This window comes from Phoenix dactylifera, chromosome 9 (assembly GCF_051530095.1).
Source record: "Phoenix dactylifera cultivar Ajwa chromosome 9, Ajwa_hap1_PhDact_Kaust_v1.1, whole genome shotgun sequence".
Taxonomy (NCBI): Eukaryota; Viridiplantae; Streptophyta; class Magnoliopsida; order Arecales; family Arecaceae; genus Phoenix; species Phoenix dactylifera.
Window position 1 is genome coordinate 20,383,272 of NC_143198.1, and position 72,089 is coordinate 20,455,360.

General features: G+C 39.9%; 3 protein-coding genes and 1 long non-coding RNA gene across 4 annotated transcripts; 1 reads left to right on the plus strand and 3 right to left on the minus strand.

The window, feature by feature from the left end:
- Positions 1-16,877: 16,877 nt before the first annotated feature.
- LOC103698712 (disease resistance protein RGA2-like) lies at positions 16,878-21,237 on the minus strand. Its single transcript, XM_089925385.1, has 2 exons — positions 17,366-21,237; positions 16,878-17,225 (listed from the first exon to the last, which is right to left on the minus strand). The coding sequence occupies exon 1, from the start codon at positions 21,099-21,101 to the stop codon at positions 17,379-17,381; it is 3,723 nt and encodes a 1,240-aa protein (XP_089781511.1). The 5' UTR covers positions 21,102-21,237; the 3' UTR covers positions 16,878-17,225; positions 17,366-17,378.
- A 300-nt stretch (positions 21,238-21,537) lies between these two features.
- Positions 21,538-24,017, minus strand: LOC149752860 (uncharacterized). Its single transcript, XR_016396450.1, has 3 exons — positions 23,826-24,017; positions 23,029-23,121; positions 21,538-22,018 (listed from the first exon to the last, which is right to left on the minus strand). It is a non-coding gene; the product is annotated as an uncharacterized LOC149752860 (long non-coding RNA).
- A 12,727-nt stretch (positions 24,018-36,744) lies between these two features.
- LOC103719110 (calcium-dependent protein kinase 2) lies at positions 36,745-45,757 on the minus strand. Its single transcript, XM_008808186.6, has 8 exons — positions 44,555-45,757; positions 38,583-38,726; positions 38,294-38,446; positions 38,061-38,176; positions 37,812-37,979; positions 37,595-37,722; positions 37,352-37,451; positions 36,745-37,276 (listed from the first exon to the last, which is right to left on the minus strand). Exons 1-8 carry the CDS (start codon positions 45,321-45,323, stop codon positions 37,202-37,204), a joined length of 1,653 nt encoding a protein of 550 aa, XP_008806408.4. The 5' UTR covers positions 45,324-45,757; the 3' UTR covers positions 36,745-37,201.
- An 18,074-nt stretch (positions 45,758-63,831) lies between these two features.
- LOC103719109 (uncharacterized) lies at positions 63,832-69,018 on the plus strand. Its single transcript, XM_008808185.5, has 4 exons — positions 63,832-64,103; positions 65,796-67,014; positions 67,251-67,478; positions 68,529-69,018. The coding sequence occupies exons 2-4, from the start codon at positions 65,798-65,800 to the stop codon at positions 68,665-68,667; spliced, it is 1,584 nt and encodes a 527-aa protein (XP_008806407.3). The 5' UTR covers positions 63,832-64,103; positions 65,796-65,797; the 3' UTR covers positions 68,668-69,018.
- Positions 69,019-72,089: the final 3,071 nt, after the last annotated feature.

Below are 72,089 nucleotides of genomic sequence, written 5' to 3' on the forward strand. Positions count from 1 at the left end.
ATCTGGTTAACAATATCATTTTCATCTTTTACAATGTTATGCTCTATACAACATAAGTAGGGCTGGAAATGGGTTGTGCTGGGCTGGGCCACACAACTCGAGCTTGGCCTAAAATTTTTTTGGAGCTTTGGGACGGGCTTAGTCTCAAATGTTTTTGGAAAACCCAGGCCCAAGCTTAGCCTGAGCCCGGGCTCGACCTAAACTCGATTAGGTCAGCTTGAATTTGTAGAGTAGATTATGATCCATAGACTCACAATAGACTTTCCCATTGATACTTCAAAATTCTGATTATTTTAACACATTTGAATTGCATCCAACTTTCATGTCTTTAGAAGATTCAACAGAGGCTTGAAAACACCAATATTCAATAGTTGTTAGCCCAAAGATTTAAGGAAGGATGATGAAAGGTTTAAGACTTGTTCAGGCCTGAATTCGGGCTTTGTTTTGGGCCTTATATAGGCTCTAGCTCGGGCTCAGCCAATGTTATACCTGAGTCCAGCCCGAAAAATAAATGGGCTTTATATTTAAACCCAAATCTGATTTAAAATCTTTCGAGCTTAGTCTATAGCCTGACTCGAAGTTAGCCAGCCTGATGGGCCTTGGGCTATGTTCCAGCCCTAAACATAAGGATTATTTTTGATGGTGTTACAAAAACTTGAGGTGCAACGACGACCCAAAATTGGAGAGAACCCACTCTCCCTCTCTTCTTGGAACAGGGGTGACGACCACTAGGCGGCCCAGCCCGGCAACGGACAACCCTCAGCTGCGATCATCGCTGGCGGCGACAGCCACTCCAACGATGGCCAAAGAAAGAGGAGCTCGGCTCGATGCCGCAGGTCCACAAGGAGGAGATTGCAAGAGGGAGGGAGAGAGAGAGACCCGGGAGGTGGGGTTGCTGGCATAGTGTCCGCAGTTCGTGTGGTGCGACAGCACCCTGTGGTGAGGCGACCAGCAGCGACGAAACCCGGAAGATGAAGTTGAAACAGGGCACCCCTGTTCGGACGGAAATTCGACGATTCGCCGACCTAGAAGGCCATGAACAGTAGAAACAAACTAGGAAAGAAGGAGAGAAAGACGGTCGACCCTTACCTCGGTCCGGCGAGGTGTTCCGACGACATTTTCCGGCGATGAATCGAAGAAGAAATCCGGAAGAAACGCTTGGGGATCGGCGGCGATTCTCGGGTCTTCATCGATGAAACTAGGAGGAGGAATGGGCTTAAATAGGCAAGCTCTCCGAGATCGATTCGAACTCTGTCGCCGGAAATGGAGGAGGAAGAAGACTCCGATCGGGAGTCTTCTCCTTCATCCTTTTCGAGAAACAGGGCTTGCTTCAATTGGGCCTGGCCTCTTCAGGCCGGCCCACTAGCCCAGTTCGTAAACGGCTGGGTTATTATAGTACCAGAAAATAATATTTTAGAGGAAGATAGAAGTGGTACCTATTAGATATTTTAAATAAAATGATATGTTTATTTATTTATTTATTTGTTGCATAGTGGCCCACATATTGGAAGATAAGCGTAGCTATTTGACTTGTTCAAACTAAAGGTTGTGGGATAATTATCAGCATACATATAAGAGTTAGTTTCCTTGATGGGATGAAACTATTTGAAAAACGTGTATACAAGGGGTCCCTGGTCTAGCCATGTTGAAAATATAGTGCCTGCCATTCCCATCGTTAGACACTCAAAGAAAGAAGGCATAGACCAAAAGAACTCCTTGTTCCCTACAATCTCCATTCTCAAAGTTTTCATCTCCCTAAACCTTCAGACAAACGACATCAAATCTGATCACATGGCTGGAGGTAATTCTATTTCCGTTGTGTTTAATTCATTTGTATATCATGAGGTTTTTAGTTTCTTATTGATATAACATATAGTTTTATCACAGTTCCTTGCATTTGTTTGATATATGTAAACTTGGCAGATATGGAAGTGGCAGACAGAGACTTTTGCTAGAGTCTTCATTTTGATATATATATATATATATATATTAGATTAGATTAGCATGGCCTAGCTGTCATGTGAACCATCATTAGCTTCATCGCGCATCTCAGAGGCCTCGAGGGCTTTCTCTTCAGAGGATAAAAAGCTTATATGAAAATCTATAGTTGCTACAGCTTCTGAGCTACTATAATAGTTGTGTTTTACCACATTAGCTTTTTATCTACTACTACGTCAGTCTCTGAGCTACTATATCAGGTCCTAGTCTATCACGTTAGCTTGCTACTTTAACTTTTGATCTAGTATATCAGTTTTTAAATACATTCTTGGTCTAATTTCCAAACTCAAGTTGGCACCTATAGTATCATCTTGAGTTTGAAGAGAGATGCTAGCATAATTTTAGGGACCATGTAACGACCTTTATTAGCCCATAATATTTTTTTTTTTTGTTAGCATGATTCTATATCAGTCTATATTTTTTTTTTGTATAAAGTCTGTACACAAGTATATATAATTCTTTAGATGCACCGAATTTAAAGAAACAGAGAAATATTATTTTATTTTATTTTCTCTTCTTATTCGAATATTTTTAACATTCGAGCTGGCTGCTTCCTGCTCTTACTGCAGTTGCTATGAACTTTCGAACGGTTTGATAACAGCTTTCATCGCAGAATCGAGGGGAAATCTAGTCCGGCTGATTAGATTCAAGACATTCAGAACAAGTTGCTATCTAGTGAAGATCTCATGAAAAAAAAAAAATTTGTAACCCATTCTTACACCCTTTCTTGCTGCGCTGATGAGACTATGGATCATTCGGTTTGCTCGAATGGTGTGGGTGGTGCATATGTCTGTCACTGCAACAAAAATAGTTATCAAACGCTTCCTCAATCCGAGGCCCTACAAGACTCTTTAAGAGTTGTTTAGGCTAAACTACACCAATATTATGCTCATTACCAAGAAATCAAACTGCTCTCTGGTAAAGGATTACAGGCTGATAAGCCTAGAGAACAGCATCATCAATATATCATCTAAGGTCCTTTAATCTCATTTGAAACAAGTTATTAGCTTGCTTGTTGATAATTCAATGTTGGCCTTCATCAAGGACCAGCTAATATATCTGAGAGCTACATTTTGTTAGCCTAGATGCACAAATATAATTGATAAATTAAATATTTCTAATATTCAAAAACAGTAAATAAGAATGATAAACTAGCAAATAATTAACTTGACAATATAATAATAAAATGAAGAAAGAGAGAGAAGATGGCCTGTGGATCAAAGCACGCTGATGCGTTGTCCCAGAAAAGTTTATGCCCCCTACGCACGGGTCTGCTGGCACAGATCTTCTAGAGATACGACGACCCAATACAAAACCACATCTTCTCCATCAGTGCGCCTCCAGAAAAGAAAGAAGAGCACAACAACTCCATTTCTCCACTATCCTAACAAGTGAATGGTCAAACTTTTGAAGCAAAAAGTGCAATTTGTATGATTTAGGAGGAGCTCCCTTAAAAAAGAGAACCGTCCTAGAAATCAGTGCTTAATGTTACATAAAACCCATATGAAGTTTACTGTCAGTTCCATCATCAGGTTTCACTTTGCATGTGAAGTATCTTGTAGACCAATATAATTTTGTATGAGCATTTATTGGAAGTTTCGAAGCTGTTATAAAGACAATTTGCAAGCACCCATTGTCACTCCCCCGCCTGCGCGGGGCACATGAGGCACCCAGTGCCTACGTGGGGGCCACATAAGGAGAGAAGCACGAGGCTCTCCTGCCAGATATTGTCCGGTTCTAGAGCTTCACGCAAGCGTCCTTCACCCCTCCCCAGTTTTGTTTTCCTTCCAAAACGCGTCTGCAGGATTTGGAGACACCCGCCTCATATGCCCAGGCTCTTGAACGAGTCTTTCCGATGTGGGACTATTGGGCCTCACACCCTTCCCACCATCAGACAAGAGCCGTCCTCGGCTTTGATACCAAATATCACGCCCCCGCTTGCGCGGAGCACGTGAGGCACCTAGTGCCCACGTGAGGGCCACATGAGAGGGGAATACGGTGTGAGGCCCAATAGTCCCACATCGGAAAGACTCGTTCTAGAGCCTGGGCATATGAGCGGGTGTCTTCTAATCCTGCAGACGCGTTTTGTGTGGAAAATAAAACCGAGGAGGGGTGAAGGACGCTTGCATAAAGTCCCGGAACCGGACAATATCTGACAGAGGAGCCCCGTATTTCCCTCTCATGTGGCCCCCACGTGGGCACTAGGTGCCTCACGTGCTCTGCGCAGGCGGGGGCGTGACACCCATCAGCTTCCACATGCTAGCCAGATCAACTTTGGCATCAAAGCTTCCAAGACATCCCCAATTCATGATGCTTGACCACCTCATCCATGGCAAATAGATTACCAAAATTATGAAAAACGCATGCGGAAGTCTCAAAGATAATGGACACAAGTTCTGAAAAAAAGCTGAGTATGTTTTAATAATTACATCTGTCCCATATCCACGTCTCATCCAAACATAAGAAGACAGTTGTTGATTGTCACAAGAAATTCATAAATTGGACGAGTTGATAATACCTCTGCCATCTTATATAGATACGTAACTGTGAAAACCCAAAAAAAAAAAAAGGGAAAAGGGTTAACGGGCCGGCCCGAAAATACCGGGCCCGTGTCCCTTTTATGATCGTGCCCTAGGCACGATCGTGGAAGAGGGGTTGCAAGGGGGGGAGGCGGGGGCGTGAGGGGAGGCCGGTCGTCGGGAGAGGCGACCAAGAGCTGGCCGGCCGTGGAGAAAGCCGAAAAAGCCTTCCTCCTTCAAGAAGATCCCCACAAATCGGTGAAGAGATCTTGGACCCGTGCGTGTTTGCTCACGGATTTCCTCCTCCGATTTCTCGCCGGAAAGGTCGTCGGAACACCCATCGGACCGAGGTAAGCATGGCTCCTTCCCTTGCATTTCATTTGCTAGATTTTTGGGTCAAGTTGGTGGGGTTATGGCCGATGAAATCACCGAAGAAGGATTCGAAATAGGGTACCCCTATTTCGGCTCCTCTCCTCCGAAGTTTTGGCCGCCGCCGGCCACCGGGATGGGCCGAGATCCATGGTATTGTGGGTCGGTCGGGACTGTAGGAGATTAGAGAGGGATTTTTAGGGTTTATTGGAGAAGGGAAGTGATGGATCCGAGTTCTTCTTCCTCGTGACTCCATCTTCTTCCTTTCCCCTTTCCCTCACGTCGGCGGCAGCGACGGCAGCAGGCCACCGGCGGCGACGGCGGCGACAGTCGTGGGCCACGGGGGTTGCTGTCGAGTGGGGGCCGAGCCACTATTAGGAGGGCTTCCGGTGGATGTTTGGAGGAGGGGAAGAGTGGTTCTTCCGTGGATGAAAGAGGAAGGGGGAAGGGAGGAGAGAAGTCCTGTCGAGATTGGAGAAGGGGGAGGAAATCATGCATGTTCTTGGGAGGAAGAAGAAGAAGAGATAGAAGAGGAGATCTCTTCTTCTCTCTTCCCCTTGTCCGGCCACCATCGCCGGCGACTGCAACAGTGACGGCTGGTGATGGTTTGGCTAGTGGTGTTGTTGGGCTGGGAAGGAGAGGGCACAACCACCATGGCTATTGCCCTTGAACCAAAGAGATGTGAGAGAGGGAGATGGACTCCCAACCATGAAGAGAGACAGATCTTTCTTTTTTTTGGTCTCTTCACCGGGACCGATCATCGTCGCGGCATGGCTGCGGCCACGGCTGGCGACGATATAGGCTAGTAGTACAAGGGTGGGAGTTGGGCCACCCCGACTGCCCTAGATTTGGAGGGATTGAGATGCTTGGAGATTTGGTGATGGACCCCATAGTAGATGTGAATTATGGTTTAGAATATTTAAATATTGAATAATTTAGTTTGTGAAATATATTTGATGTTGTAGGGGAAGAGTCAGCGGTGCCAGAAGATTTTGATCAGGGGACTCAGCACCCCAGCGAGTAGGTTGTGACTCGAATCCGTGATTGAGTCAGTCTACAATTTCTGTAAGAATCCCTGCATCTGAGCACCTCTATTTATGCATTTGTTGGATTTATCGTTGGATATATTTTTATAATTATGTTGATATTAATTTTATGAGCTTGTATGACACATATGAGATGTGCATTCTGATTGCTATGGAAATATTGAAATAATTAAATTGGAGAGAATTAACATATTTTTGAGAATTTATGAAAATATGTGATGTGATGGAAATGTGATTAAATATATAAAACTAGACATGTAAAATGGGTTGGACTAACCTTGTCATGAGATAGCCTCTACGAGCTTATGCGTAGGATAGCTGCCACGAGCTTATGCGTGGGATAGCCTCTACGAGCTTATGCGTAGGATAGCCTCCACAGGCTTATGTGTGGGATAGCCTCTACGAGCTTATGCGTAGGATAGCCTCCACGGGCTTACGCATGGGATAGCTGCCACGAGCTTATGCGTGGTATTTGTACAGTCTTGGACTGGGTCATGAACTTGGTTAGTCCAACGCCAGAAGTAAAAAGTCTGAAGACTTGGAAATCAGGGTAATACGAGAATGGATCACATAATGTGAAAAAGGATTTATGTATACAAAATGGTTTGTGTATATATTTGTTCTTTGTTGAGCCTTTGAAATGATGAAATGACATATATTTTGATGCATTGATTATTTTATGATTTTTACTATGTGTGGCTGTTGGAATTCTTACTGGGTTGCAAATGCTCATACTACATTTACTTTCTTTTTCAGAGGCACTGGATTTGTAGAGACCATTGGGTGGGACGAGAAATAAAATCAGCATGGAGTCTGATTGCTGGATAGATAGGAGTTAATCTATCTTTTATTTATGGATATTTGAAATTATGTAATAAATCAGTACATTTTAGTTGGATTTGATTGAATTACATTAATCTTTGATTTTGGCATATATGTGAATATTGTACCTTTTAGGCCTTGCATGATCTTTAGGGCACTGCTCTAGGGCTCATGCGGCCGGTCGCGTGCCGGACCCAGGTGATGGGTTCGGGGCGTGACAGAGTGGTATCAGAGCCAGGTTAAGGTATCCTAGGGTTTATGTTCAGGTGAGTATCAGTGGAGAATTATGATAGAAAAACTATCAGAGATTTGGTTTATAATCACTTGAGATTGTAACAAGAATGATATTATAATCTAAGGTTTAAGACCACTAGGGACTGTGGCCTTAGTGGCATTAAAGTTTGAGGTTTAAGATTATTGGAAAATGTGACCAGTTGGAATCTGAGCATATGTTTAAGATCACTAGGGATCGTGACAGAAATATATCATAGTTTAAGGTTATGATCACTTTGGACATGACAATTAAATTCAGTGCTTAAGCTGTAAGATCACTGGGCATTGTGATAAAATGTATGCATCGGTTTGGTTTAGATGCATGCGGAAGGAAAGTATAAATTATCTTTGATGATGATAAGAGAGGTTTGACCTAAGATAAGTGTAGGTCAACAATGGCATATTGAGTATACCATGTTCAGATATTATTTAAATGATTTGAAAGTTCAAATTTGATATGGATTTTGATGTGACTGTACTTTTGGATGTTGCTGCTAATTATTAGAGTGGAATTTGTACGTTGATTTAGTATTGGAGTAAGCTAAGGAGATTTCATAATATTGAAAGAAACGTTCTTCGAAGTTGAAAATGTATGTGGATTATATCTGGTGTTGGCATGTTGGATATTGCAAATAGGTCTATTTCGTATGGATGTATTTGATTATTTTGAGGCCATAGAGTATGCATATTGATGGGAGAATTCTAATTATTTGAATTCTCATGTTTGGATTGGGCTCCTGAATTTTTTTTTATAACTGTTGGAGATTATTGGATGTGTTAATCTAAAACTCGAGCCTAGATTTAAGATTTGAGCAGGAATCTTTTGTCATTGTTGATGAAGCCACTAATAAATGTCATATTGAGTAGAGACTTCGGTCATGAGATGCTTACATGAATTATCATATATAGCATTGTTGATGGATGTTAAGAATCTTGGTGAAGAAAGATCTGGAGATCGATAGAGTTAATTCCTACTTATAGTGGTATTGGCTCAACAGTTCTAACCTATTGAATTTGAAGTAAATTCTGTTGGAAGGAAAATCAAGGTAGATTTTCTAATTAAATTGCTAAGGGAATACAAAAATTACCCCCTTTAAATTAAACTTAAATATTTTTGGATTCTAAGAAGGTTGTGGAGATCACGTAGTGACCTTAAACTTGACTAAAGGATTGGGGGTTAGTTATGGTAAGTATACTCTATATAAATCGAGAACAAAAAGATCTAGAGGTTTTGCTCTAGTTCTACTTGAAAATTTAAAATTTGGATTTTCTTAGTCTCGATGCAAAGTGATACTTTGGTCAGAAATCATTTTGTGACTTTAAAGAATTTGATGAGTTAGATCAGAGTGCGCAGCGAAAGTGTAGTGGTTTGAGTTATTTTGAAACCGATTAGAAAAAGAAAAAAAAATATAATAATGATAATACCTTGATCTGAAGGGTATTATTATGGAAGACTTGAGTTAGTTTTCTAGTAGAGGGGAATGTGGTTGATTCTTTGCCTACTGGAAGTAGCTATGGGCTCTCCTATTTTTAATAATTCTAAGAAGAATTTTGGGGCATCTCAAATTTAACATTAACGGATTGATAGCTCTGTGATTAAGCTTGGGCCTAGAATGATTTAACATAGTTCTTCGACTCCTAGCTCTGACATTGTTAATATACCTATTTGAACAGGTTTGTGGTTTTCCTAGGATAAAGGTTGATCATTTATCACAGGCAAAGTTAAGAAAAGAAAAATGATTATAGAATATTAAGAGCATTTGATACTAAAGATTTCTCCTATTTTTGTTAAGCCAATTTTGATCTCTATGTAGAATCAAGAGAAATTAATTTCTTTGGAATATAATTATGGCATTTTAATCCAAGGTTGGGAGTTTGGAATTCTTTTGAAGGAGATCAAAAAGGACTTACTACGTGTGGTAAATAGAAAGGATCAAGTTTTGAGATGCTGTGATTTTTGTATGTCAAAATCTTGTGAGTAGGTACTTCGAGAGGGAGACTATTTGAGATCTCAGGGATGATGTGGGAGAAAGAAAAGTACTGGGACCAGAGATAGTACAACAAACTATGGATAAGATAAAGGTGATCAGAGAACGGCTCCTTATAGCTTAGAGTAGATAAAAGAGTTATGCTGATAATAGGAGAAGAGAACTGGAGTTTCAGGTTGGTGATCATGTTTTCTTGAAAGTATCTCCTACTAAAGGTGTGATGAGGTTCGGGCTTCGTGGCAAATTGAGCCCTAGGTATGTTGGTCCGTTTGAGATCTTGGATAGAGTTGGAGAAGTGGCATACCGTTTGGCTCTACCACCAGCTTTATCAGGCGTACATAATGTGTTCCATGTTTCAATGCTGAGAAAATATATTCCAGACCCGAACCATGTGGTAGATTTTGAGCCTATAAGTCTGCATGAGGACCTAACTTATGAAGAGTACCCAGTACGGATTGTGGATAGAAAGGATCAAGTGTTGCGACGTCGGACCATTCCTTATGTAAATGTGCAATGGAGTAATTACTCAGAAAGAGAGGCCACTTGGGAGCTCGAGAAAGAAATAAAAGCCAAACACCCTCAACTCTTTGGTATACCAGGTACGTTAATTTCGCCGACGAAATTTTTTTTTTAGGAGGGGAGAATGTGAAAACCCCAAAAAAAAAAAAGGGAAAAGGGTTAACGGGCCGGCCCGAAAATACCGGGCCTGTCTCCCTTTTATGATCGTGCCCTAGGCACGATCGTGGAAGAGTAGGGCTGCAAATGGGTCGGGTTGGGTCGGGTCCTAGGTGACCCCGATCCGACCCGGTTGCATGTTCGGGTCCTAATTTTGGACCCAGACCCGACCCGGTTGAAAAACGGATTGGGTCGGGTCGGGTCCATACCTACCCCGATGGGTCATTCGGGTCGGGTCGGGTCCGGATCTGGTTGGGTCCGGATCGGGTCCGGGTCGGATTTGCATTTTTAATTCAATATTTTGTCAACTCCAATACTCCATCACCAATTCACCATCAGGTGAAGCCTTTTGCAAGCTCAACAATTCCTCCTGGAAGGCTGGAAGCGTGAAAATAAAGGCTGCAAGCTCAACAATTCAATATCTGTTACATTCAAAACCGGTTCAGAATACGTTTCACCAAAAAAATTGAAGGCAAACTGATCAACCAGGTTTAGATCTAGCTTATTCAAAACACATTTATCCATCTGTTACATTCAAAATAGGTTCAGATCTAAAACAAAATCAACTTGTCCAACATTGAGACTGCAAGTACCTGCATCTAAAACATTTGAACAGGTGCAACTTTCCATCTAAAACATAAACATTTGAACAGTTGCAACTTGGAATTGCTATTCATAAAGAATCAAAGCTGGTTACAGTATTAGCATCACAGGATTTTTCAAAGCAAAATTCAACCCCATATGACAAAGGACAATCCAAACAACAGCATTACAACCTGGGTCACAGTTTTAGGATCACAACATTACAATTTACTACATCACAGCAAAATTCTACCCCATATGACAATCCAAAAGGATGCATCACAAACTTCAACTTGAGAGTACAGATTTCAATTGAATAGTTACACACTTACACTAGCAGGAGCTAATTAATATACAGGCATGCGGACAATCTAAACTTATTGTGAGCTAATTAATATACAAGAGCTAATTAATATACAGGCATACGGACATTAACCTATTTCATAGGCTTATAGCGTATTCATTCTCCACCATCCATGTTTTTTCATAATTTACAGCATGCAAAGCCAACTATAGAAATCCCTACTATATGGATCCTCCAGTCAAGACCCAAGGACCTAAACTTTGCTTAAGTCAATCAACATTAGAAAGGAGGAAAACTCTGATGAATGATAAAAGTAACAAATCCAAATTTATCTATCATTTCATGAGAAAGTAGATCGAGGAAGACCACAGCACTGTTCAAAACCTCTTGCAGAATATCACAAGTTATGCAAAAAAAAAAACAAAAACCACAGCACTGTTCAAAACCAGATCAAGGAAGACTTTAGCAGAGAGAATGTCGTGCATATAAAATCTTGAAAACTATGATTAAATCTCAAAAAAATTGTGCAAACTAGGTTAGATCTCACATATTGGTAGAAAATAAAACAAGTAGGCCCAAATGATGCTCCCCAAGTGTGGCACGCCCCTCCTTCAAATCTTCCGACTATCCCCGACGACCCCCACCTCTCCCTCTCCCTCTCCCTCAAGTCCGGCGTCGTTGCCCTGTTACAAGATAAGCCCCCTTCGCCGGAACCATCTCCCGACCTATGCTAAAAAAAATACGGAGGACAGGAGGAGGGACATACCTTGGGACGCCGAAGAATGGGAAGAGGGAGATCCGCGAAATGGGGAGTCGGAAGTCGGGAGATCTAGGGCACCGAGCACGGAAGCGGGCTACTCTTCTCCAAATGATCCTCCGCCGCAGCTCAAGATCTAGGGCACAACCGCAAGGGAGATCTAGGGCACCGAGCACGGAAGCGGTCTACTCCTCGTCTCCTCCAGATGATCCTCCGCCGCAGCTCAAGAGTCAAGACCTAGGGCACAGCCGCTGCGCCGCACGGGAGAGAAAAAGGAAGGGGTCCAACAGGTGAAGCGGATGATTTATATATCATCCGTTGCGGGCTGCGGGCAAAGCACAGAGCACAGTAGTCACTAGTCAGTAGCACTGCGGGCCTGCGGCCCAATGGCCTGCATGTCTTAAAAAAATGATCCAAAAAAATTGGGTCGGGTCGGGTCGGGGTGCGGGTCGAAATTGGGCGGACCCGACCCGACCCGAAAAATAGAACGGGTCCAAATTTAGGACCCGACCCGGCCCCGCGGGTCCTAAAATGCGGGTCGGGTCGGGTCTTAAGCGGGTTGGGTCGGGTCGGGTCATGGGTCGACCCAACCCATTTGCAGCCCTATGGAAGAGGGGTTGCAAGGGGGGAGGCGGGGGCGTGAGGGGAGGCCGGTCGTCGGGAGAGGCGACCAAGAGCTGGCCGGCCGTAGAGAAAGCCGGAAAAGCCTTCCTCCTTCAAGAAGATCCCCACAAATCGGTGAAGAGATCTTGGACCCGTGCGTGTTTGCTCACGGATTTCCTCCTCCGATTTCTCGCCGGAAAGGTCGCCGGAACACCCATCGGACCGAGGTAAGCATGGCTCCTTCCCTTGCATTTCATTTGCTAGATTTTTGGGTCAAGTTGGTGGGGTTATGGCCGATGAAATCACCGAAGAAGGATCTGAAACAGGGTACCCCTATTTCGGCTCCTCTCCTCCGGATTTTTGGCCGCCGTCGGCCGCCGGGATGGGCCGAGATCCATGGTATTGTGGGTTGGTCGGGACTGTAGGAGGTCAGAGAGGGATTTTTAGGGCTTATTGGAGAAGGGAAGTGATGGATCCGAGGTCTTCTTCCTCGTGACTCCATCTTCTTCCTTTCCCCTTTCCTTCACGTCGGCGGCAGCGATGGCAGCAGGCCACCGGCGGCGACGGTCGTAGGCCACGGGGGTTGCTATCGAGTGGGGGCCGAGCCACTATTAGGAGGGCTTCCGGTGGATGTTTGGAGGAGGGGAAGAGTGGTTCTTCCATGGATGAAAGAGGAAGGGGGAAGGGAGGAGAGAAGTCCTGTCGAGATTGGAGAAGGGGGAGGAAATCATGCATGTTCTTGGGAGGAAGAAGAAGAAGAGATAGAAGAGGAGATCTCTTCTTCTCTCTTCCCCTTGTCCGGCCACCATCGCCGGCGACTGCAACAGTGGCGGCTGGTGATGGTTCGGCCAGTGGTGTTGTTGGGCTGGGGAAGGAGAGGGCACAACCACCATGGCTATTGCCCTTGGACCAAAGAGATGTGAGAGAGGGAGATGGACTCCCAACCATGAAGAGAGAGAGATCTTTCTTTTTTTTGGTCTCTTCACCGGGACCGATCATCGTCGCGGCATGGCTGCGGCCACAGCTGGCGACGATATAGGCTGGTAGTACAAGGATGGGAGTCGGGCCACCCCGACTGCCCTAGATTTGGAGGGATTGAGATGCTTGGGGATTTGGTGATGGACCCTATAGTAGATGTGAATTATGGTTTAGAATATTTAAATATTGAATAATTTAGTTTGTGAAATATATTTGATGTTGTAGAGGAAGAGTCAGCTGTGCCAGAAGATTTTGATCAGGGGACTCAGCACCCCAGCGAGTTGGTTGTGACTCGAATCCGTGATTGAGTCAGTCTACAATTTCTGTAAGAATCCCTACATCTGAGCACCTCTATTTATGCATTTGTTGGATTTATCGTTGGATATATTTTTATAATTATGTTGATATTAATTTTATGAGCTTGTATGACACATATGAGATGTGCATTCTGATTGCTATGGAAATATTGAAATAATTAAATTGGAGAGAGTTAACATATTTTTGAGAATTTATGAAAATATGTGATGTGATGGAAATGTGATTAAACATGTAAAACTAGACATGTAAAATGGGTTGGACTAACCTTGTCATGAGATAGCCTCTACGAGCTTATGCGTAGGATAGCTGCCACGAGCTTATGCGTGGGATAGCCTCTACGAGCTTATGCGTGGGATAGCCTCTACGAGCTTATGCGTGGGATAGCCTCCACGGGCTTATGCGTGGGATAGCCTCTACGAGCTTATGCGTAGGATAGCCTCCACGGGCTTACGCGTGGGATAGCTGCCACGAGCTTATGCATGGGATTTGTACAGTCTTGGACTGGGTCATGAACTTGGTTAGTCCAACGCCAGAAGTAAAAAGTCTGAAGACTTGGAAATCAGGGTAATACGGGAATGGATCACATAATGTGAAAAAGGATTTATGTATACAAAATGGTTTGTGTATATATTTGTTATTTGTTGAGCCTTTGAAATGATGAAATGACATATATTTTGATGCATTGATTATTTTATGATTTTTACTATGTGTGGCTGTTGGGATTCTTACTGGGCTGGAAAAGCTCATACTACATTTACTTTCTTTTTCAGAGGCACTGGATTTGTAGAGACTATTGGGTGGGACGAGAAATAAGATCAGCATGGAGTCTGATTGCTGGATAGATAGGAGTTAATCTATCTTTTATTTATGGACATTTGAAATTATGTAATAAATCAGTACATTTTAGTTGGATTTGATTGAATTATATTAATCTTTGATTTTGGCATATATGTGAATATTGTACCTTTTAGGCCTTGCATGATCTGTAGGGCACTGCTCTAGGGCTCATGCGGCCGGTCGCGTGCCGGACCCGGGTGATGGGTTCGGGGCGTGACAGTAACCATCATGTTGAAGTTGCTTATGATGAAGCTCCAATGGATGGAAAACCATGATAATTAAATAACAAAGAACCACCAACAATGTAAAACAATAACAGTAATGATCAGCAAGCCTCCTTACGAATCATGCATCCTTCTTGGCCATATATTCCCACTGAGGCTACCTTCTGTTTCCTTCAAAGTGCACATGGGTTATCTTTATGTCACTCCCCCTTTTCAAACCTCTCTAAAAGAAATCCAAGTCCCTCTCCAAATTGACACCCTCATTATTTCTCTACAGCAGCTACCTATACCATCTCAGTTTCTCATAATTTTGTCCATATCTAGTGGTCATACCTCTGCTGCCTTCCATGTCCTCCTTTACACCTCTATTTTTTGGTAGATTCGTAGATCCTTTATTTCTCTGCATATCCTCTATTTACTTGTAAATCAATATTTAAATATTCCATATTGCTTAGTAGATCTGCATATCCTTTATTTTCGGTAGATTAACATCCAAAGATATTTCATTTTCTCGTGGATCTACAGCTCCTCTCTACCACTTCTTTCCTCAGATTTAGATCTTCGATCATCTCTTCTCACCACATCCAAAAATATTTTATTTTCTAATAGATCTGTAGCTCCTCTCTACCACTTTTTTTCTCAACTTCAGATCTTTGGTCATCTCTCCTCACCGTCGCTCAACCCCTTTTTCTCTATCTTCAATTTTATTTGCTACCTCTGGCTCTTTCGCTATCCAGTTTGAGGTCTGTTGCTCCTCCTCTATGATCCCGTCTACAAGGATCATCGATCTCCGGTTGCCTTCTCTCCGAGGTCTATCCTCGCTGCAATTGTCATCTTCTATGTATTTTCTTACTACCACATCATCAAACAAATCAATCAACTACATCGGCAGACATGTTACTCTGTCATGTCAGCTAGACATATCGATAGACACACCAATTTATATGTTAGTTAGTCATAATAGTGGATGCATTAGTCTACTATATCAGTTAGCTACGTCAGTATTGCCAAATACATCAGTTTGCTGCATTAGCTTCCTAATATACTACATCAGTTTCTAAGCTGCTATATCAGTTTCTATTTTGCCATATCAAATTCTATATCGTCACATCAGCTTTACACATCAGTCTGCTATATTGGCTTCGGAGTTGTTATGTCAATTCCTAATATGCTACAACAGCTTTTAAGCTGCTATTACAGCTTGTGCTCTACCACAGTAGGCTCTATGCTACCACATCATCTCTTGATCTACCACTACATTAGCCTCTAAGCTGTTACTAGCTCCTAATGTATCACGTTAGCTTCTAAGCTGCTACTTCAGCTCTTGATCTTATACATCAATTTTTAAGCACATTCGTAATCTAGTTTCCAAACTCAAGTTGGCATCTATAGTACCATCTTGAGTTTGAAGGAAGAAGTTAGCATAATTTTAGGAATCACGTAACAACCTTTATCAGTCCATAATATTTTTTTTTATTAGCGTGATCTTATATCAGCCTATATTATTTTGAAGAAATAGAATTTTTTTTTTTAACATTCGAGCTGGCTGTTTCCTGCTCTTGCTGCAGTTCCTATAAACTTGAATGGTTTGATAACAGCTTTCATCCCGAAATTGAGGGGAAATCTAGTCTGGCTAATTAGATTCAAGACATTCAGAACAAGTTGCTATCGAGTGAAGATCTCATGAAACAAATATTTTGTAATCCATTCTTACACCCTTTCTTGCCGCGCTGATGAGACTATGGATCATTCGGTTTGGTAGAATGGTGTGGGTGGTGCATATATCTATGTCACTGCAATGAAAATAGTTATGAAAGGCTTCAATTTGTATGCTGAATAAGGCACCGTGCAACCTTCCACCAATATTTGCATGCAAAATGCTCAACAAATCACCTAATTTAGTTGTTCAATCCAGCCTATGACCGTCTTCAATTTGTGGTCTATATAATTCTTGCTCTCGAGCAATGCAATAATGAGAGCAGCCTCCTGTGATGCCTAGATACGCTGGAAGATGCTGAGCATGAATTTTTTGGACAATTCTTGATCGGGCCACGGCCTAAATTGTTTCCAGCGTCTTTACCTGAAGCTTGTTTGCCCTTTTGTGGCATCATTGCCTATGAGGTTGATCACAAATTTGGAGCCTGGTTATGTTAATCTTGGATCTCCTCTTCTTCCGCTTGTGACTCGGTAGAGTTGATAACTGCTGCTACTATTTTGGGGCAGTCAAGCATGGTTCCTTCAACACTGATGCAAATGTTGCATTTGACCAAACAGCATTTGTTGGGCACTAGGAGTCCTGGTGGTGCTTCTTTTGTTTTTCTTCTTCTTCTCTTTCTTGCTCTCGCACCTTTTGTTTGCATATAATAGTGTGCAAATGAGGCCGGCGTACAATATTGGCTTATGAAATAGAGGCAGTCCTCCTCAATAGCCTGACCTCTCACCAATGTTGATGAAAGCAATATTTAACCAGTTTGGACGTATGTCCACCAAGAGCTACTCGAACTATTGTTGTTTTTGGGAGAAAGGAGGGCTAAGCCTACCACGGACATTATGTTTATAAATATAAACCATATGATAGATACGGTTCAAGATAGGTCTCAGTCTCAAAAAAGACTCGTTTTTCATCAATAAAAATGCGTACTTACAGAGATGGTACATTCTCACTCACTTCTGCTGTAAATCATCAGTCCACGTATAGTTACAAGCTCTGCAGTTCATCATAGATACAAACAATCCATGTTTCGCTTTCTAAGAAGCAATCCATTTGCTACCGTTGGCTAAGTACAAGAGAGTAACAGCCATCTATTTGCACAAAAATATATTCCAGGCACATGTTACGAGAGAATCGGTGTAACGTGGAGAGCTGGTGCGGCAGCACCATACGAGAGATAGTTGAATGCTGTAAAACTTGTGTCGGCAATGGATGGAGACCCTGAAACATTTTCCAGTAAATACTTTTTCAAAAACAAAATCCAGTAAATAGAAACATTCTTCGGTGCTCTAAATAATGCAGTTTCCCCTAAGGAATAGGAAATAGAGAGTCGGTAAAGAGGGCGGTGTGATGGGCTGTACCTGTCTCAGTAGGCTACCAAATCACTATATGCGACTTTTTCATCATTTGTCTGTGCCTTTGCAATTGCTCTGTCAACACCGGATGACAATTATCGAAATCTAGAACTTCTAGGGATGAAGGCAGGCCCTTTTCTGGTAGCGAGCGGATCTCAGGGCAATTTGATATCGTCAAACGTTGGAGGGTGGAAAGGCTATGCAACTTTGTTGGTAGGGACTGAAGATTGTTGCAATTTTCAAGATATAGGCATCTGAGAGATTTGAGTCCCTGCAACCATAATTGCTCCTCTCCAGCGAACAATATGAGTTCAGTTGAGTCAATGATTTGGAGTGTTTCAAGTGAGGGCTGGGTGATTGTGGAGAACAACACTTTGACCAGGGCGGTGTCGTCGACGTGTAAGACGCGAAGACGTGCCGAACCCTCGCCCTGCTCTTCCTCATTTGCCAATACCGTGAGCTGAGGACATCTTCCTATATCTAAATGTTCAAGAGATCTGAGAGCTCGTGAGTCCCCTAGTGACCTCAGTTCTCCACAGTCCCTAATAGTCAAATTTGTGAGAGCAATGTGACCGAGCACTTCTGCTGGAAGAGATGTTATGTGTGGGCAGCGAACCAACTCCAATCGGGTGAGAGAAGTGAGGTTGTGCAAGCAGCCCGGTAGCGACTCATCTAGATGACCACATGAATCCAATATAAGCCATTGGAGAGAAGAGGGAAGGACCAGTTGCACTGCGGATGGGAGCATGGGACAGCCCCTGATTTCCAAGAAGATGAGGGAGAGAAAGTCTTTAAACCTTTCCATTGGCAACCGCACAACCTTTTGACAGTCAATAATACTCAAGCCTCTGATAGCCGGCAGGTGGTGTGACAACAGCCATTGTTCCAGATTTACCAAGTTTGGACACTCGCAGATACGCATGTGAGAAATTGAAGAGGTCCTGCTGCTGCTGTTGCCGCGCTGTGTCAGACTGCTCTCATCAGGAAAACCATGGTCTCTGTCCCATGATTCTGGGAGCATATTTATTCCCACATTCTCTAGGGACAATTCTCTAAGCGAGGGAGGGAGGCAGGGTAAACCCCTCAGCTTGGGACAGTACTGGATATGGAGCTTAAGCAGTCGAGGAAATGCTTGGATACCTTCTACGCCGAACCATTCTTCCCATTCCAGCATGTCTGAAATCTCCAGCTCTTTCAGCAACGGGAAAGCATTGACCCCTGGAGAGCCACAGACTTCAAGACCAATTTGCTTCACCGCATGCATATTTTTGATGCACAGAATCTCGAGGAATGGGAAGTGAACAAAAGTTGTACGTTGCCCGCAGCCTTGGATATTTTCTAGGCAAATAGCTTTCAAAATTTTGAGCGATTGTGGCTCCAGCCAACTTGGACGTCGGACACCACCATAGTTTCTGATTTCCAGCCTTCGGAGATTGGAATGTGGTTTGAGGCCTTCAAGTACCTCATCATCGTTCCCTGAGCTGGTGCCTCTACAAAAATTCCATTCTAAGGTCAATTCATCAAGGTACTGTTTATTATTCAGCTTAGCCTGACTGGCCTCTTCCTCACTTTCGATGCTCTCAAGATTTTTAATGCAAAGTCTTCCACGAAGCTGTATCATGTCCTTTAATTCTTCAATCTTGTGCCCTCTCTTCTTTACAACTTTGAATACCCGCAACTCTTGGAGAGATGTTAACTTGCCAATATCAGCCAACTTGCAAATTGTCTCCTCATCTGCTTTAAGCTGCCTCAATTTAACTAGGTTGGTCATGCGTGTAGGAAAATTTTCAATTGGGCAGCCAGATATATTTAACACCTCAAGATTGTAAAGGCTACATAGTGATTCAGGCAACCTTGGAATATAGGTGAAAGAGACATCAAGATAACGAAGATGTTTTAAATTGCCAATACTTTCAGGCAACTCTATGATCCCATAATTCCTTAATTTCAACACTCGGATCTTTGTTGACACTGTGAACAAGCAATCAAGCACAGAACAAAAGTTTGTATCATACAAATCCTTGAAGAAGACAAGGGTGCGTAGATTCTTAGAATTTGCAAAGTTCATTAGCGTACTTGGATCCAGATTCTCAGTATATATTGATAGGTATCGAAGCCTGCTCGGAATTTCCTGCCAGTTGCCATCTTCTATTCTTAGATGTTCGTCAGTTGAGACAGATTGTACTAGATCGTGTATCAAATCATGCATCACATATTCATCCTTCGATGAATGCTGAAAGAAAGATCTGCCAAGTAAATCATGAAAGTACTCACTCCCTACCTCTTCAATCTGCACATTTCCTTGAGGTACAATGAAGCCTTGTGCCATCCAGACTTGGACTAGCTCGTCTTTTCTGTACGAGTAACCTTTAGGAAATATAGAACAATATGCAACACACTGCTTCAGATATCCAGATAGGTATTGATAGCTCAACTGAAGGACCGGCATAATGCCATCTTCACGTTGTTTTAGTTCCCATATTTTACTGTCCATGATGGTTCTCCAGTGCCTCTCATCCAAGTCTAAATTCAATAGGCCTCCTAGCGTCTTTGCTGCAAGTGGAGATCCCTTCAGCCTGTCAGCAATCTTCCTGGCAATAGCTTCCAACTCAAGATGTTCTTTGGGGTTCTGAGAACCAAATGCTTGTCTATTAAAAAATTCCCAATATGCATCATTTGCTAAACCCTCCAAGAAGACTACCTCCATTGTGCCCATCATCTCTGCAACCTTGTGAGATCTAATTGTTACCAAGATCTTGCTTCCCTGTAGCCCGAACCTTAATGGCGCACACAGACGATGCCATTCGTTGGGGTCATCATTCCAGCTGTCATCAAGGACGAGCAGGAATCTCTTTAACATTATCTTCTCCTTAAGGATCTCTTGGAGACAATTCAAATTTTGGTGATCAGAGAGTCTCTCCCGAGTAACAGACTCTATTATCTCTTTAGTTAGCCTTTTCACATCAAAATTATCAGACACACAAACCCAAATCTTTAGCTCAAAATAACGATGCACCTTCGGATCATTGTAAATGAACTGAGCAAGAGTAGTTTTTCCGATCCCTCCGATACCGACCACTGGCAAAATAGATATACTATCCTTCTTTTGTCTCTTTGAACAAACATGGACAAGATCATCACCGGGTTCAGTTGCATCTCCTGACTTTAATAGTAGTTTTATCACCAGTTCTTTTTCTCTTTCTCGCCCAAATACTTCGGGTTCAGTTAAGAATGAGCTCGTCTCTCGTCTCGCCGATCTCTGATATATTTTTCCTTCATCATCTAAATCCAGGAGTCTGATGACTTTTTCCATATCATTAGCAATGCTATCTAACCTCCCCATAACCTCCCTCACTTTAGCCGCAACATCGTCATCTCGATTGAACACATTTCTGGCAAGTGTAAGAGAAGAAGATAAGAAGTTACCTCTCTGATTCTCTTGACTTTCAGCCTTTTGCTGCAGTACTTGGTATTCGAATTCGTCCAGCAAGTCTTCAGCATCATAGGCGGCATCTTTGAGTTCTTGGAGGATTTGGGCAAGGTTCTCATCTTTGGTTCGCCTCTTCTCGGCGCTCTTAAGGATCAAGCGTGTTCGTAGCAGGGTAGTCCGTAGCCTCCTGAGGTCATCCTGAAGGCCTGGGTGCCACCCGAACTGCTGGATGGCATCGGAGGTCACCTGGCCGACCAAGTTGTCCAGCACGGCGGAAGCGATGAATCCTCCAACTGATAGCAGTGCCTCCATATCGGTTGGTGGACAAAAGCGCCTCCTATAGGGGAGAGGGAGAGAGGGAGAGCGAGAGAGAGAGAGAGAGAGAGAGAGAGAGAGAGAGAGAGAGAGAGAGAGATTTTCTCCGGGGGAATAGGCTTGCTTTCCTGGGACGCGTGGATCACAGAATGATCTCTATTTTAGAAGGCAGGAGATTAGATAATGTTCAACAGGATCAGTCAACTTTTTTTCTCTCTCTTATTGTCATCCACACATTCAGCCGAAGAAAAATAGATTAAGCAAGGAAGTGGCTAGTTTAATCAATCGTACAGGTTGTCTATATATGATGTTAAAAAAAATTCATGACAAAGTGGCGGCCAGGCATCAAGCTGAACTAGTCAAAAATAAATATCGTATCCCGGCTGTTACTGGGATTTGGCATATTCAAGAGTCAATATTTGAAATAGGCTCCTTTAACTGTTTTGAAAAGGTTCAAATCTTGTACATGAGTATGTCTAGAAACACCAACAGCTGTACGCCTGTGATGCAAACTCGGCTACAGCCCAAAGGGTACACCTCTTGTTCAAGTGGGTGTGTATAGTTTAAGAAATGCACCACGGCACCACTCTATTGGTGTAATACGCAGGGCTGCCACGGAGATCGGTCTACTTGGTGGGGAACAAAGTAGTATCTGTCATGCCTCAAATCCAATATTCAGGTCCGGCACACGACACGGCCATACACTCTTTAGAATAGAGCTCTGAAAAATATGTTAGGTCTAAAAATATAATACAACCTCCATATATGTAATCAACAATGATTTCAATTCATACTAAACAACAAAATGATCCAATTACAAAACTTCTTCATCCAACCAAAATTTGTAATACTCTATCTAATTATTCCTCCATCCGTGATCTCAACGATAGCCATGTACCATTCAACCTGCAATTCTGAAAAAAAGAAAAAGTGAAAGGGATGGTGAGCTTTACAGTCCAGTAAGAATCCCCACATATCCACACTAATATAATAATAATACAAGTTTGAAAACAGCAAAAAATGTTGCATACATCATGAAATCACAAACCAGCTATTAATAATGCTCGAATAATCAGTACAAAATATGTATATCAAATATCAATAGAAATCTAGTCATTCAAGAGTGATATAGCATACAATATCTCATAAATCTTCATTAATATTTTCAATGCTTTCCATTCCATTTCTTATTAATTTGATCCGAATCAATTATCTTTCGAACTTTAAGCTAAATTCTGGTCATGTTTCCGTCCCATGACAGAAAATTCAATAGTATCACATTTCCAGCCTGTGACGAGGCAACCAGTAGTTTCATATTTTTGGCCCGTGATAGGGCAATCAATAGTATCATATTTTCAACCTATGATGGGGCAACCAGTAATTTCATATTTTTGGCCTATGATGGACAATCAATAGTATCAGATTTCCAACATGTGATGGGGCAACCAGTAGTTTCATATTTCCGACCTGTAACGAAGCAATCAATAGTATCACATTTCCAGCCTGTGATGGGCAACCAGTAACAAGATAAGCCCAAAATCCTTATTCATTTAATCAGTTCACATTTACACATTAATTCTTTTTTAAACCTTATTTTCGACTTTTACTAACCACGGTTATGTTTTCGGTCCCTAATGGGGCAACCAATATAACATGGTTAGTCTAAAGCACCACATCCATTAGTCCGATTATGCAAGTGTAGGTTATGCTCATATATGTATCCATCATACTATCCATCACAAGCAAACATGGTCAAAATATGATTTAATATCAAAACAATCATAAAATCATTCTTGATTCTTACTTATTTGGATCATAGCATATCATACATATATATGTACAAAAAATCTAGATCATAGTATATCATACATATATAGATACAAAAATATTTATATTATGCATGTCGGTATATAAGGACTCTTACCTCTTCGCTGACAACCCAAATAAACTACTACGATCTACGAACCGGAGTGCGTAAGCCTCTGCTCAATATCCTCTTGTCCAAAAGATTGTTCTCCTACAAAACTCAGTCAATGTCAAAAATTATCCGACAACTCAGAACCCTCACTGATCTACTAAGGGTCCACCATCATGTAGAAATCTAGGACTACCCTCTGACTCCCTTCAACCAAAATTCTCTCGGATAAAGCTAGAGAGAGAAAATATTAAGAGAAAGAAACAGCATGAGAGAGAGAAATAATTCAAGTAGAGAGAGAAACTTCTGTAGAGAGAGAAATTAAAAAAAAAACCAAGAGAGAGAGAGAGGAGAGAGAAAGAAGAGAGAGGCTCTCTTCTTCCCCATAATTGGGGAGAACCCACTCTCCCTCTCTTCTTGGAAGAGGGGTGACGACCACTAGGCGGCCCAGCCCGGAAACGACGACCGGACAACCCTCAGCTGCGATCATCGCTGGCGGCGACAGCCACTCCAACGATGGCCAAAGAAAGAGGAGCTCGGCTCGATGCCGCAGGTCCACAAGGAGGAGATTGCAAGAGGGAGGGAGAGAGAGAGACCCGGGAGGTGGGGTTGCTGGCATAGTGTCCGCAGTTCGTGTGGTGCGACAGCACCCTGCGGTGAGGCGACCAGCAGCGACGAAACCCGGAAGATGAAGTTGAAACAGGGCACCCCTGTTCGGACGGAAATTCGACGATTCGCCGACCCAGAAGGCCATGAACAGTAGAAACAAACTAGGAAAGAAGGAGAGAAAGACGGTCGACCCTTACCTCGGTCCGGCGAGGTGTTCCGACGACATTTTCCGGCGATGAATCGAAGAAGAAATCCGGAAGAAACGCTTGGGGATCGGCGGCGATTCTCGGGTCTTCATCGATGAAACTAGGAGGAGGAGGAATGGGCCTTAAATAGGCAAGCTCTCCGAGATCGATTCGAACTCTGTCGCCGGAAATGGAGGAGGAAGAAGACTCCGATCGGGAGTCTTCTCCTTCATCCTTTCGAGAAACAGGGCTCGCTTCAATTGGGCCTGGCCTCTTCAGGCCGGCCCACTAGCCCAGTTCGTAAACGGCTGGGTTATTATAGTACCAGAAAATAATATTTTAGAGGGAGATAGAAGTGGTACCTGTTAGATATTTTAAATAAAATGATATGTTTATTTATTTATTTATTTGTTGCATAGTGGCCCACATATTGGAAGATAAGGATAGCTATTTGACTTGTTCAAACTAAAGGTTGTGGGATAGTTATCAGCATACATATAAGAGTTAGTTTTCTTGATGGGATGAAACTACTTGAAAAACGTGCATACAAGGCGTCCCTAGTCTAGCCATGTTGAAAATATAGTGCCTGCCATTTCCATCGTTAGACACTCAAAGAAAAAAGGCAAAGACCAGAAGAACTCCTTGTTCCCTACAATCTCCATTCTCAAAGTTTTCATCTCTCTAAACCTTCAGACAAACGACATCAAATCTGATCACATGGCTGGAGGTAATTCTATTTCCGCTGTGTTTAATTCATCTGTATATCATGAGGTTTTTAGTTTCTTATTGATATAACATATAGTTTTATCACAGTTCCTTGCATTTGTTTGATATATGTAAACTTGGCAGATATGGAAGTGGCAGACAGAGACTTTTGCTAGAGTCTTCATTTTGATATATATATATATATATATATATATATATATATATATATATATATATATATATATATATATATATATATATATATATATATATTAGCATGGCCTAGCTGTCAAGTGAACCATCATTAGCTTCATCTCGCATCCCAGAGGCCTCGAGGGCCGGAGGATAAAAAGCTTATATGAAAATCTATAGTTGCTACAGCTTCTGAGCTACTATAATAGCTTGTGTTTTACCACATCAGCTCTTTATCTACTACTACGTCAGTCTCTGAGCTGCTATGTCAGGTCCTAGTCTATCACGTTAGCTTACTACTTTAACTTTTGATCTAGTATATCAGTTTTTAGATACATTTCTGGTCTAATTTCCAAACTCAAGTTGGCACCTATAGTATCATCTTGAGTTTGAAGAGAGATGCTAGCATAATTTTAGGAACCATGTAACGACCTTTATTAGCCCATAATATATTTTTTTTGTTAGTGTGATTCTATATCAGTTTATATTATTTTTTTTGTATAAAGTCTGTACACAAGTATATATAATTCTTTAGATGCACCAAATTTAAAGAAACAGAGAAATATTTTTTTTTATTTTTCTCTTCTTATTCGAATATTTTTAACATTCGAGCTGGCTGCTTCCTGCTCTTGCTGCAGTTGCTATGAACTTTCGAACGGTTTGATAACAGCTTTCATCGCAGAATCGAGGGGAAATCTAGTCTGGCTGATTAGATTCAAGACATTCAGAACAAGTTGCTATCTAGTGAAGATCTCATGAAAAAAAAAAAAAATTGTAACCCATTCTTACACCCTTTCTTGCTGCGCTGATGAGACTATGGATCATTCGGTTTGCTAGAATGGTGTGGGTGGTGCATATGTTTGTCACTGCAACAAAAATAGTTATCAAACGCTTCCTCAAATTGTCCGAGGCCCTACAAGACTCTTTAAGAGTTGTTTAGGCTAAACTACACCAATATTATGCTCATCACCAAGAAATCAAACTGCTCTCTGGTAAAGGATTACAGGCTGATAAGCCTAGAGAACAGCATCATCAATATATCATCTAAGGTCCTTTAATCTCATTTGAAACAAGTTATTAGCTTGCTTGTTGATAATTCACTGTTGGCCTTCATCAAGGACCAGCTAATATATCTGAGAGCTACATTTTGTTAGCCTAAATGCACAAATATAATTGATAAATTAAATATTTCTAATATTCAAAAACAGTAAATAAGATGGATAAACTAGCAAATAATTAACTTGACAATATAATAATAAAATAAAGAAAGAGAGAGAAGATGGCCTGTGGATCAAAGCACGCTGATACGTTGTCCCAGGAAAGTTTATGCCCCCTACGCACGAGTCTGCTGGTACAGATCTCCTAAAGATACGACGACCCAATACAGAACCACGTCTTCTCCATCAGTGCGCCTCTAGGGAAGAAAGAAGAGCACGTTCATGCTTGCAGATACCTCAAAAGAAACTTAGAAAAATTATGAGGAGAAGAAAATTTTCCTTTATTTCTTTCCTCCCCAATGATCCCTAGAGCCCTTTTTATCTAGAGTCTTGGAATAGGAAGAAGAGAAAATTTTGATAGTATTTGAAATGATCCCTAGAGCCCTTTATATAGGCTGAGGCACGTCAAAAGAAACAGATTCCCCTCCCGCGGATTGATGACGTGTCTTCTTGTGCTTATTTGATCCTTCGGCTTATTGCATCTTGGCCATCCATGTTTCCTTCCTTCTTCGAGGGGCCTTTCCATGCTTGCTCTTGCACTGGATGCATGACACTTGTCATGGCCTACTTCCTTTGGAAATTTTTTCATGTTTGCTCCCTTGCATGTGCACGGATGCTTACCACTTGGCCGTTGACCAATTTGGTTTTCAAAATTTTAAAATATTTGATTTAATTCAACAATCCCCCACATAAATTAAATATTTAAAAAAATTTAAAATCAAAATAAAATGCTGAGTATCTTATATTATGTAATAGGTGTAGGTACCTTTCGGTTTGAACCTTCACTTAGTGACAATTGATTATCTCTGTGGAGCCAAGATGGATTATGCCTTGAACCTTGGTCCATGGCTCAGATTTCATCAACAGCACACATAATATAGCGTGAGCATGCTCGAAGCGGATTTGCGCTTTACGACCATGCGCAGGTATCTCTTCATGTGTGTTATTAAGGAACAGCCCACTTTCCACAGTCGCAGCCTCACGACTACACGCATATAGGTGAATCCTAAAAAGGGTACGAGCAAGTAGGTACCTTGCCTCATGGGTCTCGGATTCATTAAGAGTAAAAACTCAACTTAACCCTTGCTTTTTATGAGCACTGTTGCCCTAGGGATGGGAAAAACAAATAGTGCCCCTCATTAGTCACCTATCTAGCTTGTTTCTACCCATTGAACCTTTTCAGGTTGGGTTACCACCGTGGTGACTTTACTTATGGGCTTAGCCCTATCCCCCTCGACAATTCTAGAACCACTGTTCTAGACAATCCTTTGGTAAGCTGATCAGCTAGATTCCTTTCGGATCTTACAAAATTTAGTGCAATCAAGTTATTCTTTAATTTGTATCTCAATGATTTATGGTGCACTTTCAAGTGCCTATTCATTTTCACATTTGCATTTTCTTGATTGCATTTATCTATAGTAGATCTGCAGTCACAATGAATAGATATAGAAAGTAATGGTGAAGTCACAAGAGGTAAATCTATCAGTAGATCTCTAAGCCACTCGGCCTCAATGCTAGTGGTATCTAAGGCAATCATTTCAGATTCTATAGTGCTTCTAACCACTACAGTTTGTTTGGTAGACTTCCATGATACAGCTGCACCTCCTAAAAGGAAGACAAAACCAGTGGTGAATTTGGTGTCAACTGTATCACTGATCCAGTTGGGATCACTATAACCTTCTAGAACAGCAGAATAACCACAATAGTGTAATCCCATAGATATGGTACCCTTAAGGTACCTGAGAATTCTTTCTAGAGCAGTCCAATGATCATTATTAGGATTGTGAGTACATCTACTCAGTCAGTTCAAAAAGTATGCAATATCAGGTCTGGTATAATTTGCAAGAAATCCTAAGGAACCAATGATCTGGGCATACAAGGTTTGATTGACTGGATCACCTAAGTTCTTCTTTAGATGAAGAGATGGATTATAGGGAGTAGATACAGGATGACAATCAGAGTAGTGAAACTTTTTAAGAATCTTCTCCACATAGTGGCTTTGGGACAAAGTTATTCCATCTTCATTCCTCATGATTTTAGTATTAAGGATTAGGTCTGCTTCTCCTAAATCTTTCATGTCAAATTTTAGAGATAAAAATTGTTTTACTTCATTAATAATTTCTAAGTCTGTTCCAAAAATTAGTATATCATCTATATATAGACATAAGATTATGATTTTGTTATTCTTCTTTTTATAATATACACATTCATCTATGTTATTAATTTTAAATCCATTAGTTAGAATTATTTCATCAAATTTAAGGTGCCATTGTTTAGGGGCTTGTTTTAGACCATAAAGAGATCTAATCAACCTACATACCTTTTTCTCTTGACCTGGGACAATGAAACCTTCGATTGGTCCATGTAGATCTCTTCATCTAGGTCCTCATTCAAGAAAGTGGTTTTGACATCCATTTGATGTATAACCAGCTTATGAATGGAAGCCAAGGCAACAAGGATTCTAATGGTAGTGATTCTAACTACAGGGGCATAAACATCAAAGAAGTCAATCCCAGATTTTTGAGTAAAACCTTTGGCTACTAACCTAGCCTTATATTTGTCTACAGTTCCATCTGGCCTAAGTTTCTTCTTAAAGATCCATTTACATCCTATGGGTTTACTTCCTTGGGGTAGGTCTGCCAATTCCCAAGTGTAGTTTTGAATTATGGATTGCATTTCATTATCTATTGCTTCTTTTCAGAAGGGGGCATCTAGAGATTTCAAGGCATCCTCTAAAGAAGTAGGAGAGTCTTCTATTAGGAATGTATAGTAGTCTTCTCCAAAGTTCTTTTCAACTCTAGTTCTTTTACTTCTTCTTCTTCTTCTCTAAATCTGGTTCTGCTAGAACTAGTCTCTAAATTATTATTGGTATTTATTTGATCATTTATCCTTATTTTAAAAGGAAATATACTTTCAAAGTAGATTGCATCTCTTGCTTCCATTATGGTGTTGTTATTAATTTCATTTATTTGAGAGTTAAACACTAAAAATCTATTAGCATTACTCTCAGTTGCATATCTTAAAAATATTGCATCTACTGTTTTGGGTCTAATTTTCTTTCTTTTATTTTCTAGAATTTTTACTTTAGCTAAGCACCCCCACACTTTTAAGTATTTTAAGTTAGGTTTTCTATGTTTCCAGATTTCATATGGAGTTTTATCATTATATTTGAATGGAATTCTATTCAAGATATAAGATGCAGTTACTAGTGCTTCCCCCCAAAGATTTTCTGGTGCACCTGAACTAATTAACATAGAGTTAATCATATCCATTAAGGTTCTATTCTTTCTCTCAGCTACTCCATTAGATTGGGGTGAATAAGGAGCTGTCACTTCATGAATTATCCCATGTTCTTCATAGAACTGGGTCAGCTCAAATGAGGTATATTCACCTCCTCTATCAGACCTTAAGATTTTAATCTTTTTATATAGTTGGTTTTCAGCCTCTGCTTTATAGACTTTGAATTTATTTAAGACCTCATTTTTAGTTTTGATAAGATAGAGGTGATAGTATCTAGAAAGGTCATCTATAAAAGTTACAAAATATTTGTTTTCACCTCTTGAAGTTCTCCCTGAGTCACATACATCACTATGTATGAGTTCAAGAAGATCAGAATCTCTACTTACAGAGTGAAATGGTCTTTTAGGTAATTTAGCCTCTACACATATCTCACATTTGTCATTATTCTTAAGTTCTGATTTTGGGATTAAATTCAAGTGCATTAATCTTTTAATTGAACTATAGTTTACATGTCCCAGCCTACCATGCTAGACAACAGGAGAGTTAATATGAAGAACAATAGAATTTTCGTTCATAGATGAAATAATTACATTCAGTTTAAACAACCCAGCACAAAGAAAACCTTTTTCAATGAAAGAAACACCATGGGTTACTACAACTTTATTTGATTCAAAAATAATTTGGTATCCTTGTTGGACAAGCAAGGATCCACTAACTAGATTTCTACGGATGTCTGGAACGTGGTGCACGCCTTGTAGAGTGAGGATCTTCCCAGAGGTATGTGTCAGATCCACTCGTCCCATTCCAAGCACGCGCGCCACAGCATTATTACCCATGGTCACAGTTCCTCTACATGAGACCTGATAAGATGAAAATCAGGAGCGATCAGAACAAACATATATACTAGCTCCGATATCAATCCACCAGTCAAGTGCTAATTGCGTCATGTTAACTTCAGGTATGAAGGAAATAGACCTGATAGCAGTCTCAGAGGAGTTAACCCCATAGGTCACCATGTTGGCCTGGGCGCCAGAAGTGGCAGGACCCTTACTTCTAGGTTGACGAGGAATAGTGATCTTGTAGAAGCATTGGTTGGCTATATGGTTGGTCTGACCACAGACAATACAACAACGAACAGATTCTCCTTCTTTTCTTTCTTCTAGTTTTGAGAGAAGTTGGATTTTCTGTTGTTGGGCTGAAAGGAGTTCCTATGGTTGAATGATTTCTTCTTGAAGGACTTGTTGTGGTTGGGACGGAAAGAGCGATTCTGATTTTTGGATTTGGGCTTAGATTCAACATTGTTGACTTTGGGCAAAGGATTGGAGGAGTGGAATTTTTCTCTAAAGCAATGTTGTTCTTCAATCCTAATAAAATTTAAGACTTGGGTTAGAGACAGATCACCTTGGGTGTGGCTCAAAGTCTTGGCAAAGTCTGACCAGGTAGAGGAAAGTTTGTTTATAATACAGGCAACTTAGAAAGACTCATCTAAGTGGGTTCCATTTGCCTGGAGTTGAAGAATCAATGTTTCATATTCATGGATTTGATCATTCATAGGTTTGGAATCAACAAATTTAAAATTGCTAAAGTCAGAAGCTTTGAATCTCTTTACCCCAGCATCATCAAGTCCATATTTATTTTCTAGGGTATCCCAGAGATCCTTGGCACTCTTAGCTATATAATAAATATCATAAAGCCTATCAGAAAGGGCTCCTAGGATTTTATGAAGACAGTGGTAGTTGGTTTCTTCTGGAGTCCTAGTGGAGGAGGCAGCATCAGTTTGAGAAGAGGAAGGAGCAGGGTTTGGGTTGTTGCGAGTAGAAGGTCGTGAAGCAGATGGGTTAGACCCACCAATGGCGGAGATCAAGCCTAGGGTGGTGAGCCAGAACCGCATTTGATTCTGCCACCTTCTAAAGTTTTGACCATCAAACTTTTCAGGTTTAACACTAAGATTTTCAGATGTGTGGGAAGCCATTAATTTGTAGCTTAACACAGTTTTGACACCTGTGGAAATGAGAAGGTTTATGTCAAATTATTGCACTGATATTTAATTTGAACTTTAGATGTCTAGTTGAAAAATCCAAAGAATAATAGCCAGATCAGCTCTAGATCGGTGGTGGAGCACTTGGCTCACTTAAGTACTAGCTTTTCTTGGGCACGTATGCTTTTTTGACAAGCTTTTCTTAGACACCGTTATTCAATAGATAATTTCACTAGATATCGTTCAATTATAACCTAAGTGCAATATTAAGCTAGCTCCTATGAATTAACCAATTTCTAAATTTTCGTTTGAATGGAATCTTAAAATTACTCTGTAAGAAGTCCAAATGGAGGTATTAATAAACCTCTTGGAGGTTAGGCAATCTAATGTTTTGCTTGAAAAATTAAGTATTAAAGTAAAGAGCATAAATATGGAGCAGCTAAAATATAACAATTTAAAATTATGCAGCAAAATATGTAATAAATGTAGCAATTTAAAATCTAGTGCTAACAGTACATAAACTTTTCTGGATTGTTAGCCTAGATGCACAAATATAATTGATAAATTAAATATTTCTAATATTCAAAAACAGTAAATAAGAAGAATAACTAGCAAATAATTAACTTGATAATATAATAATAAAATGAAGAAAGAGAGAGAAGATGGTCTGTGGATCGAAGCACGCTGATGCGTTGTCCCAGGAAAGTTTATACCCCCATGCACGGGTCTGCTGGCACAGATCTCCTAGAGATACGACGATCCAATACAGAACCACGTTTTCCCGTCAGTGCGCCTCTAGGGAAGAAAGAAGAGCACGTTCACGCTTGCAGATACCTCAAAAGAAACTTAGAAAAATTATGAGGAGAAGAAAAATTTTCTTTATTTCTTTCCTCCCCAATGATCCCTAGAGCCCTTTTTATCTAGACTCTTGGAATAGGGAGAAGAGAAAATTTTGATCGTATTTGAAATGATCCCTAGAGCCCTTTATATAGGCTGTGGCATGTCAAAAGAAGCAGATTCCCCTCCCGCGGATTGATGACGTGTCTTCTTGTGCTCATTTGATCCTTCGGCTTATTGCATCTTGGCCGTCAATGTTTCTTTTCTTCTTCGAGAGGCCTTTCCATACTTGCTCTTGCACTGGATGCATGACACTTGTCATGACCTACTTTTTTTAGGAATTTTTCCATGTTTGCTCCCTTGCATGTGCACGGATGCTTGCCACTTGGCCGTTGACCAATTTGGTTTTCAAAATTTTAAAATATTTGATTTAATTCAACACATTTCTGCTGCAAAGGTCATCTCCTTCGGTAAGAGACTTGAAGCCAAATGTTTATTGTTTTAATAGGATTTTGAAAAGGTTGATAGAATCTCTTGGGAGTTTTTAAACGAATTGCTGACAAAGACAAGGTTTGGCCCTTGCTGGATTTCTTAATTGTCAGCCTTGCTGCATTCAGCCAGCTCTACGGTAATCATCAATTGGAAACAACGCAAATGGTTCCAAAACAAAAAAGGTCTGAAACAAGGAAACCCCTCTCCCCTTTGTTATTTATATGAGGAAACAATGTTCCCATCAATGGAAAAGTAGAAAGGAGATGGAAAACAGTGCATCCCATCAACGGAAAAGTACAAAGGAGATGGAGAGCCATCTCCCTCCATATGCCGCCCCATCGAGCCTCGTTTCTACACCTGACTCACGGAGATCCTCGCGAGATTGATCCGACGCTGGCATTGTCTCAACAACCTCAAATTGATTCTCTACAACTATGAACCGATGATGGGCCTAAAAATAAAGTTTCAGAAGTCGAGTTCGATCGGTACGGGCATGTCCACAGCAAAGAGACAGTCAGTTGCTCGAATTCTGGGCTGCCAAACGGCTAGTTTTTCATTTCCTTACCTTGGTATCCCACTTTCAGCAAAAGAAAAAACCTTGGTATCCCACTGCATTACTCGACCTTGCAAAGAAGACACTGGGAAGTTCTACTGGAGAAGATCCAGAAAAGGTTAGTAGGGTGGAAGGGAGATGCTCCAGCGCTCGCTGGATGCCCTAGCCCAGCACCATAAATGCGATTTGATTATATGAATCATACTTGCTCTAAGTTATATTTTATTTATTATCAATGGTGACCCCCTATGAAGTCATGATTTTGATGATTAATATGGTCCGTGGACTGGGGCCCATCTTGTGCAACATGATCTCATTTCACTTCAAGGAGGTTATTTTGATGATTAATATGGTCCGTGGACTGGGGCCCATCTTGTGCAACATGATCTCATTTCACTTCAGGGAGGTTATTTTCTATCTCAATTAAACTGGTAGGTTTTTTTTTTTTTGATTGAATGGAAAAATCATACCACTTTAGTATGAAGACATCATGCAAAATTGGAAAATATAATATCACGAAATGGAAGGAATAGCTCGAAATGGAGTGCAACTCATAGAATATTCAAAGACAATCTCTGATCTGGTTCAATCGAAGGCAATCTGCAAAGTGGAAAAGCTTCTCTAATGGTACGCGGATCAATCCCCTTTAGCGCATAGAATTTATTTTTTGTTTATACAAAATTAGGCAAAAAATAAAATGGAGAGAATAAAAATGATGTTAGTGTGAAATGCTTCCACTAATATTACTTACAAGGGTGCAATTCAACCTTAATTGAATTTTCATCAATAAATAAACAATTTTAATACAACACGAAATTTCATGTCATTAAAATTTTAGATTGAATTGTATGGGATCAGGTCAAGGTGGTTTAGATTGGTTCATTTAACATTTGACACATTTCAGATCTGGTTAGTAAATGGCTCGGTCGAGGAAAATATATTACCTAGAGCCAATCCAATTTTGGAGTGAATCATATTTTACACTTAGGACCCAGAGGTCTAAAACATCATATCAAAGTGACTATAACCAAAGCAGCTCCGCTTGCCACCCTAATCGGAGCCTTGCCACTCAGATCCATAATTTTAGGTGACCTCATTCCTTATATTGCTTACCCGGGCAGGATTCAAGTTTGTAAAACATCAAACAGATCCAAAATCTACTTTGGTCAAAGTTTTAAGGCTCAAGCAACCAGACCTTTCCTAAACCTAGCTCAATGCTAATGACTACAAGTTTGCTTCAGGGCCTGTTCCTCGGTATAGTTAGTACTCCATAATGTCAGACAGTGAAGCTCAATCCAGGGCCTCTTTCCTCCTCCCTTTTCTGCTCACTCCTAGGGGTTTGGACCCCCACAAAAGGGGCCACTCAAACGGAATATTGCGGCTTTGCTATCATACACTGTATATGTCTAACAATCAACAAATTAACATCAAAGCAAATCCAATTAAAAAGATTTCTAGTGATCTCCACCATTTGACTTAATGTAGCAGGCACAGGTCCAAATTTTATAGATTAGCATAGCCTCAGCATGCATATGTTCACATCCATCCACTCGATTGACCTTGACTAACCAACTCGTGATTGTTACCAATTGGATGATTTAGATCCACCATGGTCCATTTGGATGTCTCAACCAGATTGAAGGACAAATCCTATTGGCTCTTCCGGATCACAAAGATCCTATACATACCCTAGAAATTGGCAGTGTAAGAGATGCCAATTGCCAACAAGAAATCCTGCACCCTTTGCTCCATCCAGAAAATGTATCCAACAGTTGAAGGGGAACTTCGCTTGGAAACCGCATGGTTTCTTTGTCACCCTATCTGGCATAAGCTTCCACCACAGCCAATATCAACCACCGAAGATCTTGTGTATACCTCTAGAACCACCAGAGATCTCGAGAATATCTCGTGTATTTCTCTTCCAAATTTTTCTTTCACTACTATTGCTTAATTTAATTAGAGATTGATCTGGATCCTAAGCCGGTACATTTGATCGACACTGAGTACCATGCCATTCTACATGATATCAGAGCTATAGATTTTGAGATTGATAGTCGTATGTTTGTAGCTTTACATTTCCAACGTTGGTTAGATAAATGCCACACCCTTGCTCCATCCAGCCTATATATGACCTTGTTCCAAACTCTCACATCTATTGTGTCAAAGTCTCTGCTTCTGCTCGGTAGCTTAGTTTATCTGGTGAACAATATCATTTTCACCTTTTACAATGTTATGCTCTATACAACATAAATAGGGCTGGAAATGGGTTGTGTTGGGCCGGGCCACACAACTCGAGCCTGACCTAAATATTTTTGGAGTTTTGGGACGGGATTAGTCTCAATTTTTTTTGGAAAACCTAGGCCTAAGCTCAACTCGAGCCAGGGCTCAACCTAAACTCAATTAGGTCAGCCCGAATTTGTGGAGTACACTGTGATCCATAGATTCACAAAAGGATTTCTCATTGATACTTCAAAATTCTGATTATTTTAACATATTTTTGAATCACATCCAACTACTATGTCTTCAGAAGATTCTACAGAGGCTTGAAAATACCAATATTCAATAGTTGTTAGCCCAAAGATTTAAGGAAGGATGATGAAATGTTTAAGACTTGTTCCATCCTTGTTTTGGGCCTTATACGGGGCCTATCTCGGGCTCAGCCAATGATATACTCGAGCTCGGCTCAAAAAATAAATAGGCTCTATATTTAAACCCAAATCTTACCTGAAATATTTCGAGCTTAGTCTATAGCCTGACCCGAAGTCAGCCGGGCTGATGGGCCTTGGGCTGTTTCCAGCCCTAAACATAAGGATTATTTTTTATGATGGTACAAAACTTGAGTTGCAGGAAGCTCTCACATCGGCAGCTCATACTTTCGACTGAGAAAAATGATTTGCTAATTTCCACCATCAAAATTATGACAATGAGGTACTGCCTACATGCTAGATGACATTTATTTCATGTAGTAAATTTTTCCTGGTTCCTACATTTCTCTATAAACAAATGAAGCAATCATATTTTTATCATTTTATAAACCTGGATGAAGTCCTACTTTAGGGAAATCAGCTATTATTAGGATAAATATAATATTCTTTAGAATCAAACTCTCAAATACTTTTCCCTTTTTCTTTGGAAATTACTAATTCACAATTCAAGGCTCTCTTTAAGAAGTTGCTTTTCTATTTGAATTAATTGTTCTAAACAAACATTAGAAGTAAAATTGTAGGTTTCCCATGGCATTAGAATGTCATTCTCCACGCTAACATCGACGAACACAATTATTTATTATCCTCCCCTTAACTTTGACTGAAAAATTTCTCTCTTTTGCATCCAGCAAAAACTGGCGACACTTATTTCTGGTTTGGATATTTAAATTGCTAGTAGTTTTTGGGACCAAGTCGTATATTTGAAATTAAGACTTGTTTTATTTAAATAAATATTCTTATTTTTTTTTTGTGTGAGATCATGAACTGAGTAGCGCGTGTTAGATTTGAAATTAGTACTTGTTTTAATTTAAATAGATCTTTCTGGTTGTCTTGTATGGAATAAGAACCGAGTAGTGTGTGCGAGATCAGTCCTGTTTATTTTCTCTCTTTTTTGGGTTAATAAGACACCGATCATCAAAGCAGGGCAGCTCAACACCCTAAGAACACGAGCGAAAAAAAGGAAAAAAATCTACACCTGCTCACACCCATCTTCTAAATTTCAAGGTGCTTATTTGCTTGAAGATTCTTTCCCACATTTTATAACCAAATTGAAGATACTTCATCTTGAACAAAGCCGGGCTCTATTGCTCAGCAAGAATTCTTGAGTACCTTAAAATTCCTTCTCTAGAAAGATAAAATCCTTAGGCAGTTCTAATTGTTACAAAGCAGAGCAATGCAAAATCTGCCTCTCCATAAACCTAAGATCTTTTCCAAGCACACTCACAAGCCCATCCGCATCATACAAATGAGAAAGATTAAAAACAAAAACGAAGCCAGGTATACACATAGCATCCCTTCTATTCAGAAGATACAAGCTCAAAATGGGTACCATCTTCTTAGCGATTTTGAGGTCTTAATGGCATTCGATATTTGACATTCTTAATCAATGGTTCACGGTTCCTTCCCCATGTCTGGATCAAAACCAATAGGCCCTCACTTCAACTGAGCAGTCAATGTGCTATCAGAAGTTACATAAGTTTAACTGGCTGCTGAATTCCACCCTTCATCATTGCACAAAATTCCTCATAGTTAATCCTTCCATCCTGCAGTCAACATAAGATCAATAATGTGGAAAAAATTTATGTATACTATTCAACTTCAACCTATAATTATCTTACATTATCTGCGTCAACTTCTGATATTATTTCCTTGATAGTAGATGCATCACCAATTCCATGCTCCTCCATTGCTGATTCCAGTTCGTCTCTTGTAATAAACCTGGTAAGCAAAAGGGCAAGAGAAAAGTCAAGAGAAACCCAATAAGAGTGCTATAAAAGTGTTTAAACAATTTCAGTTCAGACTGATGGCAGCAGCCTATGGATAAATGGATATCATAAGTTGTGCGAGCATATAAGACGCACCCACTGCTATCTTTATCAAAATACTGAAAAGCTTTATATAGATGTTCATCTCGTTCAAGTCTGTGCCGATGCATTGTGGCAGTGATGAACTCAATGTAGTCGATGGTCCCATTTCCATCCACATCAGCCTGAAAGAAGATCACTTAGCAAAACAACCAGGAAAATAGTGATGAAAAATAAAAGACTGCAATTTTTTAGTTTCCAATTATCATCTTACAGCATCCATGAGCTGCTTTACTTCAGCCTCTGAGAGTTTTGACCCTAGTCGTGCCAATCCTGTCTTGAGTTCTTCATATGTGATGGTACCACTGTTGTCAGTGTCCATATTAGCGAACATCTGTTTCAGCCCTTTAATTTCTTCTTCAGAAAGATTTTCAGCAATAACCTGTAGGTGGTTCAGTATGCATTCATAAGTACTGTAGTAGGAAAATGCATATCTAATCTAGAACATTTTCTAAACACCCACCTTTAGTGCCATCTTCTTGAGCTTGTTCATTGCTCTAAATTGTTTCATTCTAGAAAGAACAGCACTGTCTATAGGTTTATCAGATGCCTCTCCACCTTCTCTGATCCATGGATGCTCTGAGCAAACAGTCCCACCATTACATAAATAAGATGTTGATAGTCAAAAAAATGAAGCTACAAGTACCATTGTAATTTAGCAGCAGAAACTGATGAACTACTCATACTGATACTGACCAAGAACTTGGGCTGATGTGATTCTTTTCTTTGAATCCTGTGTCAACATTTTTCTGACAAGATCTTTGGCGCTGTGTGATATAGATGGCCATGGATCACTTTCAAAATCAATATATCCTTGCAAGATGGCGTCAAATATCCCTTTCTCCGTTTCTGCAAAACCAGTATATTGACATAGCAAAAGAAGATTATAACATAACCATGCTTCAATTCAAATGTTGTCTCAAATGGAAATAATATAAGATAATACAAGCCCCTTACAAAAAGTTGATATTAGTGTTATCCTTACCAGCCCAAAAAGGAGGAACACCACTGAGAAGAATATATAAAATAACACCTGCACTCCATACATCTATTTCTTTCCCATAATTCCGTCGTAAAACTTCAGGAGCAACATAATAAGCACTTCCAACTATATCCCTGTACACTTTTCCTAGAGTAGTATTCATAACGAACTAGTGAGCATAATCTTATCCCCATGGTTTAAAGGCACAACAAGACAGATGTATTAGAAAGCTTCTTGACAAATATCACAAATTTTTTTAAAAAAATGCTTACAATCATGAATATGTTGATCACAAAGAAGCTCAAACGAGAGCAAACTGCAATGGCAAGAAGCATGATTCCCACCACTGATGCGAAACCAAGATGGCTTCAGCTTACATGTTTCCAGAATGTATCTCCCATGATATATAATTAATTGGGGAAAGCAAGAACAAGTTTTCAATCTAAAATGAAAAATGACTTTGTGAAAAAGCTCAAAGTAATCCATAGTCAGTTGAATTTACCAATAAGAATCATATCCATAATGATGCTCAAAGTAATCAGCATTCCTATGTCTTATTTACCATAATGATGCAAAGTTGCAAACTCCATGGACAGGACAACAGTTCCACGTCTCCATTATCCTTGCAAGTGAATGGTCAAACTTTTGACGCAAAAAGTGCAAAAGGTAATTTAGGAGGAGCTTCCTTGAAAAAGAGAACTGTCCTAGAAATCAGTGCTTAATCTTATATAAAACACATATGAAGTTTACTGTTCAGTTCCATCATCAGGTTTCACTTTGCATGTGAAGTATCTTGTAGACCAATATAATTTTGTATGAGCATTTATTGGAAGTTTTGAAGCTTTTATAAAGACAATTTGCAGGCACCCATCAGCTTCCACATGCTAGCCAGATCAACCAAATAACAAACATCCTTAGGAGAGACAAAAAATAAAAAAACAAAAATGTCTATGACGACAGGTTCTCACTAAAAATCAGTTTTTTTTTCTTTTCCTTGTGCAACCCCCTAAATCCGAGAAGCACATTACTTATATTTTCCTCCATTATAACAGCTAACTTTAGTTACTTTGCCCTGCAAGTCTCGATAATCATGGCGATGTGACTCAGGAGCTAGATCTGAACCAAGGCACTTCAAACATAAATGCTGGTCAACATTCACCAGACATCCTAGCTTGCCCTTGTGGGAGTGGACAAATTGGTTTAAATATGTTGATGAGTCAGTAGTTTTGGAATATTTGAGGGCACTGTTTACATTGTTTTAACTAGTCCCAGTGACTATAGGAAAAGTTTTGCATCTAATACTGCAGATTCAGATTTAACTAACAGTTCCCAAAATTTTATAAGACTTAACATTTGTATGTCCCTCTGTCATTTAGCATGTAGATCCTCATAGCCTGGCAGAAGGAAATTTATGTATTTTTCATGTTATCACCAAAAATAAGCTTCAATGAGTTTGCAATCCCTGAGCAGGCCATGATAAACATCAGGATATGTAAGGATTATATAATATGCATATGTTTAAGTTCAGATTGTTTAGCTGTATAGGATAATAGAATTTATTGTTGATTGAAGGTCCAGACTAATTAAGTACTTGGAGACCTCTATAATATGCATTATGAAAAAGAATGCGTAACCTCCACTCATAGTAAAACTCGAGGAAAAAAGGGGGATGGTCTAATTATGCATAATTGGTGTGCATCAGGCCATCAGGCCTTCTTTTGGGTATATTGAGTCTATATTCTATAAAACCCCAGTTCAAGGAAAAGTGAAACATGATTCTTGTTCGATATGTGAAGCACCAAACTTTAGCCACCTTAAGCAATATTACTCGAAAAATATTATAGAAAGAAAAGGCAGTTGTTACTTGTTGTAATATTGGAAATACAGATCAAAATAAAATGATTTGTTTATCTTAACTTTGGCATCAAAGCTTCCAAGATGTCACCAATTCATGATGCTTGATCAACTCATCCATGGCAAATAGATTACCAAAATTATGAAAAACGCATGAGGAACTCTCAAAGATAATGGACACAATTTCTGAACAAAAGCTGAGTATGTTTTAATAATTACATCTGTCCCATATCCACATCTCATCCAAACATAAGAAGACAGTTGTTGAATGTCACAAGAAATTCATAAATTGGACGAGTTGATAATACCTCTGCCATCTTATTTAGATTCGTAACCATCATGTTGAAGTTGTTTATGATGAAGCTCCAATGGATGGAAAACCATGATAATTAAATAACAAAGAACCACCAACAATGTAAAACAATAACAGTAATCAGCAAGCCTCCTTACGAATCATGCATCCTTCTTGGCCATATATTCCCACTGAGGCTACCTTCTGTTTCCTTCAAAGTGCACATGTTATCTTATGTCACTCCCCCTTTTCAAACCTCTCTAAAAGTAATCCAAGTCCCTCTCCAATTGACACCCTCCTTATTTCTCTGTAGCAGCACTTATACCATCTTAGTTTCTCATAATTTTGTCCATATCTAGTGGCCATACCTCTGCTACCTTCCATGTCCTCCTTTACACCTCACTTCACACAACCACCTGAATATATCCCTCCATAGTCGTAGTCATCTCATGTGCCAAATTTCCCTTGTTGCACAATATTCTGATCCATAAGACAGTGCAAACTTTATTCTTAAAAAACTTATTCTGAAGTCTCAACTATGGCAATTATACAACATGAACTCACTCTCGAGTCCCCAAAGCAACATTATACAAAACCACAAAGCCATGTACTTCATCCAGCACACTTGCCTATATCTTCTTTCCTCTGTCAAAAGGTTTTAAGATAGATTTCTCTTCTTCATTATTTAAATTGGAAGATGATTCACAAGCATCCTCCATAATTTTATTTCCCGGAAGTTAATCCTCCAATGAGAACTTTGTACCATTACAATTTTTTACCAAATCTCACAATCGCTCCCCCATACTGTCTTGGACTTCCACTTTCCACCACCAAACTTCTCATTGTTACATTTGATTTCCCTAAGAACTTCTTCAACAACCCTTTTAGTTTAATCAACCATCTGATCTGGCATCATTTTTTGGCAAAGCTTTCAGGCTTCAATTTAACCTATTACAGTTTAACTTTAACAATGTTAAACTGACAGTGTAGATTGCCCATGATAAAGAATATGTCATCAATATCATAATTCAAAGACAGCATTGAAAACTGCATCTTCCTCTTCATTCACAATTGAACCTTGTATAACCTAGTATCATCAAGTTTCCTCTTTCTATAAGTAAGGCCTTTTCATAATATGCCCATTAAAGCACTAATCTTCACTCCATATACATATTAATCCAATTCACCATACCAATGATGGTAGACTAAAAAGAATAACAAATTGTTGTAACTTCTAGCTCCAAAAACTCTCTATTTCCTTTCGTACTCATTAAAGTTCAAAAGTCCAAATTTAGAAGGCCTTTTCAGGTGCTAAAGTCCTATCAGCGTTAAACTTCTTTTTTTGGTGAGAAAAAGAGTCTCGGAAACATTAGTCGTCAACAAATCATTTTAAAAGAAAATCTTAAAGACTTGGTTGAATCAAAATGAGTAAAGCTTTCTCATGATTTCATTAGCAAGATACATGAAATCCCTAAAGTGGGTAATGTTAATGTCTATTTTGATATGTAATTCCAAATTATAAAGTTTGAATAGCGGATTATCCATCTAATAATAATAGTTGCTTAACTTATTGAAAAAAAAAATTACACTCATGTTAGCTCATGAGTGCTACAAACGCTCCCAAACCATATTTGTTAGCATAATTTTATGGACCATATAACAACTTGTATCAGCCAGTAATATTTTTTTTTGTTAGCGCGATCCTATATCAGCCTATATCATTTTTCTTATATGCAGTCTATACACTAGTATATATAACTCTTGAAATGTACCGAATATGATGGAACAGAGGTATAACATTATTTTTTTCTCCCTCTTTTTCTGTTTTTCTCTTCTTCTGCAACTATTTTAACATGATATCAGAGTCACCGATCACCTAATCTATTGCTGCCATCTCTTTTGCCATTGCTATGGTCGTCGTTGCCATATCTAGAAGCTTTGAAGATCCCTATTATCGATTTATCGATCTCTATTTTTTATTGAATCAACACCCGAAGATCCTCTATTTTTTGGTGGATTTGCAGATCTTCTGTTTCTGAATCAACATTTGAATATATTATATTCCTTTGTAGATCTGCATATCCTCTATTTTTGGTATATTAACATCCAAAGATTCTTTATTTTCTAACGGATTCGTATCTCCTCTCTACTACTTTTTTCCTCAGCTTCATATCTTCAGTCATCTCTCCTAACCGTCGCTTAGCTTCTTTGTCTCCATCTCTGGTTTCATTTGCTGCCTTCGACTCCTTCACCATCCAATTTGAGGTCTCTTGCTCCGTTTCCATGCTTCCTCCGTCTATAAGGATCATCGACCTTCGGTTACCTTCTGTCTGAGCTTTGTCCTTGCTGCAATTGTTATCTTCTATGTGTCTTCTCACTACTACATCATCAAATAAGTAATCAGCCATATCAGCAGACACGTCAGTTTATCACGTCAGTCAGACACATCGACAGACGTACCAGTTTCCTATGTTTATGTTAGTACGCCATGTCAGTGAATGCATTAGTCTACTGCATTAGTTAGCTACATCAGCATTGCTAATCATATCAATTTACTGCGTTAGCTCCTTGATCCACCACATCAGTTTCTAAGCCGCTATTTCAGCTTTTGTTTTGTTATATCAGATTCTGAATTATCACATTACCCTGCCATAACAACTCCTAATCTGCTACATCAGCTTCTGAGCTGCTATAGCAGCTCATGTTCTGCTACATCAGACTCTGTATTGCCACATCAGCTCTTGATCTACCACCATGTCAACCTCTGAGCTGCTATATCAGCTCCTAATCTATCACGTCAGCTAGTACATCAATTTAGGTACATTCGTGATCTAGTTTCCAAGCTCAAGTTGGCACCTATAGTACCATCTTGAGTTTGAGAGGGAATGTTAATATAATTTTAGAGATCACGTAACAATCTTTTTCGATTCATAATATTTTTCTTTCTTAGCATGATCCTATATCGGTCTGTATTTTTTTTTTTTTTTGTTAGTATGATCTTGTTAGAGTGATTTTAGAAATCGCAGTAATATTTTTCTTTGTTGGCGTGATCCTATATCAGCCTATATTATTTTTCTTGTATGTAATCTATACACTAGTATATATAACTCTTGAGATGTACTGAATGTGATTGAACATAGATATAAAATTCTTTTTCTCTCCCTCTTTTTTTGTTTTGCTCTTCTTCTGCAAATATTTTAACAATATTTGACAATATGTATCACATTAACACAGATATTACAAGTCTCAACAAGTTCAGGTCTGTGAGTACTAATCCAAGAAATCAATATATATTGGAATACCTTATAAAAAACCTCATGGTAAACATTAAGTATTATTTTGAAAAGATTCATATATATGAAATCCAATAGTCGAATCCATCCTTTGACATGCCATAATTGAAGAAAAATGCAAGATGTTTTTCACAATTCATTTTGATTCCTTTCAATCAATATGAATGCAATATGGCATGAGAAAATATAATTTACCAGAACAGACAAGATATCTTAACTAAGAATCAAAATTGAAATGCCGATTTGACCAAAAAAAAAAAAAAAAAACTAAGAATCAAAATAATAAACATGATGATCTTTCCATATAAAAAATTATGACAAGTATCAAAAATAAACAAAGTTACCCTTTATTTCCTTTGGAGCTGAGTAATTCTCCATGCAGTGAATGGTTATATACCAAGAATTAATGGTAGCACTTCTCTAATTCTCTATGGATTAAATGCCTTCTCTCATGAAAGAGCATACGTATTCACAAAGCATTCAAAACAACAGAGCAGTAAGTAAAAAGAATATTTTTTTCCTTTTTTATTTTTTACCGTCCTCGATAAAGACGGAGAGCCCGAAGTCGGTGGCCTTGAGCATGGCCCCCTCATCCTTGGTGGCCAGCAAGAAATTCTCCGGCTTGAGGTCGCGATGCATCACCCCCATGAAGTGGCAGATGTGCACGACGTTGACGATGGCCCGGCAGATGGTGGCGGCGGCGCGCTCCGAGTAGTGGCCCTTGGCAATGATCCGGTCGAAGAGCTCCCCTCCCTCGCACAGCTCCATCACCAGATTCACCGAGTGCCGGTCCTCGTACGCCCCCTTGAATTCCACGATGTTCGCCTGCCCCGTCAGGTGCTGCATGATCTGCACCTCCCGCCGGATGTCCTCCCGGTCGTTCGCACTCAACAGCTTCCGCTTCGCGATCGACTTGCAGGCGTACCGCTTCCCGGTGGCGATCTCCGTGCATAGGTAGGTCACGCCGAATTGCCCGCGCCCAAGCTCCTTCCCCAGGGTGTAGAATGACCGCACGTCTTCGAATGGCTTGCCGAGGATGGTGTCGGGGCCTCGCGGCGCGGCGATGGCCGGGGAGGGGACGGGGACGGGGACGGGGACGGGGGCAGGGGTGGGGGCGGAGGACTTCAGGGGAGAGGGAGGGGCCTGCCGGGCCTCGGTCGTCGGCGGCGGCGGCTGAGGCTGGTTGTAGCCATGATAGGAAGAAGGGGGTTGGCTGGGCTTGAGCTGCTGCTGGTGAGAGCTGTACCCATTGGCTCCTCCTCCTCTGCGTCCGGAATCCTTCTCTTTACTGCAGCAGTGGCCCATCTCGTCCCAGTTCAAGAAAAGCCGAAGGGGAATCGGGGAGGAGGAACTGGAAAAAGAGTGGATAGTAGGGATTGGACTTGGAGGAGCTTCAAAAGAAGAAGATTTACGGGTGCTTCAAGTTGGGGGATGATGTGATCGAGAGAGAGGGACAGGGGAGACCACAGAACTGACCGAGTCGTGATAACAACTAATTCAGAAGGATGGCTGAAGGTTCCTCTTTTCCAACCATGCTCTTGCTTCTCTTGGTTCTCTATTTCTTTTTTAGAAAAAAAAATTCTTTTTTTTATCCTTAATGTTTGTCTTGGTATGATTGGAGATTGGAGAACGGTGGGAACAAGGAGGGCTTACATTATTGGAGTACTCCTTGTGATAATTAGACTCCCATTAGCTCTACCTACCGCTAGAACTGCTGCTTTATTTACAGTCAGTGAGGGGGTTCAACTGCTATCAAAGGGAAGTGTATTTATCGACCGTCATTTTTAGTCTAAAGGCATCATCCGCCGGTGGTTTCAAGTTTTTTTGGCTTACGCGCTTTTGCGTTCCTGGTCACCACGTTAGCTTAACTTCGAAGGATCGCGGGGGCGGCGGACCGTGGGCGATGGGGAAAGATCGGATGGGGTACGCGCACGGGGATGGTGAGAATAGCGGTGCTCCGTTGCGGAGCTCGACGTATAACACGTGGTGAGTAGCTGACTCCCGTTACCTGCGGACAGCGCGGTCAATGTTGATGGACGTGGGTTTTTTTTTTTAATTTTTTGGTAACAATCAATTCACGGGTTAGAAAGTGACTGTTGGAAGCTAACTCCACTCTAGGCCCATGAACGACCCAGCTTCGCAAGAGTAATATGCCCACGTGCTAGCCTGAAATTAAGGGTGTCAATTATTTTTTTTTTTGTTATATAAACATTTTGGCAAGCAAAAGATACGAAGAAAGAACAAGATTCTAAAATGAGCAAGCCCGGTATAAAATGACAAATATGTTTAAAAAGCACTGCCATAAATGAAATGAATAGGAATTTGGGGGATGGAGAAGGTTGTTTGTGGTTTTGTTCCTCTACTTGATTTTTTTCTTTTACAAGTGAAAAATTGATGGGCACACACAAACTTGTTTATATGTATGTATGTGAATTTGGGTCAAGTTTTTAAGTAGGGATCTACTTAAACCTAAAAATCTGACACAATAATACTTGGAGTCTAATTTCAAAACCTAAACCTTACTGAATAACTTATTGGATTTCTTTTTCACATTCAAACTCCATATTTGGGGCCGGTTTTTCGTACCGAGATAGTGGGTTATTGGCCTTCATTGATACCTCTAGACTTATCTTTGTGGAGAGTAAGGGAGTAATTTCTTCAAATTTATTTATTAAAAATTTTGCTATTAGCTATAGCTGATTTCTGTGCTAAAATTCTTTTATTTTCACTATTGAAGCAAAGAGTCTAGACTCAAACTTACCTTTATGATCTCAATAACTTATCTTCGCTCAATAGATTTATTCGTAAATTATTGAATTGATCGAGAAGTTAAAAAAATGTCATGTATTTGTGTTTGATAAGCAACTTATTCATTGATAAATTTCCAAGATAACTGGGAGATCAATAAGTTATCGAAGCATTTTACAAGTAACATTATATTGATCTAGGTTTCAAAGGGCCAAAATTAGCATGGTGCAGCAACAGGGATGGCTTGGCTTGAATTTGGGAATGATTGGCAAGGTTCTGGCAAATGATAAATGGCTAGACCTGTTTCCACAAGCTGTTGACAAACATCTCCCTCAAATTGGATCTCATCATTGCAACCATCTACTAAAAAAATTAGAGGCCGCCCTACCCTTTTCAAGTTCTAAAATATCTGGCTCTCCTATATTCAGTAGTAGGCAGCTATCCGTTAACCCCGGCAAACTCATGTTTTTGGCTCTCTCAAGTACAAAACAACTAATTAGTTGAAGAGTACTAAGGCTAAGAAGTGTGGTGTGGGCAACATCTTTCAGCACATTGAGATAATTGAGTAGGAGATGGATGCCTTACAAAGAGGTTAAGGAGGAAGGGTTAAGCCCAACTGAATTACAGCTTTAAGAACCAAAATGGACAAATATTACAAGCTACTTAAAAAACAAGAGGTATTTGTAACCAAAAAAAAAAAAAGAGAGATAAGAATTCAAGGTTCCTTCACAAGAGTACTGTCATCAGGAGATGTAACCAAATTACTTAATTAATAGGCTATGGTGGTGAAACACTGGAATCAGATAGGGACATATGAAATGAAGAGCTTTTCTCAGGGCCGGTGGACTCAATTAAGTCAATGTAAGCCTCCTAACTTATCTCCAGCCAGAAATATATGGAATGCAGAGGATAGGACTCAGCCAATTGCGAAAGTGATTAGTAAAGAGATCTTGGCAGCTCTCTGCTCCAGATGGTTTTCACCAACTTTTATAAAGGTTATTGGGATATTATTGGAGATCACATCTATAGGGCTATGAAGCAAGTCCTTGAGTGTGTTCAAATGGCACATGCATGGAAAGAAACCTTTATCATGTTAATTCCCAAATGGGGCTAATATTAGCCTGCCATCTCATTATAGACCTATAAGTTTGTGTGATACAATCTGTAAACTTTTTGCAAAGATTCCTAGGCTGTGCATCTGAAAGGTGACAAGTAGCCTGATGAGAGCATAAAAGTGCGATCTACACGCTGCTTAAATTAGTATTACTGCTAACATATAACGATAAAATCGCTAAGTTAATATTATATTTTTGTTTGGCACAGGTTAGTATAAATTAAAGTTACAATACGCATTTAGTACAGATTGGGTGTAGAAAGATGCACAACCCAAGCCGCGCACACTCAACTTCGCCATGGTATGATCGAACCTACCATTCATCAAGCACACTTGCACTCGAGGGACACATAGCAGTCCTCCGGCGATAGTTCCAAGTCCGTGATCCCGCGCCTCGTTGATCGTGATCTCCTAACGCTCCTAACCTGTCATAGCCCAAAGAAGGAAGCAGAGTCCGCATTCATCTTCCGCGTTCCAGCTGCCTTCCCAAATCAGCATCGCGTGATCCGTCTTCTTCCATCCGACTGCAAGCGTGATCCCAGCCTTCCGGATTCCCTCCGCGTCTTAGCCACTCGTGAAGCCCCGTTGATCGCGATCTCCCTGCATCGCGTCTGCCCTCTTCCTCCTTCTAGCGATCCCGAGAGATCACACGTGATCTCAGTATCCAACCTTCAACATCTCAGCAAGGCATGATCCCAGACACTATCCCCAGCTCCTTCCATTTCCGCATCCAAGCATCCGCGGCATCTTCTTCTTCCGCTCGTCCCAGTGCATTCACAGCAGCGGAACGGCAGCCCAATCATCTAGATCCACGTTTCAGCCTTCCCACGAATCCCGCATCCGTTCCGAGTCCGTGTCCCAGTTAGCTTTCGGAGCTCCCATAATCCAGTGATTCCGTGGCCAGCCGGATGGGCATTCTGCATCTCCTCCCTTCCCGGATCAGCCTCTCAGCATTCCGTAGCCAGCCAGATGGGCATCCACGTTCTTCCTCCCGTCAACCTGCGATCAAATCTCCTCCGCATTCCCAGCCTCCCGCGCGTGATTCTAGCGCTCGTTCCCCCTCCTCTCCATGCGAAATCAAGGGACCCATGGTTGGCTTCAAGTGATGCGGGATGAAGGCGAGGGATTTAAACATAAGGATTATCAGTAAGTTATGTTGATTAACTAGCCTAATAGCAGCAGAAAATTCAGTCACATATGGGATAAGAAAACATTAACATGAGCATAGTAATTTCAAGACTAGTTACCCGCATGTACTAATTCATTTAGGACTTAGAAGAATGGACCGTTGTGGTTGAGAAACCACTTGATTAGGACACTTCCTTCAATAAATCAGACCTAGAGTTGAGGTTTACCAAACATTGAACTTCTGGAATTTTTTTGGAGGAGGATCCTTGATCTCACTCTCGAAGGTTGATGATTGGATGACCAAGCTTCATCTTCCGTTGCAACAGAGCCCTTTTGCTATTGGTTTGGAAGGATAATTGACCCAATGACATGGAGTACTTTAAGGATCTACAAAGAAACAGGGATTAAAATTTTGGCGTAAGAGGGGAATGGAAATCACAAAAGAAAAAGGAGGCGAGAGGAGGTAGGGCAGTGGTGGATGTGGTAGTGGCTTTAGGGCCTCACGCCCAACTTGGAACAAGGGCCTCACGCCCGACCTTCTCTCAAGGTGACGAAGCAAGATTGCTAAGGAAGAAAGAAGCACTTTTTATTCATTCATCAATTGACATTACAAGATGTCATGAGGAGGTATTTATAGACTTTCCTCATGATTTGAAATTTAAACACATAATGAATGGCACCCCACATTTGAAGGCTTGATTGCTAGAGAAAAGGAAGAAAAGTTGGCCAACTTTAAGGGGAAGGTTTGAAGAGTTGTTGACTCCCATTTGAAATTTTCTTGCATTTGAATTGTGGCCGACCTCTTGGACTTTGAATTTGGGTGACGTGTCAACTTGTATGAGGTGGCGTCCCAATAGGTGGCACATAGCATGTTGCATAGGGATTGGTTCTTCTGACGAGGTGGCGTGATGTTGCATTGGTTCCTTTGATGAGATGGCATGATGTGGTCGGCTCCTTATGCTTGACTTCATCCTGGTTGGCGTGCTTCCATTGGTTGGAGTAGTGGTGAGGTGGCTAGCTGATGTTGATGTGGATGCCGAGGTGGTGCTCCAAGGGTGTGCAAAGGTGGTGGTAGAAACCTGACTTGGCTTGCTTTCTGACTCAATGATTTTATTTACAGAACTCTATCAAATTTAAATTAGCCACAGTGACCTTGAGTTAATTGATTGGAGTCTTTTCCGAATTCTGGTGCCCGCACCAATTCTCCCGGGGTGGGAAGAATTCGACTCTGTCGAACAGGGGTTGGTTTGGCTGTGGTACTTTTCTAGTAGATCTGGGTTGAGTCTCTGTAGGTCCTCTCGAGTAATCCATGAATCATCAGATTCTGGTCGACCCTCCCAGTGAACCAAATAGCGTTGGTACCCTTTGTTCCGGGTGGTGATAGCTTGATCATCCAAGACATGTTCAACCCTATCTCTCGGTTCTAGAAATGTGGCTGGAGGGCACTCAGGTGTGGGTTCACTCTCAATGGGAACATGATCAAAAGGCTCACTAGGTATCAATGTTGGTCCCTTATACTCTATAAGGTCTGAGATGTTGAAGGTTGAGCTAATACCAAAATCAAGGGGTAAGTCAACCACATAAGCGTTAGGTTTAATTTTCTTTAATATCCTAAATGGACCTGCACTGCGGGCATGCAATTTTTTCATAGTTCTCGGAGGAAACCTTTCAGGTTTTAGTCTAATCATTACATAGTCTCCTTCAATGAATTCCTTAGCCCGTTTGTGACGATTAGCTGCTTGCGCATAAGCTTTGTTACTCATGTCAATTTTTTTACCGATTTCCTTATGTAAATCCCTGACATGTTGTGCATATGATTCTGCTGTCTCTGAGACTCGTGCATGTGATGGTAATGAAATAAGATCTACAAGTTTCCTAGGTTTATATCCATGGACAATCTCAAAAGGACTCTTTCCTGTGGATCTATTGACTGGCTGTTATAAGCGAATTCAGCGCGTGATAATAAGAGATCCCAGTTTCCTAGGTTGTCACCGACAAGGCATCTCAATAAGTTCCCTAGACTCCGATTAACGACTTCGGTCTGACCATCAGTTTGAGGGTGGTAGGCAGTGGAGAATTTGAGTTTGGTTCCTAGCATATGCCAAAGGGTCTTCCAGAAATAGCTAGTGAACTTAACGTCTCTATCTGATACGATGGTCTTGGGTAAACCATGTAGCCTAACCACTTCATTTAGAAAAAGTTTAGCTATTTTTGAGGCATCATAAGTTTGGGAACAAGGTATGAAGTGTGCCATTTTGGAGAATCGGTCTACCACGACATATACTGAATCATGTTTTCTCAGGGTTTTGGGTAATCCTAACACAAAGTCCATGCTAATATCTTGCCAAGGGCATTCGGGGACTGGTAGGGGAGTGTATAGACCGGTGTTTTGTCGTTGTTGCTTTGCTGTGGTGCAGGTTCGACATCGGGCTACTATTTGGGCAACGTTTTTTTTTAGACCTGGCCAAAAGAACTGGTCTTCGACTTTTAAGATGGTTTTGTTCCTACCAAAATGACCAGCTAGGCCTCCTGCGTGGATTTCCCAAACTAGAAAGTCTCGGGTGGAGGTGCGGGGAATGCACAACTTATTTCCTTTGAAGAGGAATCCGTCGTGAATGGTAAAATCGAGAAATTGGCTCGAGGGTCCTTGACGGATTGATTGGTAGGTTTCCTTAAAGTCGGGGCAATGTTCATACTCCTCTTTGAGCCTTTCAAAACCTATGACTTCGGTACTAACAGAAGTGAGGAGCATAGATCGTCTACTAAGGGCATCGGCAACACAATTTTCTTTTCCAGCCTTATGTTTCAGGACGAAGGTATAGGCCTGGATGTACTCTATCCATTTCGCATGTCTAGGGTTCAACTTTTTCTGAGAGTTGAGGAAACGTAGGGCTTCATGATCGGAGTATAGGACAAACTCTAGTGGCAGAAGGTAGTGTCTCCAGTACCTTAGGGCTTGGACCACTGCATACAACTCTCTATCGTAGGTAGAATACCTTAGCTTGGCGTCGTCTAATTTCTCACTAAAGAATGCTACTGGGTGGTTTTCCTGACTTAGAATGCCTCCAATCCCGACTCCTGATGCGTCACAGGCAACCTCAAAAACTTTGGAAAAGTCGGGTAATCTCAATATAGGTGCTTGTGTCATCTTGTCTTTAATCTCTCTAAAGGCTTTCTCAGCTGCCTTGGTCCACTCAAAATTTTCTCTCTTAAGGCAATCAGTAATGGGGGTGACAATTGTGCTGAATCCTCTAATGAATCTCCTGTAGAATGTGGCTAGACCATGAAAGCTACGAACGTCATGAATGTTTTTAGGTACTGGCCACTCAACTATGGATTTGACCTTTTCAGGATCGGCAGATACTCCTTCAGTGGTCATGACAAATCCTAAAAAGATAATCCTAGGTGTCATGAATTCACATTTCTTTCGATTAGCATAGAGGCTATCTTGTCTAAGTGATTGACAAACTTGTCTAAGGTGATTCAAGTGGTCATCTTTTGTCTTGCTATATATGAGAATGTCATCAAAATAGACTACTACAAACTTTCCAATGAATGTCCTTAAAATTTGGGTCATGATCCTCATAAAGGTACTAGGTGCGTTGGATAAACCGAAAGGCATCACTACCCATTCAAATAAGCCGTCTTTAGTCTTAAAGGCAGTTTTCCATTCATCCCCCGGCCTAATTCTTACTTGATGATAGCCACTCTTAAGATCGATTTTGGAGAATACCGTGGCTCCGGCCATCATATCTAACATGTCGTCTAGACGGAAAATAGGAAAACGGTATTTGACGGTAATTTTATTGATGGCACGACTATCTACACACATTCCCCAAGTGCCATCTTTCTTAGGGGTCAGAAGGGCAGGTACTGCACAAGGACTTAAACTCTCCCTAATGAATCCTTTCCTAAGTAACTCGCCAACTTGCTTTTGCAATTCTTAGTGCTCCGAAGGATTCATCCTATAATGGGGTAGATTGGGCAAGGTGGCTCCTGGAACTAGGTCTATGGCATGCTGAATGTCCCTTAAAGGTGGTAGGTTGTCAGGAAGGTCTTTAGGAAATACATCTTTGAACTCTTCTAAGATTTCAACCACTTCTTGAGGCTGTGCTACTGGGATTTGGTACTGGGTCTCCTTAACAGTCAACATCCAAATGGGTGAACCGTTATTGATCTCTTGCTCTAATTCCTTAGCATTGATTGAAAGGGAATCCTAGGTTTTTCGGTGTTTAGCATGCTGAATTTTTTTTTTTTTGAAAACCATGGCTGAACCTGATCGGGTTGCCTACGTACCCCTTCATAAGGGGGATCAAGCCATACGTAGTTCTTTTTAAGTTTTAAAATGCAGCGGAAAAACCGAATCAAACAATTTAATTCATGCATGCTTACAAGATCAAATCTAGAAATCAGCACCTTAAGAACATATAGGATTATGCCGGAATCGTTTAAACAATTATGCTAAAACTTTTATGCATGATTAACTATCAGATCTGAAACTTAAGAACTCTATTCCAATTAATCTCCGAATATCCATCGAATGGATTCTGGAGATATCTCCGTGAAGAGCCCCAAAAGAGGGTAAAACCTCGGGGAATTGGGCCTAGACCTTGACACCATAATAAATGATTAATGCTAGATTAATACCTTTTATGATGGATGAAAGTTGTGAATCTGATTCTTGACTTCGCAGCCACGCACACGAATGGCCTCTACGAGAAGTACACGCGAAGTTCTGAAGGATCTTCTTCCGCAACAGTGCTAGCAGCTGCAGAACACTTGAAAGCTGAAATCTGCCCGCCGGGATTCAATCAACTCTTGATCAATCGTCTTGAAGCAGATAGAGATGAGGTTTGTAAGGGAAGTAGAGGACTCAGATCTGATCTTGAATCTTCTAGATATTCACCCTGAAAACCCTATCTAAAATGGAGAAGAAGAGGAGGAGGAGGCGGGTGAGGAAGAAGGCTACAATGGATGTGTTTTTGGTGTCCATGTTTGACTAGGGGTGGCAAAATATGACCCGACCCGCCAACCCGACCCGTGTTCGACCCGCCATAAACAGGTTTGGGTTTAGCCTAAACAGGTTCGGGTCGTAAACAGGTCGACCCGTTTAACCTGTTTATTAATTGGGTCAGATACGGGTTTTAGATGTCTGACCCGTTTAAACCGTTTAACCCGTTTAACTATTGGGCAGGTTAAACAGGTCTAAACAGGTTAAATGGGTTAAACGGGTTAAACAGGTTAAACGGGTCTAAACAGGTTAAACGGGTCTAAACAGGTCTAAACAGGTCAGGTTGGGCAGGTTAAACAGGTTGGGTTGGACAGATTAAATAGATCTAAACAGATTAAACGGGTCAGGTTGGGCAAACAGGTTAAACAGATCGGGTCGGGTTGGGTAAACAGGTTACCTGTTTATTAAACAGGTTAAACGGGTCAGGTCGGGTTACCTGTTTAATAAACAGGTCAGGTTCAGGTTTGTAATTCCTGACCCGTTTAATAAACAGGTCGGATTCAGATTTATAGTTTTCTGACCCGACCTGTATTTGACCCAACCTGTTTATGCCTGACCCGACCCGATTGCCACCCCTATGTTTGACCCCTTTTAATGGCCTCTGAATTTTCATTCAAAATTTGAAATTTATTTTCAGAAAACCTCTTTTAGTTGGCACATGCAAAGGAATAGGAACAACCCAAATCAGATCTCAACCAAATCTGATTTAAATTCAAATTTTAAACACATGTGCAAGAGGGAAGGAATTTAAAATCCATGCGGCAAGGTAAAACACTTCATAATTTCGAAATCACCTCTTGAAATTCGAATTTAATCCATTCAAAAACTCAGACGCCACCTTGGCTGATGGTTTGAGTGATTAAAATCATTTAACACATTGCTTAATGTTTGAATTTAAATTCAAATAACAAACAATGTCGCCATGTGTCAAGCAATGGGTCCATGTGCCATGCAATAATTTTGGTTTATTTAAAATCCATGAAATCCAATTCCATGTCACCAATAATTGCCACATCATCTGAGCCTAATCCCCTTGGGTTGCACCTAATCAAATTTGGTCAAACCCGAATTAAAACAAAGCAATTTGGTTGAACCCAATCTAATCAGGTCAGACCCTGATTGAGCTCAAATTGAATCCAATTCAATTTTGGCTCATGCAAACTCAATCAAATTGAATTATTACTTTGTGTTGGACCTAATTCAATTAGGTCAATCCCCAATTAAGAACAAATTAATTTAAAATTAATTTGATCAGCTTAAGTCCTTTTTGGTTCTGACCTAATCCAATCAGGTCAAAACCCTGATTGAGCCCAAACTTGAATCCAATTCAATTTGGCTCATCCTTAGCACAATTACTCAATCAAATTGAGTTTATTAGTAATTTAATTACTAATTAATCCTTCAATAATTACTTTAATTATTTTATAAGATAATTTGCCAATCAAATTGAATAAATTACCCCTGAATGATTCTTAATCATTCATCAGCTTTCTTGATCAATCAGGAATCTTCTATGCGTGTGACCTCATAGGTTTGAACCTAAGCCGGTAGTATAGGAACAATTTTCTACACTAATCGATGTGACCATCTAGCAATGGTACCCGACGTCCGGATAGGTCGAATATATGCGAAGCAAATATTCTGGAACCCTGAACTATGGTTACTGTATAATTCAATCCCTTTGACTCCTAATGCCAGGATGACTTAGAGCTCACTGTCAACCCTATAATTAGTACATCCATTATGTGATTAACTTTAGATATCCCGTGACTCCTCACTGGGATTACCCTGGCCAAGGTTTTGCTAAATTAATCACAAGACATTATCTCCTGTTTTCAGGAGGGGTCAATTCCATCTTGACTCACAACTGACTACGCAAGTACTTGACTGCACCCAGTGACCTTCCGTCACTGAATTAGAAATTCAGGTAGTCCGGTACCAAAGTACAGTGAGTTGCTTGCTAGTCACAGGTTGCGGTCTCAGGTCAGAGGGCCAAACTTATACCCATATCCACTCGGAACATCTCTCGACAGTAGAGCGTTCCGGAATTGGTCATGTTTAGTGAAATGTACTTCTACACTTCACTTGTGTGGCATACCAGTGTCTCCACACTCCTTGGTTAAGAGGACAACCAACGTATATGTCACACAATGACCTAATCTCGATAATGTTGTCATCCTAGTAACAACATATCATTTCGTCGCAAACAAGTTTAAGGACTCAAAGATAAATCCTCCTTTATCATAACATAAGTCCTAAGGACTTCATCATATAAGAGTTCATTTGAAGATGAAATGATGAATAATGCCAAATAACACTTTATTAATTTGTCAATTCATTTACAAAATTCAATCATCAATATGCCGACGATTGACATTTAGGATACAAATTCCAACATTGATTAGGTTCAATCCAAGTTTCGTTTCCTTCAGACTACTACTAGCTCCCCTCTTAACGTTGTCCTTAGGTGGGGTAGGGTGAACTACAATTTTCTTTCCACTATGATTGAAGGAACATGAATTTGATCGTCCAAACAGGGTAGCATCATGATCGTATAGCCATGGTCTGCCTAGGATAATGCTGCTTACTCCCATAGGAAGGACATCACACCATACCTTCTCCTGATAGGATTGGAATTGTATCTGGACTTGGCATCTAAGTTTAATGGGTAGTGAGGTCGAATTTATCCAAGATACTTTATAGGGATGGGGATGGGGTACGGTAGGCAACTCTAAACTCTTGATGGTGTTGGTTGATATGACATTGACACAACTTCCACTATCTAAGATGATTTTGCAGGCTTTTTCTCTTATTTTGATAAAGGTTTGTAGGATGTTGGTCCTACGCCAATCTTCTTGCTCTTTAGCCTGGGTCAATATACATCTCACAACTCCTAGAAATTCAGACGTCTCAATGATTTCTTCCTCTTCTTCATATTCATCTACCAAATTGGTCTCTGCTTCGTAGACTTCTTCTCCATAATTCTCTAGGGTCTCAGGATCTTCTTCTTCTACTTCTCCTATGTGTAATGCTCTAGTGGGGCATTGGCTTGCATAATGTCCTATTTTATAACACCTAAAACAAGGGACATTGTTTTCCTTTCTACCTTCAGGGGCATTTCCTTTGTCGTCCCTACGAGCCTGTGGAGTGATAGGATTGGGTCTGTGTGATAGATTTGAACTTGGGTTTGGCCTGCTTCCAGGGTTGCTAATCTTATTGGGTTCAGGTCGTCGAAAAATGGGTCCCCTCTGGAATCGTTCGCAGTCTCTGGCAATCTGGTAGGCTTGGTCTAAATCATGAATTTCCCTTAAGAACAATTCCCTTTGAATGTCCTCCTTAAGACCAGCTCTAAACCTAGATAGGGTTACGGCTTCTGACTCGACTATGTTGCACCTCATAGCGAACTCATCAAATTTGGCAATGTACTCAGATACAGTTTTTCCTCCTTGATTTAATCTTTGCCATTGATCTAGTAATCTCTGTTCATAGGATAATGGGACGTATTTCTCTCTTAGCTTAATTTTCATCTGTCTCCATGTATTGATAGGTAGTTCTTCTCTTTGCCTAGTTATCCTCTCAATATTTCTCCAGTATAACCTTGCATGTCGTGTCAACCTAAGCTTGGCAAATTTGAATTTTCTTTCTTCCGACATTTCATACCACTCAAAATATTGATCCATATCATTTTCCCAATCAATGTATACCTTAGGGTCTAGACATCCTTCGAAGGAGGGTGCATCAAGTCTGATACTCCTAAGGGCTCGTTCATCCTGGTCTACATGATCCTGATGTGGTCGTCGCTGATTATGTTCAGGAGTGAAAAGGTGGCGATGGGTTGGGGTGTCAATTCAGGTTCCACGTGGGTCTGTTGATTTTCCTCTAGGGTTCCTAGCCTCTCCTCAACTTGATCAAACCTATTGTTCAATTGTTTGAACTGCTCAGTCATAGTCCTTAGGATGGTCTCAAGATTGGGGTCCATGGCTTCAATGGGTTGTGTATGTGATGGGTTGTAGGGTGATCCTGATCTAGTTGTCATACAAGGCTCAAGACAAAACAAAATGACTAGCCTATGCTAGGGTTTGCTAAATCTAAATCAAAAATTTATCTAATCAAAATTGGTTCACCACTTGCCCAGGCCAGTTGGACCAAGAGTTCGTGTAACCGCCATTAACCATACTTAGCTGACACCAACCGCTTAACGGGGCTTGGCAGATAAGATGGTAGCCACGACCCTGATCGAAACTTTTCTAGACAGCAAGGAATTAGCCAAATTCAATTAGCCTAAAGACTCGTTGTGGTTTCTAAGTTAAGTTGGCTAGTTGAGTTTTAAATTAGGCTTGGGTTCTACATTTATGAGGGTAGTTGTTTTGGGCTAAGGAAAAGTGATGAAATCCTTCCCTTATGTTGCAATTAGAGTGCCCTTAATATGATTTATGACGGATGCAACTATTTTAAATGTCCACACAAGTTGAGATTTAAAATTTCAAATTTCAAATTTCGAATTTAAACTTTTGAATTTTGAATTTCAGATTTGAATTTTAGTTTTCGGCTATTGAATTTCAAATTTCAAATTTCAAGTTTAAATTTCAAATTTAAATTTTGAATCTCAAATTTTTTTTCGGTTTCAATTTAAGTTCCCATTTTTAATTTTGAATTTCAAATTTGGATTTCAGATCTAATGTTTCAAAATTTCAAGTTTTGAAATTCGAATGCAAAATTCATATTGGAAATTTCAGATTTGAAAATTTTAGATTTGGAAATTTCAGATTTGGAGCCCAAACCTAGAATTTCAAATTTAACTTTGAAATTGTTAACTTCAAATCCTAAATTTGTGGAGATCAGATCTCAACTTTAATAACTAAAATTCGAAATTAAAATTTGAAATATTCAGATTTAATTCATAAACTTAATAAGGCATGCAAATTAGGATTTTGGCATCAATGGATTTCAGGAAAGTGCAGAAATTTCAGCAAGTGCAGAATTTCAGCATAATCAATGTGCGTGTCCTAATTAACCTTGCTCTGATACCAAAAATGATGCGGGATGAATGCGAGGGATTTAAACATAAGGATTATCAGTAAGTTATGTTGATTAACTAGCCTAATAGCAGCAGGAAATTCAGTCACATATGGGATAAGAAAACATTAACATGAGCATAATAATTTCAAGACTAGTTACCCGCATGTACTAATTCATTTAGGACTTAGAAGAATGGACCGTTGTAGTTGAGAAACCACTTGATTTGGACACTTCCTTCAATAAATCAGACCTAGAGTTGAGGTTTACCAAACATTGAACTTCTAGAATTTTTTTGGAGAAGGATCCTTGATCTCACTCTCGAAGGTTGATGATTGGATGACCAAGCTTCATCTTCCGTTGCAACAGAGCCCTTTTGCTATTGGTTTGGAAGGATAATTGACCCAATGACATGGAGTACTTTAAGGACCTACAAAGAAACAGGGATTAGAATTTTAGCGTAAGAGGGGAATGGAAATCACAAAAGAAAAAGGAGGCGAGAGGAGGTAGGGCAGTGGTGGATGTGGTAGTGGCTTTAGGGCCTCACGCCCAACTTGGAACAAGGGCCTCACGCCCGACCTTCTCTCAAGGTGACGAAGCAAGATTGCTAAGGAAGAAAGAATCACTTTTTATTCATTCATCAATTGACATTACAAGATGTCATAAGGAGGTATTTATAGACTTTCCTCATGATTTGAAATTTAAACACATAATGAATGGCGCCCCACATTTGAAGGCTTGATTGCTAGAGAAAAGGAAGGAAAGTTGGCCAGCTTTAAGGGGAAGGTTTGAAGAGTTGTTGACTCCCATTTGAAATTTTCTTGCATTTGAATTGTGGCCGACCTCTTGGACTTTGAATTTGGGTGACGTGTCAACTTGTATGAGGTGGCGTCCCAATAGGTGGCACATAGCATGTTGCATAGGGATTGGTTCTTCTGACGAGGTGGCGTGACGTTGCATTGGTTCCTTTGATGAGATGGCATGATGTGGTCGGCTCCTTATGCTTGACTTCATCCTGGTTGGCGTGCTTCCATTGGTTGGAGTAGTGGTGAGGTGGCTAGCTGATGTTGATGTGGATGCCGAGGTGGTGCTCCAAGGGTGTGCAAAGGTGGTGGTAGAAACCTGACTTGGCTTGCTTTCTGACTCAATGATTTTATTTACAGGACTCGATCAAATTTAAATTAGCCACAGTGACCTTGAGTTAATTGATTGGAGTCTTTTCCGGATTCTGGTGCCCGCACCATCAAGACTTTGGCGATCTATAAGAGGACGGAAGGAGAAGGGGAGAAGGGGAGAAGGGGAGAAGGGAGAGAAGCTCACAGCCGGGGAAAAAAAAAATAGAGCCATGCTCTATTTTTGAAAGAAGGAAAAGAAAATCCGAGAAGAATAAAAAAAAAAGAAAAAGAAAAAAATATTTTATTTTTTTTAGTTTTCCACTGTGAGGGGTTACTTGTTCCCTTGTTTTCTATTTTTTTTCCTTCTTACTTTTGTAAGTATTTTTCTTTTTATGCAATCTATTAAATTTTCTTTTATGCAATCCATGTTATAGGTTTTGTTAATTTCTGTTTTTTTTGCAATCTATCAATTTTTCTTTTATGCAATATGTGTCTGAATCTTAATTTAATATTCTGCAATTTATTATATGCATTTTGAAATTCTTATTTTAATTGCAAAGTTTTCTTTCTTCCTTTTGTTTATCTTTGAATAGAAAACTAGATCTGGTTGGTTAGAAATTAATCAAATATCCTCAAGCAATTGTTTTAAAAAAAAGAAAAAAATATATCTTGCCATGAATCTTAATGGAGTTTATATTTTTTATTTGTGTGCTCCAATCGCCTTCCTGTGGATCGACCTCCTACAACTACTATTCATCGAATAGAGGATGGTAAGAGTAAAAAAAATAATATTTGTTTGTTGGTTAAGATTTTGACAACGACCATCCTTTTTAAGTCATCCTCAGGTCTACAAGAGAATAGCCGACAACATAGCCTTTCTTGCTGGTCGGAGTATATCAGTTAATATTATACTTGCATAAGAGACTATCCATTCCATGCATAAAGTGAATTCAACAAGTTCTTTGATGGCCATAAAGTAGATATGGAGCCTGCCTATGATCTGCTCAACCGAAATTGTGTTCGGACAGTTCTTCACTACTTTGAATTCTCGAGCAGGATGATTAAATCGATTAAAGGATGCATCCATAATCCATCATTTGCTATTAGTGAATGGAACTCCAACTGAATTCTTTCAATCTAAAATGGCCTTCGGCAAGGCTGTCCATTCTTCTCTTATTTATCCACAGAAGGGCTTATCTGTGGATGCAAACCTAACAGAAGATTCCCCCTTGTTGGTCATTTACTCTTCGCTAGCCATTGTTTGTTGCTATCCATGGCCCGAGCTAGAGACTATAATACCTTCTAGAAAGCAATATTAAACTACTGTGCTCAATTTGACCAAGCTATCAATCTCCGCAAAACAGTGGTCCTCTTCGGCCCCAAGATGTCAAAGGGGCTAGCTGTTGAGCTTATCTCAATCCTAGGTACCAGAGGAGTAGATAATTTGAAGCTGTATTTGCGAGAACCTAGACGAGATACAAGGTTGAAGCCCCTGACTTGATGCATGGAAGTGAAGGTCTCTATCCTTTGTAGGTAGAACCACTCATTGAATTCTATCTAGGCAACTAAGGATGAAGGTGGATTGGGCATCCTTAACGAGCACCTAATACTGATGAGAACAGCAATTTTAACAGCACATCCTAAGGAGTTTGGAATCTAAAGGCTCATTACCGAGCCCTATATTTCATATGAAAAATTGCGCAAAATGGCTTGTCTACTTCACACCTTCTTGCAAGGCGGATCCTCTCTATCACACCCCATTTTTGCTCAGTGTAACCTTGATGCTGAAATTGTGGACCATTTATTCTTTTAATGTTGCAGATTTAGGTTAGTGTGATTGCCGATCCTTTCATTACTAGTCTTAGAACTGTTCAAGCTTTTAAATTTCTTATGTCTGCACCACATTCTAACGAAATGAGGCCGTCTCAAGTTTCACTAATCTATATATGAGGATCCATACAAGCATGTATTTAGTCTCATATTAATTATTCGCTGAGTAAATCTTGGATACTTATATAGGATTCAGAAAACTAAATAATACCTTCTAGCTAGCCATTTTGGATGAGATCCTAGATTGTTATAAATAGTATTAGAGCAGACCCGGCCCACAACCTATAGGAATTAGGAAAACTGCCGCACGAATCCATGGGGGCTAACCACGGACAGATCGTGGTGCTTATGATTAGATTTGAATGGATTTAAACTTTTAGCTTGATGAGGACGTTAAGGCTTAAACGAAGAGAGTAAATGAGGACCCGTATAGGCGTATGTTTAATCCCACACGGTTATTCGCTAAGTAGATCCTGAGTGGTTATATAAAATCTAGAGGTTATCTTAGGTCTTGTGATATGCTGTGATTGTCTACCTCTGGCATCTAGAATTACCTTGCAATTATGAGCTCTTCTTATCAAACAATAGTATTTTGGCCTGTCCCACAAACTAGGGTCTATCAAACTCACTTGTGATGAATCTGTTCACTTTGATTCTATAGAGCAAATTTTGTGATCCAAGATTGCCGGGTCAGGGCAGCGTATGCTGCAACGATTCCACAATCTTCGAGCTCTATTCCAAGTGTTGAGTTAACTGCTGCTGCATGACACGGCCTAAAGACTGCAACCGCCCTATTTCAAACCAGCAACATTATTTTGGAGGGTGAATCCTTGATGGTGGTGTCTTGGGTTCATGGGCACGATAGTTCCCAACGCCCCATCTTAAGAAGCGTCAGAATACCGTCTAGAGACTCCTATTATTTTCACCAACAGTATATCTACAGAGAAGACAATTAAGTTGCTGACTACTTGACTAACTTTGCCACTACACTCTCTGCTCCTCTTATTGGCCCATATATTGGAAGCCAATGTGAGAGGTGTCTCCTTTCTAAGGATCTAAAGGGCCCAAGGCTGCCAAAATATAATACAACTTATCAACCCGATCCATATTCGATCTGCCATAAGCAGGTTTGGGTTCGGGCTAAATATGTTCGGATCGAAAATAGATCGACCCATTTAACCTGTTTAATATTTAGGTCAGCTTTGGATTTCAGAAATCATGCAACTTATTTAACTTATTTAAGACCAGTTTAACATGCTTAACCTGTTTTTGTCATATTTAACCCGACCCACTGAAGCTGTTTAAATCTATTTAATTCGTTAAAAAATATTTAATCTAACTTTATCTGTTTAATAAATGAGTTATGCGTATCAGATCAGTTACCAGTATAATAAATAGGTTGAGTTCAAATATAAATTTTTAATCCGATCCACATTCAACCCAATCTATATCCAATCCGACTCGTTTTGGCCTGATTGCTACCTCTAAAAAGGCTTTTTGTTGTTAACAAGAAATTTTTTTAAAAAAATACCAAACATCAAAAATTCAAACTCACACTCCATATAATATATAAACTCTTCTCTCTTGTATTTTAAAATAATTATATAAAAAATAAATTCACCCTCCAAAGGTTCTTTTCTTTTTTAGTTAAAAAAAATTGATCTAGAGATGAAGAATACTCTCTATATATTTTTCTCCATCTCTCGCATGTCACAACTATTCAGCCAAACAACTTGGCAGCGAGGGTTCACCAAAATCATGGTTCTCTCTGTTTCTATCCTATGCACCGTTCTGATTAAAAGAGATCAATCAATATGATGAACGTTACACGTAATAATAAATCTTCCATACACCGAATCCGGATCTCGTCACCATTCACAACAGCGTAAGCGCCTCTTGTTTCTACGTGGCCGGCAGCGGAAGTGGCATATCCGCGTTGGCCTGGAGATTGGGCGGTGACGGGATCCACTCATCTAAATTTTGTGCCATTAGCTTCCCTTTTCCTCCATTTCCAAAAAGAGGAGAGCTTCTCGAAACACCACTGAGAATTTTAGGGCGCCCCCAAAAAGTCATTTCCCTCAATATTTCTTGCCTTAATCTCACTCATAGAGATCGAAAGGGAGGTACTATTTTCTCCATATGAGATCGAATCTCGTCTCTGTTTCCTACTCCATGATGCATTTTTTATGTTTTTAGGCTTATTTTCACTATATTTCTCCGATTCGTTTTCGGTTTTGGAAATCTCGAGTTGCAGAGCCGCAGAGGTGTGGATTTATAATCTCTTTAAAAAAATATTTCTGTTGTTATATATCCATGAAAGAATCTGAATGGGATGAAATATGGTTATTCTTTTTTATTTTTTTTCGAATGAGGATTAAGGTTTTGATATGGGTTCGTTGATGGTTTCGTTTCTTGTTATTCGAAATTGGGCGCCGATAGAAACTTGATTCTGATTTTTTTTTTGGTTGTTTTTTTGAGTGATTTCGTCGATCTGGGATGTGAGTTTCTCCCCGATTTGAACTCTCATTTGACATGCATTCATGGTGTGTTGATTGGAGATAAGGGAATTCGTATTCAGATGGATGTTTGGTTTTGATTTGCAGCTGTCATGGTTTTCTTCTACCGCGGTGGAATTGAAATATCAGTGCTTTCCCTGATTAGGGTTACATTGGAGTATTTAGTGTAAAAGGTTTAGTTTTCTAGGGTAAAGTTGTGATCAGGTATTCATAGGAAGATTGCCTTATTCTTTCTGTGATCCTGAAGAAAGTGGGTGAAAGTTTTCGGTTGAACTCAGCTATGGATATCAGAATTTATAAATTGTAGAATTTTCGGGGCACGTTAGAAACTTTTGTGAGATTTATTGGTTTTTTAATTTTCCCAATTTATTACCTGTAACATTTGACGTATTAATTGAAGGGATTATTATTTTAAGGTGGTTTTCGTAGGCTACTAAGTTGCGAATGCCATTAAGATAGCATATTCTAGTTTTCCATTTTATTTTCATTTTTCTTTTGCTGATTTCAAAGAAAATCAGTGCTTGGAGTATTCCCAATTGGGACGGTGGTAAGGACTAGGGTGAATGTATTGCATACATAATGAGATTTTTGTTTTGGATTTTTTTTTTTTTGCAAGGTGAGGTTGCTCTTAGATCATTCTTTGTATAGATAATAGATCTTTGAGTTGGTAAGTATTTAGTGTGATTTCATAAGTTACCAGCAGCTTGGTTTTGAAACATCATTCGCCATTGATGTGTTTAATTCATGGTGGCAAGTTGAGCGGTTACATTTAGACTCTAGGAGTTGTGCAAAAGCAAAATGCATTGGCTGTTTAAGCTTATTTAAGGGTTTGGTGAAGAGTAAATGCTAGACCTTGGGGCAGGAAAAGCAGAGAACCTTTTTTTATAAAAAATGAGTTCTCTATTTTATAAGTGAAATAAATATTCTTTATGTAGATTCGGCTGTTTTTAGCAGTTCCACTAATGATTAATTAGAAAAAGGTTAGCTGGACTTTCTTTCTTAACTTCTTTTTCTTTTTTCATTCTTTTTTTTTTTTTTGGTCTAAATGTGCACTATTTTGCTATTTTATCTCCTTGAAGTTGACAAATTTTTAAATTTTGGGATGGGTGGGTAGGGTTTTGATGGTTGATTCCATATAATACAAGTCAAATGAGAAGTATGCATTAGTGTCATTTTCTCAAATGTAGACTGTAGAGAGTCAGAGACAGGTAGAATTTAGTTATATATTGTTATCATTTGATTACTTGACAAATAATTGCTTTATCTTGATTTTTCCGTCCTGTCCGGTATATTATGTAGGGATGGATTTTGGTTCACCCGATAAGAGTTTAGAAGAGACCAGCAAAGAGGAAGGGCCTCCATATATTGGAGAGCTAGACCTTAACTTACTTGGCAACAAGGATGAAAAGGGTGGAAAGAGTTTTCAAGATGAAACTGAAGCATTGGATGATAACATGCAAGGTCATGCATATCAGGAGCAAGCTGGATCACCTCTTTTACCTGGTAATTCAGCTGTTCTATCATCTTCCTCAAAGAAAGCTGAAGAATCTTGCTTGCCAATTGAGCCAGATATGCAAGATGACAACATGGAGAGGAAAATTTCAGACTATACTGATGAGGGATTGATGTCCACAGTTGAGGATTATGAAAACCATGATAAAATGCAAGGGGCTGACCATGTCGATATTTCAGGTGAACAGCTTGATACCAGTGTTAATAAACTATCAAATGAACCGGAACGTAGAGATTCTTATCCATGCTTTGATAAGCCTGTTTTATCAGCTGATCAAAATGATAATTCTTATGAAGAAGTAGATAATGGAACCTATGACTATCAAAGTGCAAAGTCACCATCTTTGATTGCCACAGAGAATGGAGATGTTGGAAACATATCGGGGGATTCTCAATCTGGAAAGTTTGAGCTTAGCAATGAGGAGATGGATCATGAGAACTTTAGTCATGATACTAAAATGAAGGAAGGCGACTACCCTGAGGAGATGGTAGCTTCCGATAATAGCGGGATGGTAAGAGAGTGCTCTGGTCTGCATTCTCCAAAAATGCGAAATGGTACATCATCACCAGAGAGAAATCTGTCTGATTCTATGGAAAGGTCTCCCTACAGCAAGCCATCAGCAAGGCAAGAGCCTCTCCCTCCTAAAAATAACGACAAGAAATCAACTCCTTCTCCAAGTCCATCTAAAAGGAAACATTCACCTTCTCCAGAAAAGCATGGTGTGGGTCCCAAGAGAGCTTCTTCACATGATTGTCTATCTCCACCTGTAAGACAGAGATCTCCTCCAGGAAGGCCAGCACGACGAGATTCTCATCACAGAGATGATTCTCCGAGAAAACGCTTGTCTGTGTCACCTCGAAGGCGAGATTCACAGCGAAGGAGGGATAGGTCTGCATCTCGATCGCCTGTGAGGAGGAGGGATTCTTCTCGATCCAGAAGAGACCACCATGGTAAATCTCGATCAAGGTCTCCCTATGCAAGGGATCGTTATCAAAGATCACCAAGGTGATATTCTTTTTATATTTTTAAAAAATATTTCTATTGCTCCAGTTTATGTGATCTACCTTCTTGAACATTTAAGGTTTTTGGCTTTTGAAAAGTCTCTCTCCCTCCCTTCCACCACCTCCCCTAGAAAAGGGACTGTGTGAGGAAACTAGTCTAAAACCAATAATAGTTAATTGATTAAACATTGTCTATCCTTTTTTTATAATTTGTTAAACCTCTTGGTTGCGGTGTGCTAGGAGAAGGCATTCTCCAAGGCGCAGATCTCCTCCACCAAGTTATTATTCTCGTCGTCGCTCTCCAAAGAGGCCTTGGTCGCCACCTCCAAACCGCAACACTGGAATTGGCAGGCCTGGAAGGAATTTATTTGTTGCAGGTTTCAGCTATGTCACTACTGAGAGAGATTTGGAGAAGAAATTCTCAAGGTTTGGACGCGTAACAGATGTTCGGATAGTTCGGGATAAAAGGTAACTTTGTTTTCTTTAAATTAGTTCTAGCTGTTCATAGCCATCTCTGTAGCAAAAGGTTTGCACTGGCATCAATGTCATTGTGGTCCCAACTCTTTGAGATGTGATTTTTTTTATACCACATCTACCCAAATTTGGCTATAAACTGTGGATATTGAAAGTAGGTTCTCATTTGTGATTCATCGTTGTTTCTATGTGCATAATTAGCACATGATTTAGTATGAAGGATAGAAGACATGGAGAGTGAGCAAAGAAAGGGCAGAAGAAAAGATTAAAGAGAAGACTAAGTGGCAGAAAGGCGAGATAATAATAACTTGAATTCCTGTTTAATATTTCAAATAAAAATGCATACACTGGAGCTCCACAAAACTTCTGTCACATAGACTGAAAACCACTCTAAATCATTCTCGTAATAAACATAGGATGTTTCCAAGTAGTTGGGTCAAGGTTGATGCTTTTTGTTAGGAAATCTAGGACTTCCTCAGATCAACCTCTCACTAAAAAAATCATACAAAAACCTATTACCTCCTTATTGAGTCAATAGCCAAAATAGGACTGCTTCTTTCTAAAAGAAAATTATTCCAATACAAAATTAAATACCAAAGGTTGCTGAAACTCATCTATGGACCACTAAAACTATCCATCAAATTAAAATCTTAAACTTCAATTTAAAGACTCCGAATCTACCTTGAATCTTCAATATTTGTCATGATTTCTTTCTCCTCATAATTAAAAAAAATGAAAACTAAAAAATATATGTTCCTGCTATATTTTATTTTTTTAAAAAATATTCTGTGCATGCACAGCAAAGGCATATATTATGTGCTGGAACTTGAAGTAGGTATTCTTAGCAGTTGCTATTTATATTCTTGGGAATCTAAACCTTCAAATCAAGCTTTTGAATTTTGCTTTCCTTTCATTGACGCTGAAACTTGTCTGACATGTTACATTTGTTTTTAGCATTTTGTTGAGCAATCTTCAATTTTGTCAGTATTCAGGCTTGTGCTGTTTTGTACTTCTGTTGCTTAAATGTTTTCCTTCTGTATATAGATCAGGGGATTCTCGTGGCTTTGGATTTTTGTCCTTGGAAAGGGATGAGGATGCTGATGCTGCAATACGTGCTCTTGATCAGACAGAGTGGAATGGTAGAATTGTTCTGGTGGAGAAATCAAAGACATCTGCTCGTTAAACCTTCCATCTTGGATTTTACCATACTTGGAGAGAGAGGGAGATAGCTGTTTGTCAGCTCTATGTCATACCAATATTCCTTTCAGCCATATGACATTGATTGTAAGGATACGGCAAGTATTACTTGAAACTAGACTCTTGATGCTGTATAAGGTCTATCTTTGCTTGATTAATATAGACTAATTTCGACAGATTTCAAATAATCTTGGTTGTTTTGCGTATCTGTTTACAAAAGTGAATTATGTGTATAAATGAGGGCACTTGTTTCCTTCAGATGGTAGCTCATGTAAAATCTTCTTTCAGGGTTCAGCAGCAGTTAGAAATGAAAGTTATTGTACCTTTCTTGTTTGTCTGGGAACCTCTTCCTTAAACAGTACCATGCATTACAAACATTGTACATGATTTGAACTGCCAACTCGAAACAGATTATCGTGGGGCATCCTGCTTCTATAATATAATATCCAGTGCTTCTGTCATCACTTGCGTGAATTGGCTTGAAGAGTGTATTGGTGAAGACATACATTTTTGCAGCATGAATTTCTAATCAATATTTATGTGACTCATCCTATGTTTTAGTAGATATTTCTTTTGTTCTTCAGGTTATGTTTAAATTAGTCAAGTCAAGCTTGGTGTCTTGTACCCTTCTTTGTTTTGGGCACACAAATGCACCCCAAATGTTTTATCTCAACCATGGTGTCTTCCCCCACCTGACCGTGGTCAAGTTTGTGTGCACTTTCGGTTCCCTAGCATGGTTTCTGAAGCTTGCCTGCATGAAACATCAGCTAACTCAGTTATCCGAGCTTATGGTGAAGATATGCTTTTCTGCATCTTGATTCTTTAACATCTATTGGTTTTTGTAAGCACATCACATATTTTGGAGATTTTCTTTTGCTGCAGGGTTGTACTCGTACATAACAATACCATATTATCAAGCCTGATGACCCGAACCTTACTTTTGTTCAAGCACCGTTATCATCTCGAAATATCAGTATTATGTAGTACCAGTCATGGTTTCAAAACCAAGCATTGTGGAGATAAGTTACCATTTTAATCTGGATAGCTAATCTTGTAAACTGGCATGAGAATGTGTCAGTTGGTTGAGCAGTGCTTGGTCCAAACATTTTTTAGGATCTTAAGCCCAACAAGTATATCTTCTGAGGGTTTCTTTAGAATGGAACGGTACCTTGTAGAGCTTGGCAGAGCTAAACTCATTTTAAGAGATAATTTCTGATATTCATGGTGACAGCTAGGCTGCTTTTGCTAGGTGATTGAAGATGCTGCCACTATTGTTCTCTCTCGGATGTTGCATGAATGCTTTTGTCTATACAAAGAATGCAAAATTAGCATGACTGGGTTTTGTATCTTTTAAATTGTTTAAAATGTGATGTGAATCGTTCTTTTACTATGAATGAATGGATCAGTGTTCCTCTTGGTAGCATGTTTTGCTACCATTGCTGTGCTTAAGGTCATCGCAACATTTCAATAAGCCTTATATTATTACATCGAGCTGTAAAATAAGTGCATGCAGAAAAAGGTTTGCTTTAAATTTGATGTTGGGATTTTTATTGTTAACCAGAGAGGTAGCTTATTTTGGATGCAGTTCTTTATTTTATTGATTTCATATGACCTTCCATGCAAAATTAGTTTGCCAAATAAGCCATCTTCCTGGCATTTGTCAAAATGATTTAAATAAATCATGGGGTTTGTGTCTGAGAATGCAATCTTATTTGTCATGAATCCTGGGCGGCGCTGAATTTCTGTCCGATATTTTGGGCTTTGGCTGTATCTAGTGGCTAAGTTAACAAAGAATTAAGGTTTTTCTTACAATGATGCTTTGAGCTACAAGCAATATGCATTCTTGATGTGAAACAATATTATCATGAGATTTTAAAGAAGGATAGTGTGCTAATTTAGACTCCAAACTTATCTTAACTTGTAAGAAGAAACTATAGAAGATACTTTTTGTGGTTGGCCGGTGAAAGGCAAGAATCTCAAAAAGTTTGAGAAAAGTTGGAATTTGCCTTGTAGTTCTGCTCTCTTGACAACACGAAATGAAGATCTTTTATGGTTCCCTTGATGGTTCTATGTTCCATTTATAATTTTGTTTTTTTGAGAACTTTCAACTGCGGTATAGGCTTGAATATTTGATAAATTGTGGTTATCAAGGGAAGTATAGAATGATTAGATATCCATACAATGGCTATTTTGTGGTTTACAGGAATAATGAACTATGTCATCTGCAGTCTCTTATTTAACATCATCTGTTATGTAGCTATATCATTAATGTTCATCAAATTTGAACGTCAAATATCCATGGATGGTTAACAGATGACCCTGATGCTTTAGGCAGGCCATTCTGAGGAATTGTTGAAGATCTGTTTATACTGCAGGTAAATGCTCAAATCAGCTTTCAGGCTGACCTCCTGGGGTGCAGTTAATGCAGCCTCTGATCCTGGAGAGGAATCAAGTTTAATTCTCGTCACCTATCCGTAAATTCTTCTAACTAAACTAATTTCCCCTTGCTCCCTCTCTCCTTCTATGTACAACTTGTTTTGCTATCGAATCTTGTTCTGTCTTACTATTCCATCTCTCTGAAAACTCTTAATTCTTGTTTTGTGTTCTTTTTTCACAAACTGTAGACCCTTCTTTTCTCCCGCTACTGTTCAACTTGTCTTGCTATAAATCTAGTTCTCTTACATTGCTGAAAACTCTTAATTGTTTGTTTTTCTTATTATTTCTTTTCTTAACAAACCTGATCATATTGTTGTAACTTTATTAAAGAAGGTGGTTGATTTCTTTACCAGACAAATTGAACTGTATCTTCTTCATGGAGCTGCTCATCAATGTGCTTTGCTTTGGGTATATGTCGGGGTAATACTAGCAGCTCAGTGTCTTCATTGTAAAAATGTCGCACCACCAGGTGCACCTGCTCTCATTTTTGGGCTTATAATCTAATTTAGTTTGTATGAATTTTATGTTTCCTCCTAGCCACCGAAGTGCTTGAAAAGGTCATCAACAATTGCTTTTAGTTTATGCAACACCAAGCATGCATGCTAAAGCTTCTTTTCAGTTTCTTCTGCTTGACTGGTGTGAGTGCACTTCTTTATAGGAAAGCTTGCAGGGCTCTGCAGGCTACCATTAGCTTAATGTCAACCTTGTGAGCTTTTACCTTAAGATTGTGAGCTTTTACCCTCTCCTGTTGGTACAACTTTAAGGGCACTCCTTAAATGCATGGGATGAATGGTCTTTTTATACATACAATTTGATGGTGAGGAATAGGTCCCAGAAGCTGTCAAATGCCAGACTTTGTGATGTTGCAGTGCTATTTTGTTCTGGGCAAATAGTTTTGTTTCTGTACAACTTTCTTTCATTTTCTTCAGTGATTTTAAAGATTTTATTTTTCAGATAATTTTCAAAATATTT

What these genes read in the sequence shown, in the direction of transcription:
- LOC103698712 (XM_089925385.1), bottom strand. Translation starts at nt 21,101, where the DNA reads ATGGAGGCACTGCTATCAGTTGGAGGATTCATCGCTTCCGCCGTGCTG.
- LOC103719110 (XM_008808186.6), bottom strand. Translation starts at nt 45,323, where the DNA reads ATGGGCCACTGCTGCAGTAAAGAGAAGGATTCCGGACGCAGAGGAGGA. An exon ending in TAAAGCAGCTCATGGATGCT is followed by an intron (nt 37,723 to 37,811) that starts GTAAGATGATAA and finishes ATCTTCTTTCAG; the next exon opens with GCTGATGTGGATGGAAATGG. An exon ending in TTTGATAAAGATAGCAGTGG is followed by an intron (nt 37,452 to 37,594) that starts GTGCGTCTTATA and finishes TTTGCTTACCAG; the next exon opens with GTTTATTACAAGAGACGAAC.
- LOC103719109 (XM_008808185.5), top strand. Translation starts at nt 65,798, where the DNA reads ATGGATTTTGGTTCACCCGATAAGAGTTTAGAAGAGACCAGCAAAGAG. An exon ending in CGTTATCAAAGATCACCAAG is followed by an intron (nt 67,015 to 67,250) that starts GTGATATTCTTT and finishes GCGGTGTGCTAG; the next exon opens with GAGAAGGCATTCTCCAAGGC. An exon ending in CGGATAGTTCGGGATAAAAG is followed by an intron (nt 67,479 to 68,528) that starts GTAACTTTGTTT and finishes TTCTGTATATAG; the next exon opens with ATCAGGGGATTCTCGTGGCT.